Below are 72,089 nucleotides of genomic sequence, written 5' to 3' on the forward strand. Positions count from 1 at the left end.
GAAGTGGGTTATGTTAGCTGGTATTGATGATTTTGAAGGCCAGACATTCCCCACCCATGCGCTAGACTGTTGATGCGTGTTAACTTGGGTGAAAGGAAAGGTCGTAGTCCACCAGTGGGAGAAGAGAAATGAAGGAGTAGGTGAAGAATAAATAATTAGGGGATTGATTAGTCTAAATGGTTGAATATACATTTGATCATTGAAATGCAAACCCTCATCTAATTGACAATTTTAAAAAATTGTTTAAAAAAATGAGAGAAAAAGAAAATGGCTTGATGTATTTCCAAAAGGACACAGTCTTAAAAAAAAATGTATGGAACACAGTTTTATTCTGCACACACGCCATGAGTCAGATTCAAGTTAATGGCAATTCGGGCTTTTGTTGTTGTTGTTTGTTGACTGTGGTGTATACCTGTGTGTTTAAATGGGGGACACTGTTCTGATGTTTTTCTCGAATATTTGCTTTGAAAAAAACATGACCTGCTGATCAAAGCAATAGATTAATTCTGGTTTTAGCAAATGGAACGCATTATAGACACAGAGGTGGGTGTTTGCCTGAACCTTCAAAAAGTTGCTGTTTCTCCTGCATAATTTGTGATTAAACTCTAAATACAAAAACAAAACAAACAAAAAAACACCAACATCAACCCAGCAGCTCTATTTTTACCCCAATTAACTGTTGATGAGTTTGCCTACCTATTAATACTTTAAAGAATGTTTCAGAGTAATTTTAGAAACACACATATACTATATTTAAATACAAAATACCCACCCTTGTATTAGATTTGTCATGTTTCCAAACCATTTCCTCTTTGGTGGGCTGTTGTGGCTGTCAACTTAAGGAATTTCCCTGAAAACGTGATCAAAGGAGGATGGAGTGAAAAATCAATCAGACTGTTGATCATTAATTTCGCACTCCATGTCACTCTTGTTACACCTCCAGGCCTCACTAGGGGACAATTAGTAGTATCAAATCCTTTTCCTGGGTCATGTAAGGCACACATCTTCCTTTATAGCATTTCCACTCTTTCAGCATTCCAGCACAAAGTGAGAGTAAAACCTGGCAGGAGCAATTGGAATAAATCTTGAACTTTTTCTCAGAATAGATTTAAATTATATTTGTGTACTACTGGTAATGCTAGTGTTCATTTTAATATGTCAACCTCTCACTTCCTTTGTAACATTTTCTCAGTATTTACTTAATTATAGCTGGGTGTTTCGAGCTGCCCATGAGGAAAGACTTGTATCATGTTTTAACATGCGTCTAACCCCAAATTCTAAATACACAACTACTATATTTAAAAAGGGAGGGGATTTTGTGGATCCTAAATAGATGCCACAGTGGCATCCACAGATTATAAAGGATATACATTTTTGTTTCACTCCAAATTGTAAATGACGAAAGTCATCCGATTTCCTGAATGTTCTGCTGTCCTGTCATGTTCTAGGTCAAGCCAAGTGTTGAATTCATAGTGAACCCAGCCACACTCAAAAGCCCCTTAACTAACCTCTCCTCAGGGACTAGTCCTAGTTTACACCAGAATGTGCTAGTCTTCCCAACATGGCGACTGGGAGACAAGTTGGTCTTAACTCTCAGGCTTTATTTTTGAAACCTCTCCCTCATCATTTTTGCCCTTAGCAATCTCCACCTCTCTTGAACCCTGTTCCACATTAGACAATAAGCCATGCATTCCTCAGTGTCATTTCTCATGTTGGCCTCTCACAGTATTATTGCATTCATGTTAATGGGGTTTTAATGCATTGGCTTGGCTCCCCAAGGAGATGGCAGTTTCTCAAGCACCCTAACTTTGAATATTTCCCATAGTATTTAGCATAGGTATTTGATGGATAATTACCAATTTTACTCTTGAGCAGTAGGTAGAGGGTGAGAGAAATGAAGGAAACCTTCCAGGAGATGGAGTCACATGGTGGACGCAACAATGGGCTCAAGCATTCCAAAACTTGTGGAAATGGCCCTCACCAGGGGACACGTATTAGTAGAAAGTCCGAGTTGGGCCATGTTTACATCTATTATGTAGGAGTTAGGGTTGACTCTGAAGTAACTCATAACAACCACAGTAGCAGAAACACAACTTATATTCAGGTTAACTGTATATTAAATTGTATTATTATTGCTTAAAGTGATTTCATAAAAAGGCATATTTGATAGAACGGAGGCATAGTTTTTCTTTAGGGAGACATCTCAGATCTCCGAGGATAGAAATAGGCGGTTGTGTGATCTTCAGAGACTGTTTTTCACGGCTTTTCTCCATTTCTTGGGGAACCACTTCCAGCTTTATGAGGGCACCGCAAGCAAAGGGTGCTCGTCTTCCTAAGATACGTCCACTCTAAGTGGCACTTCACAGAAACACCGGGATCTCAGGGTTTGGGGCTCTCCTACTTATTTTAAGTAACTGGGGAAAGTTCCATGTTGCCATAATGAAAAGTAAGCCTTCTTTTAAGATAAGTCTGGACCAATTTTGGAGTAAATGATGCGGAATCACAACAAATGACCTCTTTCCAGCCCTCCACAATCTGTTTCGCATTACCCACGCTAAAAGCTATCCTTTGCAAAAAGGAGCTGGATGACAGCTTTAGTCGTGTTTCAACATCCTATACGCTCCGTTTCGGACTCGGTGCTCTGTGCTATAGAAGGCCCGACCTCCAAGACACTCTATGAGCAGCCATGCCAAGAAGACAAGATTAATAGGTATATAAAATCTACAGAAGGAAATATGGGTACCAAGCTACAGAACACGATTCTATGCACAGTGAGTGAAATGAAAGCATTATAAATTAGCACTATATAATTTCTGTCTCCAAGTTTCTCAAAGGAATTTAAATAATGAATAATCAGAGTCCACATTTATCAGCAGGTTCTATGTGCCAAGCACTGGAAGAATGGCTTTGCACGCATTATTTATTTAATGTCTCATAATATCCTCTTATGTAAGACTCTCTTGATATCCAAAATTATAAACGGAAGCATTTTTGAAAAACCAAACTCACTGCCATCAAGTCAATATAGACTCATAGGGACAGGTAGGACAGGGTAGACGTGCCCTGATGAGTTTGGGACGCTAACGGTTTAGGGCTTTCAGACCTTCTTTCGTAAAGTGCGCTATTGGTTGCGAACTGCTTACGTGCTGATTGCAGTCCAACTCGCAATCAGTCCGCCAGCAGGCATGCTCTGTGAAATACTTGGTTAGCAGCCCTCAGCTATTAGGGAGCTCCAGTGTGGACCCACTTCTGACTCTGACCCAGATTCCAAAGGCACTCTCAGCTTATGCCCTTTATTCTTTAAACTACAGGACACAGTACTCTATTGGTTCATCAGAATAATTTGGTGGGTTGCAATTATAATTTACAAAAATATATATGTAAAGTAGCAGAGTTCATCCCACATAATATTGTGCTGTGAGACTTCTAATTTTCTTTGTGCATATGTGGGAGTGTGTATGTAACCGGACTGGGTCCAGATGTCCAATGTAATGCTTACTAGGGTTCAGAGGCAAACAGTTTGAAAAGCATCGACACACTTTAAAAAACATTCTTTAATAGAGCTCTTTGCCATTCTTATGAGGAACAGAGACATGGGGGTTATTTTCTACCTAATAGACGAAGAGACACAAGAGCGGAAGGAAGATGGGACTGCTTCTTGTAATGAATATAAAACATACATTGAATCGAGAATTCGGTTTACTTCTATTGAGCGGTAACAATATGCAAGGTTCCATAATAAATTTTATGGGAAGTCTAATGATATCAAAGGTGCTTTTTGTTCCTCCAAACTTTCAGTCTACCTTAATGCGTGGGGAGACAGAGGGAGGTCAAAAGAGACGGGCCAGAGTGCAGAGTACAAAGGCAGAATGGGTGGTACATGTCTGCATAACCTTAAAAAATTTAATGATCTTTTTTAGAAGATATTTAGAAAATGCTTTTATTCCAGGACACCAGTCCTGCTTGCTTCCTATGAGACCATTTATTTCCTCTGGGAGCGAAAGTTTCCTATCTGAAGGAGGCGCCTTTGAATGTGAATGATCTTTGTAAGGTATATATTAAGCTCTGTTAGAACAGTCTTTATCACACAACATTTTCTCAGATTAGCTGGTTTTATTTGACAGCGAGCCACTGGGTGCCAGAATACGAATGAGGTTTGCATGAGGTATTGTGGGTACTGCTTACCCAGTGGGAGAGAGATGAAGCTGTCTGCTCCCCTAGAGATTTCTCTCTGCCCTCAAATCCAGTCAAAGTCAGAGCAATCCTATAGGACAAAGAACTCCCCCCGCGGGTTTCTGAGACTACCTCTTCATGGACGCCTCATCTGTCTCCTGCACATCGTCTGGTGGTTTCAAACTGCTGACCTTGAGGTTAGTTGCCAAAGGTGTAACCACTACACAACCAGGGCTTCTCTATAAACAATTACAATCTCAGAAACCCAAAGAGACAGTTATACTCCTGTATTAGTCTGGGTAGACTAGGGAAACAAATCCATAGAACCCCATGTGTATAAAAGAGAGTTTTATATAAAGGGTAATTGTACATTAAGGAAGCATCCCAACCCAGTCCGATCCAAGCCTATAAATCTGAGATTAGCCCATATGTCCCATATCAATCTATAAAGTCCTCTTCAGACTCACAAAACCCATGCAATGATGCCAAATGCAGGAAGATCACAGGCCAGTGCATAGAAATTCTTTGGGTCCAGTGACGTTGTAAGCATGTCAGTGCTGGCAGGGGTGTTCACGTGGCTTTTCCAGTTCCCAGGACAAGAAGCCTATCAGTGTGGTGCCATGTGGCTTGTCAGTAGAGCGTCTCCAAGGGAGTGAGCAGAAAAAGAAATGGTGTCTCCAACCTCCAAGAAGGAAAAACGGGTTCCCTAGAATTCTCAGGAGAAGGCCATGCCCGGACAGAGGCCTCATTGGCTCTGACCTGACTGACAGACTAGATGCCACCCTTCACTCTTCATCCTCTCAAGTGCAAATTGACACTAGATTAAGTAACCACCCCACTCTGTCTACCAGGTTGCTATGCATTGGGATTGCCTGGATGGTAGTGAGTTTGAGAGGTTTAGGGTTCATTCATTTAGAGGGAAAAATAAATGTAAACAGAAGCTTAAAAGTGTCAGATTGCACAATTTTGACTAGGACAGATACTGAGGACAGAAATACACTCAAATCACTTAAAAATGAGGTGAAAATGGGAGTAAAATTAGAATTTTTTCAAAAGAACTTGTAGTTTGCTGGCAATAACCAACTCAACCTTTCCCTGTTCTTGCCTGTGTCGCACACATGCTTTTACTTAAAAGGAAAGGGGAAAAAAGCAGGTGCCATTGAACATCCTATAGATTCTGGCTCAGGGGGACCCCATGTATGTCAGAAGAAAACTTTTCTCTAGCTGGTTTCCAATGTAGGTTTTTGTGGGTTTTTTTGAGGGGTGGGGGCATGGATGACCAGGTCTTTATTCTCAGGCCTCTCTGGGTGGACTCAAACACCCAACGTTTCACTCAGCAGCTCAGCCCATTAGCCTTTTACACCACCATTCACTCTCAATGGGAACTAGATCGTTCCCCAAGGGGAAAAGTTGTTTCTCGGGCGAAGAGAATCTGTAGAGAGTACAGATGTGCTTATATTACATAACAAATCTATGGTATTAAAATGTCTAGAATGGTTTCTTAGAGGACGATAATTTAAAAACAGGTTGAGTAACTTAATCTAGATCTAGGTGGTTGGGAGAGCAAGAATCTCACAAGAAGACGGTGGCAAGGGGGAAGTTATTTAAAAAGTCAGATTTGCGATGTATTTTTAAAAATCAGAGGAGGCATAAAGGAAGAAGCCAGTGAATCAGCTGACCCTGGAGACAATGGTTGGGTGTCTATGGCAAGAAAGACTCGTGCTTGGCAATGCAGAGGGAAATGAGACAGGGAATTAAATACATATTACTTTGAACAAAAAAAGCAAGTAAGGATTAGAATTATGCTAAATTTTAACTTCTGAACACCCGTGGTGTCATCAAGAAAGAACCAGAAGTATCCCCCAACTCTTTGAGATGTACAGTCCATATTTTCCCAACTTAATGTAAACGCAGCAAAACGTGGCTATCACGGCTTCTCTAGTACCCGTCCAGTTATATATTTTGCTAAGTCCATAGTATTTAGAAATTCTGAAGCTACCACAATTGATTTTGTTTCTTTGACAGCAGCACTTAAGTAGACCGGGCATCAGAGAACTTTCCAGCGGCATGGTCTTCAGAGAATGTGTGTCTGTTTGTTAGAGCTGCCTCAAGACAAGTTGACTTGTGTTTCTTCCAACTTTGAATAGCCCTGGATGTGAATGTCTCCAGTCCAAACAATTTCCAAAGTCCCGTAATGTCTACAAAGGAATCAAGCATTATAAACATCGTCTTGCTCTTAGCAAAGAGTTATGTCTCCTAACGGTAGAGGAGAGACATAATTTTTTGGAGAATAAACTACAAATTGATGTCATTCTTGGAAACTGAGATAAGGGCTAGCATTCACTGGCTTAAAACAGTAGAATCCTCCCTCAAATTAATGAAATTATGGCATACTTCCCAGAGGCAAGAGTGTACCGCAAACCATGCATTGCATAGTGAAGAGTCTTTGGGCCGTCAGGTAAGATTGATGCACTGTGCTAAACCGTGAATGTTGTTTATTAATGGGTTATAACACAAATACCCTGTTTGAATTCTCAAAATAAAAAAAAAAATAATGCCAAACCCTATCGCCAGAAATGGGACTTTTGCATTAAACTAGGAGCTTGAATGCTTATGATTAATAACACCTGAATTGCCTGAATCAATTTGGTCAAAGGAGTGAAACATGCTTAGCATTTTTGCCCTAGAGAATTTTTACCTTACTACCCTTAACTTGTTGGTAAAAGGATGGAAGAGAGAATGAAATGTAGTCTAAAAATCAAGGGGAGTTGGGCAATTCTCAGACAGTTTGGAAATGTAAAAACAGTGTAGTTTTAAAAAAATGCTTTTTGTAAATTCCCCTCTCTCATTTGTGAGTTGTCCGGTGTGATCGTGACCCTGTCAGCAAATTCTATTTTTATTGTGACTGGAAAACTTACTTCATGTTCACTGTGGGGGAAATGCAGGCTTTACTGGTCTAATTTCTTCCTTCACCAGTTTGCCCTTTTCCCTTCAATATCTGAGGAACTTCATGGAAATTTCAACTCATTTGTCCAAGAATTTTGTTCTCAGAGGCATTTTATTTATTTATTTTACTTTTTAGCCTTTTTATTGTGATATCACTGGACGTTTGCAGAGCAAATTGGCTTTGCATCCAAGAGCCGCAGTCCCCACAATGTCACAGCACTCGTCATCCTTCCTCCTCGCGTTTACCACTGCCATTCCTCTTTCTTTCCTATCACCTGCCTCTGAGCTTTATCACTGGGTAAACGTTGCCTTGTGATTTCCTTTGTTCAATTATTCTAGGAAGTGTGCGGTTCCTTCGGATTAATGTTCAACTTATTGGATTGTCTATTGTTTGGCTGAAAGTTGAGCCACTACGGTGGCTGGCTTATAGGGTGATTATGAACCACGGTCTTGGGGTTGCCACCATGCTGTATCAGACCAATAAGTCTGGTTTTTTTAAAAGTTTTTTTTTTTCATATTTCCCTCCCCTCTCCCCAGGATCTCCTATTGTGATCCCTTTCATCTTGGTCAGCAGTGATAGCCTGACACCATGCAATTCTTCTCAAGGCCATGGAGGCTAGGGTCCACAAGATCCCTTGGTTTCTTGCATTTAAGATTTTATCCTCATTTTCTTTGCTCCAGATGGAGAGAAACTATAAGTTCCCCTTAGGCCATTGCTCAGCAGCTTTGAAGACCCCTGATACTACTCAACAAAGTAGGGTGTAGAACTTTGTCTTTGTGGGCTAGCCAGCAACTGGGTGACTGGTTTAAAGATAGGAAATTTTCATAGCTTTATCTCCTGTGTGTTCTACTGTACTCATGGATATATTTGCAGCACATACAACTAAACACATAAAAATACCCCTTTTAAAACTTGAGTGAATAGGGTTGCATTTACCTTCCCACTCCTGTTCAGCTTGTGTCATTCTCTGTGCACCCATTTGTAGGTAATTCTTTTCTTAAGGTCATTTTAAAACTTTAAAAAAATCATTTTATTGGGGGCTAGTACAAATCTTATCACAATCTGTACATACATCCATTGTGTCGAGCACATTTGTACATTTGTTGCCTCATCATTCTCAAAACATTTGCTTTCTACTTGAGCCCTTGCTATCAGCTCCTCATTTTTTCCTCTCCTTCCCCACTCCTCCCTCCTTCAGGAACCCTTGATAATTTATAAATTATTGTTTTCTAATATCTTACACTGTCTGATGTCTCCCTTCACCCTCTTTTCTGTTGTCCATCACCCAGAGGAGGTTATATGTAGATCCTTGTAATCGGTTCACCCTTTCCACCCCACCCTCCCAGTATTGCCACTCTCAGCACTGGTCCTGAAGAGATCATCTGTCCTAGATTCTCTGTGTTTCCATTTCCTATCTGTACCAGTGTATATCCTCCATCCCATCTAGCCAGATTTGTAAGGTAGAATGGGGATCATGATAGTGGGGATGGAGGAAACATTTAGGAACTAGAGGAAAGTTGTGTGTTTCATTGTTGCTACACTGCATCCTGACTGGCTCCTCTTCTCCCCATGACCCTTATGTAAGGGGATGTCTAGTTACCTACAGATGGGTCTTGGGTCCTCAATTTGCACTCCCTCTCATTCACAATGATTTGATTTTTTTTGTTCTTTGATGCCTGATACTGATTCCTTTGACACTTCATGATCACACAGGTGTGCTTCTTCCATGTGGACTTTGTTGCTTCTCAACTAGATGGCCGCTTGTTTACCTTCAAGCCTTTAGACCCCAGACACTATCTCTTTTGATAGGCAAGTACCAACAGCTTTCTTCATCACTTTTGCTTATGCACCCAATTGTCTTCAGTGATTGTATTGGGAGGTGAGCACACAATGGTATGAAATAAGATAGGTGGGATGAACAATCTGGAGGAGAAAACAATGGGACCAATGGTTCCTGGGGGACATGAGAGAGGAAGAGGTGGGGGGAAAGGAAGTGGTGTTAACAATCCCAGGGACCAGGGAACAATACGTGATCCAAATTGGTGGTGAGGAGAGTGTGGGAGGCCTGGTAGGGTGTGATCAAGGATAATGTAACCAAGAGGAATTTCTGAAACCCAAATGAAGGCTAAGCATGATAGTAGGAAAAGAGAAAAGTAAAAGGAAATAGAGGAAAGAACTAGGAGGCAAAGGACATATATAGACGTCTAAGTACAGGCATGGACATATGTAAATATATTTATATATGAGGATGGGGAAATAGATCGATGTGCATATAGGTTTAGTATTAAGGTAGCAGATGGACATTGGGCCTCCACTCAAGTACTCCCTCAATGCAATAATACTTTGTTCTATTAAACTAGTATTCCATGATTCTCCCTTCCCTACACGATTGCTGAAGACAAAGAGCGTGCATAAGCAAATGTGCTGAAGAAAGCTGATGTAGCCCGGCTATCAGAAGATATAGCATCTGGGATCTTAAAAGACTTGAAGGTAAACAAGCGGCCATCTAGCTCAGAAACAACAAAGCCCACATGGAAGAAGCACACCAGCCTGTGTGATCATGAGGTGTTGAAGGGCTTAGGTATCAGATATCAAAGAACAAAAAAATCACTTAAAATTTGATCATCACATTAGTCTTATCTAAAGAAACACAGCCAGTGACACTCTCATGCATGTACAAGAAAGAAGTTTATATCAAGCAGTAATTTTATATAAAGAAGGCATCTCAGTGCAGTCCAACTCAAGTCCATGGGTCCTATGCTAGCTGGAGCCCTCTTCAGACCCATGTAGCGGCAGGCCAAGGACACAGACAGGTACAGCAGGACACGGGGAGATCAAAGGCTGGTGGGTGCAGAGTCAGGCATATCCAAGCTTGGTGGGGGCTTGGCAGGGAGCCAACAGCTTGGAGATTGATTCTTAGGATCAGCAGGCCATAAGGGCAACTCCTAGAAACCGACATAGAGTCTCAGCAAGGAGGAAGGAAAAGGACCAGATGCGAAAGAATTTCTCATTCTCAGTGTTATTAAAAGGCTACATATCCTCACGCTCTGATCTCCTGGGGAGGTCGGACTCCACCCCTACACTTTCACACAGCTTCAAGGGGGCATAAAATCTAGCTGCCATAACCATCACATTTCATTTTGATTTCTGGCAGTTCTCTTTTCCTTGTAATCATTATTGTCCACAATTGCTTAAGTCTAAGTTATAAAATAAAATACACCTGGCGCAAACTCCATTGAAGTGGTTTCAGTCAATTGCAGCAGAATTCTCTGGATGTGGAAAAATGTCTGACATCTACAAATGAATTCTCTCTCTCCACTCTTAGCAGGTTATTAATAAATTAAAGAAGGTATGAGGGGCAGAAGGAAGGAGGGGAAAGACAAATCATTATTATGGACATATTGTTTCAGATTGTGTTGTAAATCAGTGTCATAAATCAGTGTTAAGAGGGTTTTTTTTGTGCTGGAACATTTAGCAATAGGTATTGGTAATTTTTGTACAAGATGATTTATGTAATTGGTCTCATGGAAATGTGCATGCGAAAAATGTCAAATTGGCAGATGTTGTCTATATGTTTACAACTGAAGCAATTAAAATGATGTGGTTTGTTTTGTTGACACTCAAGAATCTCAGGAATGGTTTCAAAATAATTTCAGGAAATCTGTGAAGTCTTATAAATGGATTTCCTTGAAGGCAGATACATATAATCCTATTGCAGACAGCATTGTACTTCATGCCACACCATTCCTCTTGATTGTGTTATGCCTGGCATAATAAATCATATGATTTCCTGAATCAAAATGACCAATGCCAGTCCATTAGAGCTCACTAATACTTAGGATATCAATCTTTATGTGTTCCATTTCATTTTTGACCACTTCCAATTTTCCTAGAATCATACGCTGCGCATTCCAAGTTACCATCGTTAGCAGACGGTTGCAGCTATTTCTCTTTACCTTGAGCCGTGCTCCCTGTCACAAGGGTCAACTGCACGCTGAGAAATCAGCTCCTTCTCAGTCACAATTTGAGTGCCCTCACACCCAAATGGCCTATTCACTGGCACTGTCTCTGATGGCAAGACTTTGCCTTCCATATTTTGAACATATTGTCAGGAGAGACCAGTTTCTGGAGAAGGACATCATGCTTGGAGAAGTGGAGGGGCAGTGAGGAGAAGACCGTCAACAAGGGGGATTGAACAGTGGCTATCTCAATGGGCTCAGGCTTAGGAACAGTTGTGAGGCTGGAACAGGAACATGCAGTGTTTTGCTTTGTTGTGCGTAAGCTTGCTATGGATCAGAGCCAACTCAATTACACCTAACAACAACAACAACAATCAGAAATGGGCCTGAAAATCAATAGACTAGAAATAGAGTAATCTCACTCTCATACCCTTACCACTGGCATACGCCAGACACAATCAATACTATAAGTAAGCTCGTGTTATAATATTGGTTTCTGTTAGTTGCCATCAAGTCAGTTCTGTGTCGTAGAGGCGCTGTGCACAACAGAACAAAACAGCACCGGGTCCTGCGCCATCCTCACACTTTCTCTCATGTTTGAGCCCATTGTCGCAGCTACTGTGTCAATCCCTCTTGCGGAGAGCCTTCCTCTTCTTTGCTGCCCCTCCACTGTACCAGTATGATGCCTTTCTCTAGGAATCCGTCTCTCCTGACAGTATGTTCAAAGTACGTAAAGACAAAGTCTTACCATCAGAGATTTCACCATAATTAAAATGCTTCAATTCTTCTTTGGTCTTCCTTCAGGCACGCCTTATTCCTCAAAGTAACATCCTTGCTCTTCAACACTTTAAAGAGGTCCTGTCCAACTTGTGGTTTGATCTCTTGATCGCTACTTCTGTGAGCATCGATTGTAGACGCAAGCAAGGTGAAATCCTTGACCACGTCCACCTTTCCTTTATTATCATGATGTTACTCGTTGGTCCAGGTGTGCGGATTTGGGTTTTCTCTACATGGAGATGGAATCCATGCCAAAGGCTGCAATCCTTCATAGGAAGTGCTTCCAGTGCGTCTCACTTTCTGCAAGCGAGGTTGTGTCATCTGCATATTGAAGGTTGTTAATAAACCCCGACATTGCATGCTTCTTCGTATAATCCAACTTCTCTGATGATTTGCTTAGCGCACAGATTGATTAAGGATGATAAGAGGAGACAGCCTTGACACGGACCTTTCCTGATTGTCAACCATGCAGCATGCTCTTTTCTGTTCACACACCTGCCTCTTGATCCACGAACACAATTAGGTGTTCTAGAATACCCATTCTTTTCAAGGTTACCTATTGTGTGTTGTGATCCACAGGGCCAAATAACTTTGCACAGACAATAAAACACAAGTAAACATCTTTCTAGTATGCTCTGATTTGAGACCCAAGATCCTTCTGAAACCAGCAATGACGTCCCTTTTCCAAGTCCTCTTCTGAATTCAAATTGAACTTCTGGAAGCTCATTCTTAGAGTATTGCTGCAAACTTTGTTGTGGGAAACTGAGGACCTGCATGAAGGTGAACGTGGTATGGTAAACTCATATAAGCTCAGGGGGTCCCGGTGGCACAAATGGGTCCGTGCTAACTGAAAGGTTGCTGATTCAAATCCCCCACGCAGGGGCTCCTCCATGAGAATTTCAGTGAAGACCAAAAGCACCCAAGCCTGTTCTAATCTGTTACATGAGGTCGCTACCAGCTACATGGATTCTATGTCATCTCCTAAGAACACCAATAACAGTGCTTAGCTCTGTACCAAAGAATACAGGTGTGACGAAAAGAACTGACAGGGGGAAAATTGTTTCTGAAAATAAGATAGCACTCGAAAGAAACTACTTCAGGGAATTTTAGAAACTTTGTTTTGGCATTAATAGGCTCCTTTAAATCACTGTGTATGTTTTGGGCAAAGCCTAGAACATACTGAGAATAGAAATATACCTCAAGTTTTTTAACAGCGAGCGTTTCTGTGAAGTCTATTGAATTAGACCTGGCAGTCACAGGAAGCATAGGAAAGGAGGTGAGACAGAGAGTGGGTGGGGAGGATGCTCCTTTGGCACCATGGTGTTTCTGTGAAGTTTTGTATACAGTGGCTTGCAGTCTGTTTGCTGAAACCCACCTGCAGGGGAAGTGATGCTGTTTTTCTTGCAGGGCTTCCAAACAGGTCATTCTGGTCCTGAAGCCCCTGCTGAGAATTTGCTTTCCACCCCAGATTATGGACACCTCAAAATCACCTGAGAATCTTGTGAAACTATATTCTTTTTCAGGATATCTGATGTACAAAGGCAAATTCTCAGCCCGGGATTAAACCAGAGTGAACCAGTTTGAAACCCACCAGCCACTACACAGAGAAAGACCTGGCAAGACCTGGCAGCTGTTAACATCTGTTAACCTAGAAACCACAGCCTCAGAATCCCTAGGACGCAAAGCTATAAATTTGCTTTACAATGCAATCATCTCTAAGACAATAGGTTATGGATACAAACATGAAAGGAAACAGTTTCTATCCTGCTTGTGAATCTCTATACCTGTTCTTCCTCTCCTGAAGAAACACCTTTTGAGAGTTTTCTCCCAGGAAATAGTCTGGTTGAAACTGGAATCATAACACCGTCTTATGAACATTCTCAGGATTGCTCTGTGGTCATTATCGAGAATCATACAATTGTGTTAAATGTGTTATTAAAATCAATTTTGAATCTAAGACAACTTAGAATGAGCATGTTCCAGGCAAATGTAGTTTCCATGGGTTTTGAAGGCATTTCCTAAGGAGTTTTTGAAAATGTAGCCTGTATTTCCTGAGATAACTCTTTGGAATAGACATCATTTATATTTATAAGCAAAGGTTTAAAATAAACAAAAAGGTCTCCGCATCTAGTCATAGTTAGAACAAAAGTATCTAAGCTTGCTACTAATCTGATTTACATTTTAGAAACGATCAAATTCCCTATAATCCCTGTTTGGGTTAATGACATTTACAGCAATTTACAATATCAAGTTATGCAAACATTAACTCCTGAAAAAAGTGAATATTTAACTAATTCAAAAGTGTATATGCAACAAGGACTTGAATTGTTTAGTTAGTAGGGAGAATTATTGGAAGTCACTTATGGTAGCTTTTGTTTGTGTTTTTATTTCTTACTTTAAAAAATAACAGCTTTCTCATGCCGTGCTGCCTGTACTACCAACCCCAACACCCATCCTCAAGTAAAAGAGGAAGGTGGACATTTTTAAGGGTCAATGGTTTTCAAAAGTAATTCAAGAAATGTCTGAGTAGCATTCAGAAATGCAGATTTTCAGTGTGACCTAACAAGGACCCAGTTCTTTAGCTCCAGGAGTCGTTGCTTGAAATACTTCCTTTATTTGTCCGTTTTCTTTCAACTTTCATGACAGCTGTTCCTTGATCTTCATCAGCAAATACTTCAAGACCTGGTAACTTTCAGCAAGTAAGATTGTATCATTGCATATTGCAGGTGGTTGAAAAGCCTTCATCCAGTCTTGATGACACATTCTTCATATAATCCAGCTCCCCTGATGATTTGCTTAGCACACAGCTTGGATATGCTTGGTGAGAGGAAACAATCCTGACCTAAATTGCTCCTGATTTTAAAGCACTACACTACCTCTTCATCCACGGTCAGGTTCTGCACGAGCACCATTAGGTGAAATTCCCATTCTTCTCAAAGATAGCCAGAGTTTGTTGTGATCCACACAGTCAAATGTCTTGACAGAATCAATAAAACACAAGTAAATATCTTTCTGGTATTCTCTGTTTAAAGCCAAGATCCATCTGATGTCAGCAATGATATCCCTTGTTCCACATCCTTTTCTGAATTCGGCCTGAACATCTGACAGCTCCCCATTAATAGACTGCAACCCTTGTTGGATGATCTTCACCAAAATTTTACTTGCATGCAGTATGATATTTTTCAATTATTTGAGCGTCCTGTTGGATCACCTTTCTTTGGAATGGGAACAAATATCGATCTCTTCCAGTCAGTTGGCCAAGAACCAATCATCCAAATTTTCTGGCCTCGATCAGTGAGGGCATCCAGTGCTTCATCAGTTTATTGAAACTTTTCAACATCATTCCTAGAGCTGTGTTTATGCTCATGCCTTTAGTGCAGTGTAGACAGGATGCCTAAGGGTCCAAACTAATTTTTGAACCACTTGTATTTTCTATCTACACGTCCTCATTGGATTATCTCGTTCATTCTCCTAGACCCCATATGCTAATAAATCCTGAAATTATTCCTGTGTCTTGATGTTACTATCCCAGACACTAAGTGCTCATTTACTTTCAACTTGCCTTTTGGGTGTCTATTATATTGTCTTAGGTTGAGCTGCACCAGAAGCAGATTCTGAAACAAGCATAAGTCAGTGTTGTTGTTGCTATTTGGGGTTCATTTTTAGGAGGGTGTGGCAAAAGTAAGATGATGGGAAAATAAGGTAAAGAATGTGAGGAAGTCAATACAGAGTTATCATACCAGTTGCCATGGTGAGAAATTGGAATTGAATTTTGCTTGGGAAATTCTAGGAACCAGTGGAAAACATGAGCTTCAGATTTATTCCAGCCAAAAGCTGAAGGAAATGGGATTTTAAACAATTTCCATCAGTTGTTAGGTGAAGGATGGGCTTGGAAGACATCAATTCCCTGGGAATTTTGGTAGTCAACAAAACTGCTGTAGGTGAACAAGTAAATAAAAACAAAAAGACCTCGGGTAAAGATAGAAAGTTGTCACATTGGAAGTTGGGCAAGCAAGCGTGCTAGACGTCAACCACTTCTGCCACTGGCAACTTCAAATTTAATGTGTCTTCTGACACTTAGTACTTCAAGTGTCTTCCTTGATAAGACCCCCATTTCAAAAATGGAACTACATCTTTTTGTTTCTTAGGGTAAAAACTGCATAGTCATTCTTGAGTCTTTCTCTCATGTCCATTAACCAATCCACCAACAGATTCTGTCTGCTCTGGCTTGGAAGCATGCCCTATGTCCAAGTATTTCTCACCAACTCCACTGTTACTCCAAGCCACCATCACTTCTCACCTCCGTTGTCACAATAGCCTCTGAACTTGCCTGACTGCTTTCTTTGCTCTGTCTTCTTTCAGCGAGCATATTGTTATTGTTGTTAGGTGCCAGCAAGACACTTTCAACCCTTAGTAACCCATACATACAACTGAAGGAAACACTGCTCAGTCTTGCGCCATCATCATATGCTCTTTTAAAAATATAGTAAGAAAATTTCACTGCCCTGGTAAAAATGCTCCAGTGAGTTTTCATTTGATCCAAACTAAAAGACAAGGAATGTCCTATGACCTGTGCAATCTTGTATTTTGGTATTCCCTCTGGCCCTGAAAGTAGCTCCAGGGTTGCTGTGAGTTACGTGCTGGACTGCTAACCAAAGGACCGGTGTTTTCACTCACCTGTCCCTCCACAGGAGAAAGGCGAGGCACTCTGCCTCGGTAAAGACTTGCAGCCTTAAAAAGCCGTGAAGCCAGTTCTGCTCTGTCCTACCTATAGTGTCACTGTGAGTCGGAGCTGTCCTCTACAACAGTGGGCTTGGTTTGATTTTGTCTACTTGAGACCCCATTATTTCTCTCATCGCCTACTTCTCTGACTTACACTCATCACCAGCCAGTGGCCTACTTGACATTTCCCAAACATGGAAGGCACAATTCTGCCTCAGGGATTTTCCATCAGCTATTTGCCCGTGTTTGCAATGGTCTTTCATCTGATTTGGGGATTTGTTTTCTTGATCTCTGATTTTGGAAGTTTGAATGTGATACGTCTCCATGATTTTTGTTTGGGGTTTATCTGGTTTGTGTTATTTTGAGTGTCTTGAGGGCATATCTCTTCATCTGTCAGGATATTAAGGAAGTTTTCTTTAAGCAAATATTCAGTCATTTCCTTGCTACAATACAAAGGCTTTAAGTTGCCAAAGGTGTGCTAAGATGTTCTTTTTCAGAAAAGGGGGTGGTAGACCAAGTAAGATTGGGAATCTATGCTCTGATAGATTAATATTAAGAAATTTGTCTTAATATTAATATTAACCCTGTGTCCTCTAAGGAAATCCTTTTGGGATTCTAGCATACAAGCACCATAACCTTCTGAGCAGCCCTCTCTGCCTTGAATTGAATCAACTCAACAGATACTCTTGGCAGCCTTGCTTGTACATGTACATGTTTGTGTGTGTGTGTGTGTGTGTGTGTGTGTGTGTGTAGGCACCCCAGAGAGACAAAAGCAAATGTATACTGAGCTTCTTGCCTGCAACTATCCATTGATAACAAATACACATTTTGTTCAGAAAAACCAGTCATTAAAGAACTGGAACCCTACTTTACATGCCTTTGCATATCTGAGTAACAGGGTGGGTGTGCTACTATGCCGGGAGTTTGGCAGCACTGGGATACTCACCACCTGTCACTGGGTCACTGGGTGGATGTAGGTATATGATAGGTGTTTGTGTGTGCAAATCTATGTCTGCTAGTTATAAAGAAGAGCTAAAAGATGTCTGTTTGAGGGTTGGTCACCATCAGTCTCCTCTCCAGTGGTGCTGGATGGATAGTGGCATTCACCCGAGGATGGAGCAGCAGATATGGTGAGTATGGCGGAGTAGGGTTGATGCTTCCTGACAGGAGTAAAACAGAGAAAAAAGTCATGGAAGGTGAAGATGAGGAGTGGGTGGTGGGAAACAAGGGGGGAAGAACAGGAAAAAAAAATCTAAGCAGAACACAAAAAGAGAAAACAAAAACGAAAGCACCTTAGTATTGTTGCAAGTGCTGTTGTGGTCAGATGCCTTTTGAGTTGGTTCTAACTCCTGACAGCCCTATGTTTTGACAAAACACTACCCAATCCTATGACATCTGAATAATTGTTCTTATGAGGGGGTACCCATTAAAAACCCAAAATTTCACTGGACATAATGGGTCATTTGTAGTACGCATTTTTTTTCCTGCTCAGCAAGCATCAAGCAACTCACTCTGAGCTTAGTGTATCCAGTGGTGTCACCTGGGAAGGTTCTCTCTGGCTACAGTGAATCTTTTCATAAGTTTCACTAAAACCTTATTTTTTGTGATGGCCGATTTAAGAGAACAGCATACACTTGTGAAATTTTGTTTCCTTCTTGAGAAAAATGTCACAGAAACTGTTGTGATGTTGAACACAGCTTACAAGGAGAGCACTAAAACTCAAGTGAGGGAAAAACTCAAGTGTAGGAGTGGTTTTCTCATTTCAAAAAAGGTGAAATGATGACAAACTCCTTCTGGATTTCTTGAATGGCCAAAAATGTCAACTCGTAGTGCATTTGGAGTTTGTTCCACCAGGCCAGACTGTTAATCAAGCTTTCTATTTAGAAATTCTGAGAAGATAGCATAACAGTGTCAGACAAAAAAGGCCTGATTTGTGGCAGATGGGGGGGTTGGTTTTGTCACTACTACGATGTACCTGCTGAGGCAACCATTTCAGCATGCCATTTTTTGGCAAAACAGCGTGCCTCTCTTTCCCCACGCACCTTACTTACCTGACCTCACTCGATGCAACTTTTGTTTCTGCAATGCAGAGGGACATGAAACAACAGTGATTTGGTGATGTAGAAAAGGTGAAGAAACAATTGAGGGAAATGCTGTCAGTTATTCAAACATATGAGTTTGAAAAATGTTTCCTAGAATCTCAGATTTGACAAATGCATTAGGTGTAATGGGTAGTACTTTGAAGTTGATTAGGTTGTTTTATTAAAAAAATTAAACACATAGCTTTGAAAAAAAATAGTTTGGGGGGAATAACTCCTTGTATGTTTGAGGCCGTCATTGAAGCCTTTGTGCCAATCCATCTTATCATGGGCCATCCTTCTATGGGGACTGGTCTCTCCTGATAATTAATTCATATATGTGAGATAAAGTCTCAATTTTTGCCTCTAAGGGGAAATCTGACTGTACTTCTTCCAAGACAGATGTTTATTCTTTTGGTAGTTCATGGTATTTTCAATACTCTCCCACAATGCCATCGTTCAAATGCATTAATTTTTCTGCGGTCTTCCTTTTTACACACCCAAGTTTGACATGCATGAGGCAATTGAAAATAGCATTTAAAAAAATTTTAGTTTTTAATGAACTTGTAAACCAAAATGTCATTTCAAAATAAAAGCGAAATCCCAGATCATATAGAATTTTACAGTGATTACATTTATCTAAGCAACATATATACATGCCCACTTGTAATATGGTAACTAATTTTGTGACAATTTGTTCCCTTTAATAGCAAGAACATTGTAGAGTTAATGCAGATAGCCTAGCAGTCACTACGTTTTTGTTAAGTCTTCACTGTACATGCTGTTATTCTAGCACAGGTAAGCAGTCTTTCACATACCCTAACTCTGGAATCTCTGGTTGCTATCTTATCAGCTGGCTTGGAGACAAGAAGCCAATCGCTTTGAGAATATTTTCAGGGAACAGCTTGCAAACCCCAGGGAGGGAATGACCCTAGGAAGGCACAATGGTGTGCATTGCGACCATCCCGCTGGGGCTGCAGACGGTTAAGTGCCGTCTTCAGACAACTCAAAGCAGTGTGGTTCAAAATAAAAGGCTTGAAGAAAAGAACATTGGCACATACACAATTTCTCCACCACTCTGGGTATCAACCATTTAGTTAACTTTTTCACTTTTTAAAGTGCACTAGAAAACTGGACACCGTGTTTCACTATCTCAATTAATAGTCACAATTACAGTGGCTACAACTCAGGACACAGTATCACCAGCGCTGCCCAGAGCGAGTTTATACTGAAATTAAGTCCTTAACACCAAGCAAATGGTGGTCCACCACCACTGGCTAGTGTACAGATGAACTAAAATGTCTAGATTTGGGGAGAAGCAAATCCTGCTGCGATCACCTGCTCGACTTGGTTCTTCTGTTCTTCAATTCATGTTTAGAAGCCTGTGGGGGCTTGGGCCTGCTGGCCCTGCCCACTCAAAGGGGTTGCCTGCGGTGCCGCGGTCTGCTTTAACATTGTCCAATCAAATGTGTAGTCGTATTGGTGGTTCAGGGTCCTGAAAAGAAAGTGGAATAGCTGCCTCAGATACATGTAATCCGGGGTTTCCTCAAAACGCAGGCCACGACAATAGTTTAAGTACGTGGCAAATTCAGCAGGAAACCCTTTACACAAAACATCAGCAGGAGTGGACATCTTCTTTTCACTGATCTTTTCATACTTTTGTTTCTTTGTCGCAGCCTTTAGTCCTTGCCACGGCAGACTGCCTCTATTAAAATACATCAAAACGTATCCTAAGGATTCCATGTCGTCTCGGCGACTCTGCTCAATACCAAGGTGTGCGTTGATGCTCGCGTACCGGGCGGTGCCGGTGAGATTTTTATCCTCTCTGTAAGGTATGTGTTGCCGTGTCCTGTTGTCTCTGTACTTCTTGGCCAAGCCAAAATCAATAAGGAATAGCTGGTTTAATCTTGAGAAGCATAGGTCCTGAGAAGTATTAACAGCCACGCATCTTCTCCTCTTAGCCACTGGAGGTTCGACACACAGATTACAGTGTCGCCCAAGCCCCATGAGGAAGTTATCTGGTTTAATGTCTCGGTGTATAAAGTTCTTGCTGTGCACATACTCAATTCTACTGATCATCTGGTCCACTAACATTAGTACCGTTTTCATCGTGAACCTTCGGGAACAAAAATTGAAGAGGTCTTCGAGACTGGGGCCGAGAAGATCCATGACGAGGACATTGTAGTCTTTCTCCTGACCGTACCAACGGATGTGCGGGATGCCCACCCCGCCCTGGAGAATCTTATACAGTTTGCTCTCGTACAACAACTGGGGGTGCCTGGCCTTCTGCGCCTCTCGCTTCACTGCCACTTCCTCGCCGTTGGTGACGTTGATGGCCAGATAAATGTCCCCGAAGGAGCCGGACCCGATCTTCCGGACCAGTTTATACTGGCCCCCGACCATGAACTCGGCCTTGGCGCCACCGCCGCCGCCCGCCATGCTGGGAAACGCAGACGCTGGACTGGGCCAAAGGCGCGGCCCCGGGAGGGGAGGAGAGGCCTGGGGCGGGTCCGCGGGGCGGCAAGCTGAAGGGGAGGCCCGTCCCGGCGCCACGGGGCCCGGAATCGCCGGCAGGAACCTGATGGCCGCCGCTCCTCTCAGGCAGGTGCCTTCGTGCCGGGCCGCGGTCTGTGAGGGGACAGTCGCGGTTACCAGGCCGAGCCTCTGGTTTGTGCGCAGCCGCAGCCGTAGCCTCACTCTGGCGGGGACGCGAGGCTGCCGGGACGGAGGGCGTGGTGAGTCAGGCCCCGCCCCGCCGCCCCGCCCCCGCCCAGGAACCCTGTGGCCCCGCCCATGCCGCCAACGTGCTCCTCCTGCGCCGCCCAATGGAAACTACTGTTGCTTGGGGCAGGCTCCCTTGGGTCCTCCAGGTAACAGCCTCACTTTTCAGCACTTTACAGTCTTGTGCAGCAGATTTGCCCAAGGCGAGGCATCAGTCCTCCTCTTACCTTCTGCTTCCGTGAGCATAGATGGCGAACCCAGGCGAGTTGAAATCCTTGACAATTTCAATCTGTTCTCCGTTTTGAATGATGTTATCCATCGGTCCCCACGTGAGAATTTTGGCTTTCTTTACATTGAGTTGTCATCCACAGTGGAGGCTGGAATCCTTGATCTCCATCAGTGAGCGCTTTAGGTCGTCCTGGCGTTCAGGAGGCAATGTTGTGTTGTCTGCACATTGCAGGTTGTTAATATGCTCCACTCCTGATGCCATGTTCTTCTGCATCTACTCCAGCCTCTCGGATGATTCGCTCAGCATACAGATGGAACAAGCATGGTGGGGGAATACAACGTGGATGCACCCCTTTCCTGATTTTAAGCCATGCACCATTGCCTTGTTGTGTTACAAGACTACCTCTTGATTTATGTACAGGTTCCCATGAACACAATGAAATGTTCTGAAATTCCCATTCTTCTCAAGGCTACCCGTAGTTTGTTGTTCTCCACGCAGTTTAATGCCTTGCATAATCAGTGAAAAACAAGTAAACTTCATTCTAGTGATCCCTGCTTTCAGTCAAGATCCATTGTGGAGCTGATATCCCTGTTCCATCTTCTCTTTTGAGTCTGGCCCGAACCTCTGACTGCTCCCTGCCCATGTACTACTTACTGCAACTGTTGTCTGATGATACGTAGGAAAATTTTACGTGTGATATTAATGATGGTGTTATAAAATTTACACATTCTATAGTGTCACCTTCCTTTGGAATGGGAACAAATACAGATCTTTTCCAGTCAGTTGTCCAAGAAACTATCTTTCAAATTTCTTGGCATAGATGAGTAAGCGCTTCCAGTGATTCATTGGCTTGTTGAAACATTTCACTTGCTATTCCATCAATTCCTGGAGCTTTGTTTTTGGTTCATGCCTTCAGTGCAGCTTGGATGTCTTCCTTCAGTTCATTGGTTCTTGCTTATATGCTACCTCTTGAAATGGTTGTATCGAGGCTAATTCTTTTATTACTGTGACTGTATTATTTGCAACTTTTCATGCTTCCTACATCATTCAATATTTTTCCCACAGGATATTTTAATATTACAACTGAGGCAAGCCATATTATTTGATTGCAGCTGGAACATGACGGTCGCTGCAGGATGAGGAAGGTGTGGGCATATGTTGCTAGTTAAGGAGGTCTGGGAATGTCTGGGTATCCACCCCACATGACTGAAAAACTAATAATGGCAAGAGACCATAAAGAAGAAAACAAAAGTATGGGGTGGGGAGAGGAAAGCACCGAGGACCATGAGAAAGTGGCATAGCGCTGGCATCGCTGGTGGCTAGGGTCACTGGAAGTTAGTGCATGGAAAGGTAAGAGATCACACCTTGTGTGAGGCTGAGTTCGCTAGAGAAACAAAACAAATGATGCTCACATGCGTTGTATACAGAAAGAGACTTGTATCTAGAAATGGTGCACATATGTGGGGAATGGATTTCTTCCAAGTTGTCTCCCCCAAAGATATGCCAAACTTAGCTGCTTTTGAATGATTTTACAGTTGGAGGTCATGAGAAGTAGATCAGGGGTCATTCTCCCTAAAGGTTATCAGCAGCCAGAGCAAGCAGTCACCACTGCTTATCCCACAACAAGTAGGACCCACTCCCTTCTGATAAGGATAGTAGTTGGCTGTTTCCTTGTAGTAGACCCCAGAGAGGTCAAGCCCACCTATGGGTGACAACGGGTAGGCCGCCATCATGAATCTAGGGTCCACCCTTCTTGTTACATGTATACCTCTAGTTTCACCCCTTCCTATCATATGTACACCCCTAGTTCATCCCCTTCCTATGATGTGTATGCCTATTGTACTGCCCCTTCCTGTGACATGTGGTTACCCATAATAATGCCCCCCTAAGTAGATATAATCTTGGGTTAGCAATAAACAGGGTCCTTGAGCATCCTTCCGGGTCTCAGCCCCACCTCGCCTCTGCCCACTCTGTGCGCAGACCTGGCTGGTAACATCATTGCCTTCCAGGAGGTGAGCATGCTACCATGAAATGTGCCCAGTTCTTCTATCTCTCCTGCTCTCTATGACTTTATTATAATATAAATATATATATATATGTCTCAACTGTGAAATTATGCTTATTGAACCCGTGATTAGTGGTGGGGGGCTGGCACCCCTTCCAACCACACACATAGTTGTAGGAATAAGTAAGTTCATTCCAGTCCAAGTCTGGCTTCTCCTGACTCATAGAAGCTGATGAACAGAAAGTCGGATGAAGAAGAAGAGACAGTGGGAGACACAAGATGGTGGATGCAGAGGTCCAAAGTGGGCTGAGTGAGTCCACCATTGCTAGTCAGTCTGCTGACAGCTCCTGAGATCGATAGGCGAGGCAACAGGAGATGAAGGAGTCACCATAATAACCAGCTGCTTCACAAGGTGAAGAGTCAAAGAGGCTTCAACCCGCTTGGTCTAACTTCTTACACAAAAAGACTGATGACACCAAGGAGGGGTCATCCAGCGGCTACAAAATTGACAGTTTGAGCTCTGCCCCTTGGATTGTTGGTCACTGGAGTGCTGGTGTAGTCCTGGGGTAATGGAGCCAGTCACCTGGTTTCTGCGCCAGTGGGAACACTGCTGGCAATAATTCAAGATGGCTGCACTGTGCCAACTGGCAGTCTGCTACCTTTTATGTGTCTGTATTCACTGTCTCTTTCATCAGTGTTCAATCGACCTCTTCATCCTTTCCTTGGAAGCTTGGGTTTCAGGATTCTCATCTGTGCCTGTTCTGCTCAGATATAGAGCCTTTGTTGGACTGGGTTTGAAGAGTGTATCTTCCTATGTGTCATGTTTTGTGTTAAGTTTAAGAAACTTTTCCGTGTATTTTGTCTATTAGATAAGATTATCATCATTTCCGTTTTCAAAGAAATTTAAATCACAACTTTCTTATAGTTTTGCCACAATTCTTCTTGTGTCATCTTAGGATAATGTTACTGGTTTTATAAATTTGGAAAACTCTGAGTTTCAGCATGTTGCCCACATTCTCTTATTGCCATATTTAGGTTGGATCTGAAGAGCTATGCAATTGAACAGTTGCACACGAAGATTATTGATTAATACATTAGGATTAGCCTAACATTTGTACAGGAGTCTTGAAAGGTCAAGTACTTTACTGCTAACAGAAAGGTCATTTATTCAAATCCACCAATGGCTCTGCAGGAGGAAGGATCTGGCAGTCTTTCTCCACAAAGATTACAGCCTGGAAAACAATTTGGGGGTGGTTCTACCCTGTTGTATTTGGAGGGTGGGCTTCAGAAGATGCATAGAAAGTTCCATGTTTCCCACACAATTTTTAAGCCCCCCTGTAGGGTACCTTTCAGTTGGAATCGACCCGAAGGCACATACCATCAACCACAGAGGAAATTCAGCATCAGGACGTCACAGGGCTCCATCCCAGGCTCTTCCCTGTTTAGAATTCTTACAAATGGATAAGATGACTACTGTGTTTACAGATACTGTGTTTACATATATACTGTGTTTACATCTCAAAAACTGATAGTGCTGGTTAATATATCGAATAACAAGATTGAGTGCAAAAAACTTGAGGAGTAGCATTATGAATGGAACATTGAAATGAAATTTATAATATTACACATTTTGGTTTAGAAAATAATTTTTTTACCTTGTTATAAAGGGCAGAGTGAGTGGTTTGCTAACCACAGGAGAATGACAGGACTCTCTACTCCTGCAAAGATTTACAGTCTCAGAACACCCCCGGGACAGTTTTAAACTGCCCTACAGGGAGGGTTGCCATGAATTAAACCCTAAAATATTGCCATCAACCCAATGGCAATAAGGTTTTTTATGGTCTATTATTCTTCTCAAATAAGCAAACAAAAAGAGAAGGGAGTATTTATAGAATTAGAAATAAAATAAGAAGCAGTGAGGACGAATACTATTAAGTCTTTACTTAGGACCAAGCAGTGGTACAGTCTACTGTAGGGAGCCAAACACAACCCCAGACTCCATTAATCAGAAGGAATGCCCAGAATATGGGAGATAATGGTCATCCTGGATGTTGAAATGAATTCAGGTGATAACTGGAGTATCATGCCCAGCTAATCGTAGGTGACAAGGGTGGTGACATGCCGCATGAAAGGCCATTGCAGATTGTTTAACATGGTGGAGATAAGAGTAGAGACTATGAAGGATGTTATATAGAATAAGAATGAATCATTCTCCTTAGCACCAGGTCAGAGTTCCTGGTTAGCATATAGATTTAAGCAGGCAAAATGCCACCCTGTTAGGGTCAAAAGAAAGTTATTCTGCTTTAAGTGAGAACTAGACTAATGAATAACTGCTAAGATTCCCTCAAAGAATTTATGCACCTTTGAAGGTCAAGTTAGAAAAATGGCAAGTGTCAATGTCAAGGGGTTAGCCTTACAAAACTGAACATAGTCTTTGACTTTAATGAGACCCAGGTAGTAGTAAGAAGAAAAGAGACCTTTTTTCAATGAAGATAAATTCCAACCAGTAGTGCGGGGAACAGGACATTCCATCCTTCATAGGAGAGATGTGTGCAAACTAAAGCTGGGTTCAACGTGTCCTGGGAGCCTATTATTTCAAACCAAAGAGCTCTTGCTTTTGATTATGGAGTATAAAAGTAATGGAACATGGGCTTTGTAAAAGAGAGGCCCTTCGCCTATTTTATAATTAACTTGTGATAATGAGACATTTCCTCTAAACTTAATTATGAATATGAGCTAAAGAGACTTTCACTTTATCTTGTGCTCTGCCTAATTTTATGTATTTTAAAAGTGAAAACAAACAAACAACAAACAAAACTGTGAGCAAGGTTGCCCTCTAGTGATTGCTTTCTGGCTTTCAGATTTCAAAGTTTGAATATGGGTCTACAGTAAAGTTATGATTCTCCAACCTGTAGATGCAATTGCATTACCTGGGATGTCTTCTGAAAATGCATATTTCTAGGACCCATTTCAGATGCCAAGGAGTTATTTGCTACAACATTGGAAGAACATACTAATAAAACATCTGTGATTACATGATGTTTTTAACAGTTCTAGTCTCTCCAGTACTCTGTTGATAACCAGGTTATTCCCATTCTGCAATTATGGTTAGAGGGAAACCACGGGAGGCTTATCGTCTTTGTAGATCCTGCAGATGTATTTTGCATTTCCACAGTCATCCATAGCCTGCACACCAGAATCTCACAATTTAAACTCTGATCTCATTTCCTCTTTTGGACTTGATTAGATAATTATTGAATCACCCAATGTGTTTTGTGGTTGATGACATTTTAAAGTTTTAAAAAATATATATGACTTATATGTCCCAGAAAATAAGCAACTTCATAAAAATGAATTTCTAACTTTGAAATTGCAGTTATATTGTGTTTTCCTCTCACTAATTGAAAAAAAAGTAGTTTTCTTCTTTTCCTTTGTCCTGAATTTTCTTTGATCTTTACTTCCAGTCCATCTATTTATTTTTATTTGACGGTCTAATATTTGATACTTGCATATAAGTATATAAATTGATACATGTGATTTTAAGTCTTAATTTCCTTTTGATTTTCCTGTTTTTATTGTGAATGTGGGACAGGTTATGGAGCATGTTGTCATCATTATATTTGGCAATTCATAGACATTCTGATTCATTCCCAATCCCCTCAATGTATCATTGCGCATCCCACTTCCTCCTTTGGCTTCCTGTTTCCATTTCTCCTATTCCCTAACCCTCAGAACTTGGTCCTTGGGCAAACAACTGTCCTTTTTGATCTTAAGTCATCGATTATTCTAATTCAGACATGAACTAGAATCCTAATTCTAGTTCCGTTCCAGACCTGAAGGGTAAGGGCCATAGAACTTACATATCCAACCTGTTAGCCTGGTCTCTTTGTTGATTTTGATTTCCATAATGCTCTCTTGGACCTTTTGATTTAATTTACTTTATCCATGACCTTTTAAAGTCATCCCTTCCAGGGAAGTTGGAATTGACAGCAGGACACCGTCTAGTTCTTCTAGTTTCAGGGCCGTGGAGACGGATATTTGTGTGGTCTGTCAGTCAACTGGACTAATTCTTTCATGTGTCTTGCAGTTTTCATCACTTTTACTTTATTTTAGTCAGGAGGAACTAATAATCGTACCTTAGAGGGACGCTGATAAGCTAGTCACCAAGGTATTGGATTACTTCTAAAAAGTATCCATAGCTTCTTCCTCTGAGTGCTCCAACTCATTCGTATCTATTCGCAGTACATATGCAAATATCCTCTGTCAAATCCCTACATATCAGTAGGCACACTCCCCTGCTCCCTCTATTCAGGCACCCACTCAGAGATCCCCGCTGTTGCAGGATTGTGTATGTGGCAGTGCTTGGCTCTCATATCAGTTTCTGGATTGGTTAAGTTGGCATTATTAAACCTTGTTTTCATTTTTTTAATAAGGGCAACTATAAAAGCATCTTAGTATCTTTGAAAATTTCACCATCTTTAATGGTTACTACAAGCAGGCACTAAAGATGTAAAAGATACCGCACAAGTGCTGCAGATACAGAGAAAGTACTACAAATACAAAGCAAGTACTACAGACACAGAGCAAGTGCTACAGAGCAAGTACTACAGATACAAAGCAAGTACTACAGATACAAATCAAGTACTACAGATAAAGAACAAGTGCTACAGATACAGAGCAAGTGCTACAGATACAGAGCAAGTACTACAGATACAGAGCAAGTACTACAGATACAGAGCAAGTGCTACAGATACAGAGCAAGTGCTACAGATACAAAACAAGTACTACAGATACAGAGCAAGTGCTACAGATACAAAGCAAGTACTACAGATACAGAACAAGTGCTACAGATACAGAGCAAGTACTACAAATACAAAGCAAGTACTACAGACACAGAGCAAGTGCTACAGAGCAAGTACTACAGATACAAAGCAAGTACTACAGATACAAATCAAGTACTACAGATAAAGAACAAGTGCTACAGATACAGAGCAAGTGCTACAGATACAGAGCAAGTACTACAGATACAGAGCAAGTACTACAGATACAGAGCAAGTGCTACAGATACAGAGCAAGTGCTACAGATACAAAACAAGTACTACAGATACAGAGCAAGTGCTACAGATACAAAGCAAGTACTACAGATACAGAACAAGTGCTACAGATACAGAGCAAGTACTACAGATACAAAGCAAGTACTACAGATACAAAGCAAGTACTACAGATACAGAGCAAGTGCTACAGATACAGAGCAAGTGCTACAGATACAGAGCAAGTGCTACAGATACAAAGCAAGTACTACATACAGACTGTGAGGAGGCAATATTATATCCCTTTTTAAATAGTTTCACTGGCATATAATTCACATATCATACAACTTAATAGTATAATCACATCAAGACATGTTATGTAGCCATCACCACAATCAGTTTTAGAACATTTTCTTCATTCTTGTGCTCATCGTTATTAGCTGCCTATATTTCCCCAAAGAGTGTCATTTATCTAGTTCCTGTCTCCTCAGATTTACCTATCCTGGATTTCATATACAACATTTTTTAAAATTCCAACTAACAACAATAACAAAGTAATACAGTTAGAAACCTCACTTGGAGCAATACTTACTTTTACAAACACACACACACGTGTACACACAAATACACACACATACACACCTGGCCTTTCCTTCTAAATCCCTGTTTGGGTGACTTTTTTAAGCTCTAAAATATATATGGTTGTCAGGCTGTTATTTACCTGTTCAGACTTATTATTTGGTATCTTAGGCAAAATGAGTATAGCTCCATCCTTCTCCTTCCATTGAGCTAGAGTTCATCTTCCTTCTGAGGATCCTTCCTCCTTCCCACATCACGTTATTATATTAATATGACAGAGCTTAGCAGTCTGCTCTGTATATTTTGCATGCCTTTCTCTTTGAGTCACGTGGAGCCTTGATAAGGGCCAGGGGCATCTCCTTCCTTCTAGTGATCCTATAGAAGTGTATAAACTATGGTCATTCACTAAATGCTTTTCAACTGAGTTGAATGTTACTCAAAACAGAATTACATATATCTTCCTGATCGGCTGGCATTGCCAAGAACATATTGATTCAGGCTGTGAAATCAAGCAGAAATATAGGAGAGTGAGTGGGGGAGAGTAGTGGAGGGAGGAGGAGAGCCCAGAGCCTGTTCCCAGCACTGGTAGCAGCAGTCTTTTCTCTTGGTCACCAGGTGGCACACTATGCCCACTCCTGCAGTAATGCCAAAGGCAGTTCGTGAAGCTGAATGTTCTTCCCAGTTTGGGAAATAGCTATTGGGTCATTCTGCAGATTGTCATCCTGGATCTATGGTTCTTCGTGGTTGAGCCTTTCTGCATCTGCATCCCGTAAGCAATGCATGGTGGGTGCTTAAAAGTTTCTAGTTTCCCTTAAATGGATGAAGAATATATGAACGTTGCCACTTAGTAAAAAAACAAATGTCCATGAACACTCGAAGAGAGGAAACATTTGCTCAGAAAACGGAAATGCATACTTGCTCCACTAGATAGCAGGCAGACACCTCAAGACAGAGGATTAATCTTTAACAGTTTTATTGGCATAAAATGTACATAACACATGATTAGATGGTTTACATCTAGTTAAAAAGATGTGTGTAATGATCACTACAACCAATTTTAGAACATTTTCCTCTTTCTTGTCCCCATGAAGAGCTCCCCACTTTCCCCGAACCTCCCTTGTCCTGCCCTAAGAAACAATGATTCTAGTGACTGGTTCTGTGCATTGACCTGTCCCGGGTTTCATATGAAGAAATACAAAGCAAACAAACAAGCCCCAACCACAGCATCATAAAACCCAGGAAAACCTCAATCTAAAAGAACGCAGAGAGCAATAAAATCTAGAATAAATTGAAAATTAGTCCAAAGGGAAAACAAGTGATCAGCTGTAAAGTTTCCATCTCATTCTAGCTGCAGTAGGAACACTGGCTGTGCCTTGGCCCACACCCTGGACTGCCAAGTGTAAGATCAGCAGCCCAAGCCCACCAGCTGCTCCAGGGCAGGTGATATTTGGAAGGTCCTACCTGTAAGGACCCCAAGGCAATGTTTTATTTTTTCCATGGGCAAGCCTTTCAGAGGTAAAAGTTGATCATAACCAGGGACATAAGCAGCAGGTTACTTTCAATTCATTTATCTATCAGTTACAATTCTGTTTGATTACAGTTAAAACCTTGTCACTTGATCCCCCTTCTGATACATTTTGGACCTGATCTGGTTTGGACCTGATCTGGGTTTATTTTGTTTTGTTTAGTTTTTCATATTGGGGTTTATCTCTGATGGAATTTGTCATTGCGGATAGTCTTCTTGAATCTTCATTATGTGTTTTCCAGAATATGAACCCAGGATTGATGAACCCATAGAGACAGCAGTCATAACAAGGGTTCCTTCAGGGTGTGATGGGAAAGGTTGGGGGTTGCCTGGGGGCAAAGGGGAGCTGATATCAAGGGGTTCAAGAAGGAAGAAAATGTTTTGAAATTGATTGCGGAAGGAATTGTCAAATACTCCTTTATGCGATAGAACTATGGAATGGGATGTCTAGACTTGCTTCTAATAAAATGGTTTTGAAAAAACTCTGATATATTTTCCTTCGTTAACTTTTTCCTCCTCATGTTCAAATGCACTTGTATGTCACAAAGGACTCCAAGTCCACTTTTGTTCTGCTTTTCCTCCATTTCTGCCACTCACATCAGTACTTCGATCTGAGGGGTCAGGAATATGGAGGATATTTTTAATTTTGTGTTTCCTGTTGAGCCCTCCATATCTTTTGTCCACCCCCACCCCACCATCTTTTCCCTCACCCTGTTCTCACCCCTGCCCCTGGACCTCTCATAGTTTAGGATATGTATCCAGTAGAGGGATTGTTGGACCAGAAGATACTTGTATTTGAATTTGTTTAAGGAAGTGCCACACATCTTTAAATCCATAGTGGGTATAGAATTCGAAAGTCCCACGAGCAATGGGAAAATCTTCCAATCTTCTCCACAGCCTCTCCAGCTTTTGTTATTTTCTGTTTCTGGAATTTTGCCAAATGTGTCCTATGAGATGATATCTCATTGTTGTTTAAATTTGTATTTCTCTTATTGCTAATGTATAGAAAGGTTTCTTCATGTGCTGGCTGCCTGCATATCATCTTTGGTCAATTGTCTATTAATGTCTTGTGCCCATTTTAAAAATTGGATTCCATCATTAACTTTTGAAGTTTTTGTTTCTGTTTTACTGGAATTTTGTTTTGTTTTAAGCAAAGCACTAAGTCAATTGCTGTTGAGCTGATTCTAAATCATGGTGATCCCGCATGTGTCTGAAGATTAGAATTGCATAAACGAAACCAAACTCACTGTCATGTCTATTCCAACTCATAGTGACCCTATAGGTTGGGTACAACTGCCCTCTGGGTTTCTGAGACTGTAACTCTTCATGGCAGTAGAGAGTCTCATCTGTCTCCTGAGGAGTGGTTGTTGGTTTCAAACTTCTTACCTTTAGGTTAACCACCCAACGCATAACCATTAAGCTGCCAGGGCTCCTTGAACGCCATAGTATTTTTTAATAGCCAATTTTTGCGGAAATACATTTCTAGGATTTCTTCCCTGGGGGAACTCAAATCTCCAAACTTTGAATTAGCTGCTGAGCACATTAACTGTACCATGTGGGAACCCCTAGCAAAGTGCCATGAAAAAGTCATTCTGGAATTCTATTGTTTCTGATCTCTGTTAAATCTAGAGCATAGTGAATGAATCAAGGAAGATCCTCCTCAGAGGTCTTCAAGTCTTATATAGCTACATAAAGACACATGCCGTATAGAGATAAAAACTCATCCATATTTATATATGTAAATGGGTACACACACACACAAACTAGTGGCCCTGGTGGTGCTGTGGGCTAGGCATTAGACTGCTAACTCAATATGAGTTGGAAAGTAGGGGACTTTTTATGGTTTTATATATATACACACATACATTATGCATTTATGTATGTGTGCAGATATATCTAGACACATTCATATATGATTATCATATAGGTAATGTTTGAGGAAGGTTCAAAAAGTTCATGGAAAATGTATTAAAAAGATAAAGGAATTTTTCCCATGAACCATTGGAAGCCCCCTCATGTGACCATATAGTGAATGTTTAAGGGAAAAAATTATCGGGCCAGATGACCTAAGTACAAATTCTGGCTTACTAATTGGGGCACCTTGGTCAATTTACTTACAGTTCTGTGTTTTAATTTCCTTATTTGTAAAATGAGTAATAGTGCTACTCAAAGAATAGGGAAATGGTGCCGATTAAAGGATTTAGCAGAACCTGGCATGGGACAACTACTCAAGATCATGCCAGCCACTATGATTATTACTTTATATACGGAAAGCCTGATTTCTTTCATATCTTCTAGTGGTACTTTTATTTTTTTTTTTAAATCTCGTATTTACCTCCTATTTAGGAACCCAGGTAGGATAGTGACTACTCCTTAGGCTGTCATCCTTATGCTCAGTGTTAAAACCACCATCAGCTCCACTGGAGAGAGACTGGACTTTCTGCCCCTGTAAACAGTCACCGTCTCAGAAACCCATGGGATTGCTATGAGCTAGCATTGATTTGATGGCAATGAGTATAGGAATTTAGATTTTTTTTAAAGCATCATATTGTTATATTGATATTGGCTTGTAGCCATGTGGTAGTTATATAATTGGAAATTTGAGAGGATTAGGAGTCAAGGGGTGGAATATAGTCTGTCAATCAGATCATAACCAATGAGGGTTCTATGTAGCCATGGCCTTCTCCTAAGAATTCTGGGAAATCTGGTATTTCCTTCTTGGGAGACTCTCTGCTCACACCCTGGAAGACATAGCAGCTGTCAAGACACATGGACCCACCATAATGCAGCCCTGGGTGCTGGAGAAGCCATGCAAAAACCCCTGCCAGTGCTGATATGTTTCCAATGCCACTGGATCCAAGTTATTTCTACCCACAAGCCTGTGATCTTCTCTATCTGGCATCATTGCATGTGTTTTGTGAGTCTGAAGAGGACTTTATAGATTCGTATCAGACATATGGGTTAATATTGGACTTAAGGACTTGGTCTGGACTGGGCTGGGATGTTCTCTCAATGTTCAATTTCTCTTGTATATAAATATCTTTCTTATACACATATGTGTGTCCATGGATTTGTTTCTCTAGTCTACCCAGACTCACACAAGTCACTTTTTATATTTTTATTATTATAATTTCGGTGGGGGTTTATATTTGATGTGTCTTCACTTTGCAACATATATTATTCAACAATGTAGTCTGGGGGTCTTCAGAACATGCTCGTCATAATTTCTGCTCTTTGGGTACTTCCATCACCAGGAGAAAAGAGAAACACCACTTACCTTTCTTTCTCTAGCCTTCGCCTCTCCTTTCTTCCCTTCGACCTCACTGCCACTGCATCAATGTGGTTCAGAGTGACCCTACAGGACAGAGTAGATCTGCCTCTGTGCTTTTTTCTCTTGACCCTTCCTATTAGAGTTTGAGGAATAAGGATGTATGTATATGTTAGGAATTCAGATACAAAAATTAAAAAATTATCAGTTGTGAACAAATAGGGAATTCTTTTCCCCACAGGATGTGGAGACAGAAGACTGATGGAGATGGTTCAGCAATGTTGTGAAAACTGTGTTACGGAATGAGTTGCTTCCCCTCATCCCCCCCAGCCCCTCAATATGAGCTGTAAGTCCTAACTCCTCATCATGTGGATATAACACCTTCATATATTGATGACTTTATATAGAGTATTCTCTATCTCTTGAAATATATAAAGAGCAGATTAAACAAGGAAGCAGAGATAGGGGACAGTAGATGCCATGACATGTAATGGTGAGGGAGTATCATCAAAAAGTAGAAGCACAAACAAAAACTAAACAAGAACTTTCCCCTGGAGCCAACAGAAAGAAAGCCTGGCCATATGTCAGCACCCTGTAAGTGGATTGGGACCCTCCGAATCTCCTCAACTGTGAGCAAGTAATTGTGTGTCTGTCACTCACTTTTGGCATGTCATAAGAGCATTAAATAAATAATCTGTTATTATTTTGTCTTTTCCTTACAGTCGAAATATGGGTATTGCAGCCCCAGGTATCATGTTTATTTTAAGCCAAGAAGATGAAAGTAAGAAAAGAGGAAAGAAGGTATATCGGCTGTATAAGTTCCTCCAAAAAGCAAATCACCACCAGTGCGATCACGAGGTGTCAAAGGGATGAGGTATCAGGTATCAAAGAACAAAAAAATCAAATCATCGTGAATGAGGAGGGGAGTGTGGAGTGTGGACCCAAAGCCTATCTGAAGGCAACTGGACATCCCCTTACGGAAGGGTTTCAGGGAGGAGAAGAGACAGGGTGCAGTGTAGCACCGATGAAACATACAACTTTCCTCTAGTTCCTAAGTGCTTCCTCCCTCCCACTATCATGATCCCAATTCTACCTTACAAGTCTGGCTAGACCAGAGGATATACACTGGTACAGATAGAAGATGGAAACACAGGGAATCCAGGACAGATGATCCCTTCAGGACCAATGGTGAGAGTGGAGGGTGGAGGGAGGGTAGGGTAGAAAGGGGGAACCGATTACAAGGATCTACATATAACCTCTTCTCTGGGAGATGGACAACAGAAAAGTGGGTGAAGGGAGACGTAGGACAGTGTAAGATATGACAAAATAATAATTTATAAATTATCAAGGGTTCATGAGGGAGGGAGGAGCGGAGATGGAGGGGGAAAATGAGGAGCTGATGCCAGGGGCTATGGGGAGAGCAAATATTTTTAGAATGATGAGCGTAACGAATGTACAAATGTGCTTTACACAATTGATGTATGTATGGATCGTGATAACAGTTGTATGAGTTCCCAATAAAATGATTTTTTTAATCACAAAAGCCTTCAAGGACTGTCCCCGACTCCCTTCCAAGCAAACATTTTACAAAGTTCCAGAAACACGTTCCTAGGCTGCCCACAGCTGGACATGTAGCTGTGCGGAAGCACAAGGGAGAAAGCAGGTGTGAAATGCTTTGGGGTCATAGGATGAAAACTATCTGCTAAAATCAGTGATGGTCTTGCCTTTGTCTTTGTGTTTCTCCTTTGCACTCTCTCCCTGTGGCCCCTCCTGCATCCCAGTCTCCTCTGGAAGGAGATAGACTTGAGAAGATATGACAAAATAATAATTTATAAATTATCAAGGGCTCATGAGGGAGGGGGAGGTAAATGAGGGCCTGTTGCCAGCGGCTTAAGTGGAGAGCACATGTTTTGAGAATGATGAGGGCAATGAATGTACAGATGTGCTTTACACAATTGATGTATGAATGGATTGTGGTAAGGGTTGTGTGAGCCCCTAATAGAATGATTATTAAAAAGTAATAACACGGGGCTTCATTTCCGGAAATAAGATGTTGCCTCATAAGAAGTTATCAATGTGCAACTGAGGAGAATGCATGAAAAGATCCACAGGAAGTTGTCTTCAGAAGAGAAGAGGGAGCTCCGTGGAAAGCGGAACGCGACTGCGGGATTCTCGCAAGCTGTGTCCAGCTGCAATAACGTCCCAAGCATTAGCCTTGGCTGGAGGGAGAATTGATCTTGCTGCCTTTGGGATGGTGTGCCACAGACAATAGATTGTCCCACAGCTCAGTGGTTCTCCACTTTCCTATGCGACTGCCGCGGCCCTTTCATGCACTTCCTCAGGTGGTGGTCACCCCAACCACAAGATTATTTTCGATGCTACCTCATAACTGTCATTTGCTACTGTTATGAATTTTCATGTAAATATATGATGTGTAGAATTTATTTTCATTGTTACAAATTGAGCATAATTAAAGCATAGTGATTAATCACAAAAACAAGGCCATTATATGTTGTGAAATATTTATTTCTAATGACAAATAAATGAAAATTTGTCTTGAAGCATGGTGTAGCATGGGCAGCAGTCTTAATGTAACAACAATAAACTACATTACTACATTTTGCACAAGTATATGTAAAAAGCAAAGTCAGTGGGAAGGTTAAAATAGCTTCTTTCGCCCCAGATCAGCATCTGCATGTGGGAGACCCGAGAGGAGCGGAGTCTCAGTTCCTAAAACCATATGTGTTTTCCGATGGTTTTAGGGGGCCCCTGTGAAGAAACGTCGACCCCCAGAAGGGTCGTGACCCACAGGTTGAGAACGACAGCTACAGCTCATTTAATTACAGATTATCATACGCCAGCTCTGGCAATGACTACAGAGTAAGCAACACTGCATTTGTGACATTTTCTGACTCAAAATGATACCTATTTCAATCATACTTAATCCATAAATCTGTAAAATGTTTTCTGGCTAAAAAAAAAAGCATATTCGCTATACCTTTGAATAGAATTTGCCATTTGATATTGCCCAGAAAAATACCAAAAATTCTCCCAAGGTGACAAAGTGTCTTGGTTACTCTCTTCTCTGCTCCTGTGGTCTGCTCTCAAGTGCTCTGAGATCGCTCATGCCACAGACGACCAGGCAGTCACTGCGCTAGTCACCTTCACTGGAGCTCGAGCTGTCACCCTCTGATGACTCACTGCTGTCTCCCTGTCTCCTGCGGTCACGGCTTCTGTTGGAGTGGGGTCTTCTGGGTTCCCAGGAGCCATTGCCTCCTGACGCAGCCTTTCCTCGAGCGGCATTGTTCCCCCAAGGGGCTGCTGCATGAAGCCTTCTTCCCCCATCATTGTGTGCGACTCGATTTTCCTCTCTAGCCGGGCCCTTGTAGGAACCGATTTCGTTACGACGATCGGAAGAGACACGCGGGCCTTGACTTTTCCTTTTACCAGGAAGTTTTTGTTCTTCGTTCGAGGTTACTTGGTTTCGATGAGAATGCCCCGCACCTTTTCGCGTGCCGCTTTTGCCATGTTTAGGAATTTCATTGTCATTTGTGCTTTGCGACATGTCCCTGCAGTTCTCCTTGCACTTCCCCTTTGAGGGGGCGCCGGGGTAAAGTAACTCCACTCCGCCTCCGTGAGCATTCCGACTGCCGGAGTCCACTCGGTGTCCCCCCTGTCCAGGGAGTCGCGGCAGGTCGGTTCGGCCCAGGATGTCATCGGCGCCCTCCTTCACCAGACGCACATCAGCGCCCCTGGACCCCGGGGCAGCGGGGTCCCCACTTCCAATGGCATTTCTACTGGCTCCCCCTTTCTCCGGGACCTCATTGTAAGGGGAGCCTCTTCTGTCAGGATGCGTCCTCTCAGATTCACCTCTCCCAATGTCCGGACCTTCTCCGTGACCAGGAATGTCCTCAAAAGGCTGGCCATCCCCGCTGAAAGGGCCGACATCCTTGTCCCCTCTCCGTCGGAGATGCAGGGAACCACTGCCTTCAAAATCCCGGGGCAGAGTTTTGAGTTTTGTCAGTTGCTGTAGAAAGTCAGTGCCGTCTCGGACGTGACGGGGGTTTTCCCCTTGGACTGGACGATTTGGGGCTTGGGCATCTCTTTGAAGAGTCTTTTCATATTTGGGGGAGGCTTCCGCATTGTGAACACCTCTGAGAATTGGGCGTGGAGCTTCCCCGCCTTTCTTCTCTTTGTCTTCTTCCCGTGGGAGTTCAAGGACAGCCCCTGGCCCCGGGGACCATGGCGCGCCCTTCCCTGGGTGAGCCTCACCCTCTGCTTCTCGGTCACGTTCACGGAGAGCATCTGCTACTGTCCCTGCCCTACTCTTTGGAGAGGATGCAGCACGAAGGGACACCGCGCGGTCACCGTCGACATCCTCTGTGTTATTTGTGCTGTGGTCTTCGTGTCCTGTCTGTCTGTTTGCAAAGAGGGTTTGAGATTTTCGGCTTTGATGGATTCCATTGGCTTCAAGAAGGGGCACATATTTCCTGCTCTCGGTGCTTTTTTCTGGAGGTGGCTCTTGCTTCTTTCTTTTTCCCAGATGGTGAATGGCAGTCCCGTCTTTGCTCCTTTCTTCCTGCTAAGAGTCCAAAACAGAAGTTATTTTATGTTACATTTAAAGCTTAACAATTCTTGTTAATATAATAAAAAGCAAGACCTGGGTATAATTAAAACCTATGAATTGTACACAGGTTTATTGGTAGAGAGTATCCTGGCAGGGACAAAGATTTCCTGGAGAAAGATGAGTGAGCTAGATAGACGGGTAAAATCCAGATAGGTGGAAGGGAACCATTTAAGAATATTTTAAGAGTAGATAGCTTAATTAAATGTTTGAAGAGAGGAAATATTTTCAAGATAATATAAGGATAATAAAAGCACCTGTCTGGGATAGAGAAATCCTTTAAAAGGGAATTGGAAATAAGTCTGTCAAGTTAGACTGGATATTGAGTTTGAAGGAGGGCATGATTAAAGAGTGTCTTCCTCAACTTGAAAATAGTGAGTTACTATTAGTTGCTCTCTTTTATTGCTTTTGTTCAGCTCTTGTATGACATATATCTGCTTAGAGGAAGAATTTATTTCCATTGTTTCCCTACCCATTTGTAAAAAAAAAAAAAAAAAGGAGGCATACAAGTAGAGGCCACCTAGTCATTTTCTAGCATTCAAAAAGAGAAATCTTTGGCAATCCCAGTTGTTGTCCAAAAGTTATTCATAACTTCCTTTTAAGCCCTTTTGGCATAGAATAAGCCAGACCAGTAGTTCTGATCAACGGTTGTCAATTTTAACACGCATCACAACTGTCTGAAAGGCTTGACAAACTCTCTCAATTCCTAGAGCTGCTCATTTAATGGTCTGTGACCCTAGAGTTTGCATTTCAAACAAATTCCCACCTGATGGTGATGCTGCAGGTGTCTTAGAGTCTAATTTTTGACACATCGCAACCCCAGGGACACAGTAGACGTGCCCCATAGCCTTATTAAGTTTTAGTCTTTACAGAGATGAGTCCCTGGTTGAATTCTAACTGCTAACTTTTCAGGTAGTGAGCGCTCAGGTGCTGTGCCGCCAAGAATCCTTGGTGGTCTACCCCGCTGAAAACCACTGCTCTAGGCCATGATTTTAAAATAACTAGTGTACTGGGGTGGGGGGAAATGGGAGGAAAGGATGACCATGCATGAAGAAAGTTATATATGTATCTGAGTCTCTGAGTCTGCTCAGGAACTTTCTGAAGGGAGTCACAACAGAGGAGTGAGCAGATTCAACAAAAAGAAATGTCGATGGGCCACATATGCTAGGGCCACATGGAATCCACTCACAAAGTAAGCAAAGACCAGTTTCTATTGATCTGATGGCAACTCATAGGGAACCCATGTCCCCAGGGTTTGCTCAATGAACCAATGTGTGTCACCATCGGGTTGTGCTCCAAAGGCCTGTTCCATGGCCGAGATTTTGTGAGTCAGTCACTAGGCCGTTCTTCCAAGGCACCTCTGGGTGGACTCAGATTTCAAACCTTTTAGTAAATTACGCTAACCATTTGTTCTCCCTCAGGACTCTATCTGTAAGAAAACCTCCCCAATACCTATTGTCATGTAGTCAACTCCCATTTAGAGAGTAGAACTGCCCCCATGGGGTTTTCAAGCTTGTAAATCTATACAGAGCAGGCTGCCATGTTTTCCTCCCATGGAGGAGCTGGTGGATCTGAACTGCCAATCTTCTGGTCAACATCTGATCCTTTTAACAATGGCACCAACAAGATTAAGTTTAAATAATTCAACAGGTTGAGTTTAAGTTGATTTCTGCTTTCTTCTTCATTTGATGGGCAAGAGCTATTGAGGAAGAAAAGAAACTATCATACTTTCTCCTGACCCCAAGTTTTTAAGGCAAATTAAAGACTGAAACCCCTTTACTCTTTAAGCTAGTGAATAATAAGAAGTATGCAGTATTTATTGTGGGACCAGGACATAGAATAAACTGGACTGGGCGGTACAACCTGGTTATTTACTGAGCGGCAGAGTTGATGAGCCTGTAAGCGTATTGTAAGAGCCTGTAAGAGTCATTAGTGAAGGGGGACAGAGATGTTATGTCTACTTGGAACCGTCACACATATAGAGTATGTCTGAAACGTGTACAACTTGGTGAGCCAGGACACAGCATTAGGGCGTGTCTTGTAGAGAACAAAGAGTTAATAATGCAAGAGCCTCACTAAATCCAAAACAGGAATTCAGAGTGACAGGAATGGAAGGACAGTGATGGAGATGGTTACATTGTCCAGGAATGACATAGACGTATGTGGACCAGGCTTTGGTTAAAGGACAAAAATCACAAATGAAGGAAAAAAAGAAAAACCTCCAACCCCCCTTTGTTGGTTTGAAGGGGGCTTAGTAATGACAATGGACTGAAAGATGAACCTGCCAAAATGAGAAGGACAAGAGAATGACCTTCAACTTGGTCACGCCAATGAGGAAGGAAGAAAAAACCTGACTGAAAAAAACAACATCAAGTTAGAGATGGAAATTTGAGGCCTCTCAGGAATCGCCCAGGTAAGTTCTTTCAAAGCCTTAAATCACTTCCACAGTTTCTTGACCTATGGTCAATGAGCCCCTTGTTGAAAATACTGTTCTGTCGAATCTTCCCTTTTAAAATCTTTTCTTGTAACTAGCATTCCTATCTCTCAGTGACAACATTTATTTCCTCTGTCCTTTTCCAAGATTTGGAATGGTTTTGCTCTCTTCCAAATGCTCTGTATGTCTTCTCTTGTTCAGGTTGGCACTTGCCATTCACTACTGTTAAGATACTGTTGTCCCCCAACCATGTGAACCCTTTACCTGTGGGGCTCCAAATTGGCCCTGGGCACTTATGGGGGCACGAAGCATCTGATTAGCTCCCTCGCCTTGGCCATGATCTATAGTCATGCAGATGAGTGTTGTCTTGCATCTTGGGGTCACCACTTCAGGCTGCCAACTTCTGGTGAGCATGTGGATATTGTCTTTGATGTGTTGATTAAATTGGTGATCATGAATGGAAGCTCCCAGTAGATAGAAAAAGAACAACCAGCTGGAGGCTCATACTTATGGCACAAGTGTGTAGGAAAGATAGAAAAAAGGAGATAGGAAGAACCAGGATCTTGGGAAAGTTGGATACTTAACAATTCAGATCCTAAATAATAATCCCGGTGAAGTAACAGACAGGAGTTGCCAATGGGTCTCTCTTGACTCCTCAAGCAAATACTCATTGAAAAATAGTTGTGCTTTGGAAAGAATACCAGACTCACTGCCGTTGAGTCGGTTTGACACACTGCGGCCCTGAAGAAAAACACTGCCCGTTTGAATCCCCAAGACTCCCAGAACCACTGTCTTGCCCAATTTGTAACCACCCACACCCCCAGGACCCTTGGAAAGAACCACGAGTTTCTTTCTTGCTCAATTCTCTCACTGTGTGATATATGGTCTTGGTGGCCTTATTTGATTTCACCGAGTCTGTTTTTTTAGCTGTAAAATAAATGAAGAAGGAACCTACCATGGAGAGTTTTAAAAATTCATTTGGTCAAATGACAAATGTAAGTCTTCTACCACAGTATCTTTCACAAAATACCAACCCAAGCAACAAATCCACAGCCAGCATGTCGATTCTGACTCACAGTGACCATATGTTGGGTTTCCCAGACTGGAAATCCAACCAGAGCAGAAAGCCTCAGCTTTCTCCCAAGGAGCAGCAACTGGTGTGTTGCAACTCCTGACCTTGCAATGAGAAGTCCGATACCTAACCCACCGCCCCACCAAGGACCCTGATCATGTACTGTGTACATGCAAATGACAGATCAATTGCCCTCAGATCAACTCATTTGTAGTGGCCTGTGGGTCAGAGTAGAATTCTGCTATATAAGATTTTCAGTGGCTGCCTTTTCTAAAATAGTTTGCCGGACTCTTCTTTTCTGCGATGACTCTAGATAAGATTGAATCTCCAACCTTTTGCTTGGCAGCCAAGCATTTTAACTGTGTGCACTACCTAGTAACTCATATTAATGACCTCATGCCCTGCCATTGAGCTGATTCCAACTTATAGTGACGGAGTAACTGCTCCTGTGGGCTTCTGAGGTGACACATTTTTATGGGAGCAGAAAACCTCATCTTTCTCCAGAGAAGTGGCTAGTAGGAGTCACTGACTTGTGGTTAGCAGCCCCACAGATAACCCGTTATGACACCAAAGCCCCCTACCATATACATGGTAGTAACCATCCTTTCCCACAGAAGTGTAGAAAACCCTTTATTAAATGATAGTTTCTTTCCTAACAGAATGTTAACTCCTGTCTAATATAATGCTGACGCTTTTCCTTTCAGTACAGTACGCACAGCTCTTCTCCCTGTCTCTGTTATTCTCTAACCTTAGGTGATGCAGACAGTCTAAGCCTGGGTCCCTCTCCGACTGGATGACCCCCTCTGCTCATGAGTCCCGGAAGCTAGGGGCTTGGAAACGATGTTCTCTAAAGTGGATTTTGATTAGATTTTCTGTCTTTTCTTTGTGCCCCAAGGTAAGAATCCTGTTCCATTTGGATGGCACCTGCTTTTGTACTCACTCGCTGCACCAAGTTGATTCTGACTCATGATGACCGTATAGGACAGAGAAGAACTCCCCCGCTGAGGTCCCCAGACAGTAACTGGTTATGAACATAGAACTCCCTGTCTTTCTCCCAAGTAGCAGCTGCTAGGTTTGAACTGCTAATCTTGCAGTTAGCAACCCAACACATAACCACTACCTCGCCCCCCCCCCCCGCCCGCCACCAGTTCCTTACACACATACCATATTAACTGTTGGGAGCAGCGGGAAATTGCTGAATTAATTTACACTTCAAGCTCAAGTTAAAATGATTTATGAAAATGCCCTCTCCTTTTGTCAAGTTGACAAATATGCAGCCTGCGAAAGTGCTAACGTATAGGATATTAAAATGTAATTTGAGATGATTTATTTGTGGGAGTTATGATATAATGATTCACTATTCTTTTATATTGGTTGGTATCTGAAAAGAGGTAAGATTTTGCTAATAGAAAACAAAATTCTAGAAAGAAAACTTATTGTAAGTTACTTCATAGTGTTATATATTTTAAAAGTTTGACTTCTACTTAAACTCATTGAATCTTGGAATGCTTTATTTCAATGCTCTATTGCTCATGCATCCTTTTGGAGTAAAACTGGTACTTTAGAAAAAATAAAGAAATTAAAGTAATTCTTTCTTAGTTTTTTAAGAATAATTTCCTTCTTCTCTCTGCCTTAAAGTGGGATGTTTTATTTGATTTCCCCCCTCCCCCCCGCTTCTACTGATCTCCAACTGTCAACGGAAAGTTGTCACTTTGAACTCACCGGTCCATCCATGGGAGAAAGTCCTTCAACTTGCTGCCGTAGAGACGTCAGCCTAGGAAAGCCTCCAGGGCAGTGCTTGTCAGTCTTATCAGGTCACTCTGATTGGAATGGACTTGAGAGCACACAAAGCAATAATAATATGGCTTAATGGAGTGTGGAAACTCCACAAGGAGATTGGTTGTTGTTAGGGGCCATCGGGTCAGTTCCAGTCCATAGCAAGTGGTCAGCTGCACACCACCCAGTCCTGCATCATCCTCACAAGTGCTCCCATGCTGGAGCCCACTGTTGCAGCCGTGGTGTCAGTCCATCTGCATGAGGATCTTCCTCTTTTCACTGCCCCTCCACTTCACCAAGGATGGTACCCTTCTCCAGGAAGTAGTGTCTCCTGACAACATGTCCAAGGTATGTAGGATGAAGTCTCATCATCCTTGCCTCTAAGGAGGACTCTGACCATATTTCTTACAAGACAGATTTGTTTGTTCTTTCAGTCATCGATGGTACTTTCAGTAGGCATCTCCACCCCCACACTCCAAAGGCATCAGTTCTTCAGTCTTCTTTACTCAGTATTCAACTTCCACATGCAAATGAAGCCATGGAAACTCGTGTGGTGTGGGGCAGACACATGAGTCCTCAAAGTAACATCTTTGCTTTGCAGAACTCTAAAGAGGTCTTGTGCAGCATATTTACCCAAAGCAATTCATCTTTTGATCTCTTGACCACTGCTTACATGAACACTGATTGTGGATCCAAGCAAAATAAAGCACTTGACAGCTTCAACCTGTTTTCCGTTTATCCTGAAGTTGCTTATTAGTTCAGTTCTGAGGGATTTGGTCTGCTTTCCACATAATTGTAATCCACACTGAAGGCCGCAATCATTGGTCCTTGTCAGCAAGTGCTTCAAGTCCTCCTCACTTTCAGCGAGCAAGGTACCTTCTCTGCATATCACACATTGTTAATAAGCTTTATTCCAATCCTGAGGACACCTTATTCTTGATATATACCAGCTTTTCTGATTATTTGTGCAGCTTACAAAGTGAATAAGTATAATGAGAGGAGACAACCCTGTTACACACTTTTCCTCATGTTACACCATGCACCAATCCCTTGTTCCATGCTCACAACTGCTTCTAAATCCGTGTGCAAGTTGTGCAAGAGCACAATGAAGTGTTCTGGAAGTTCCCTTCTTCTCAAGTGTCCCCACAGTGTGTGGTGGTCCGCACAATAGAATGTCCTGGCACAGCAATAAAGTGCAAGTCAATAGCCTTCGGGTATGCTCTGCTTCGGGCCAAGATCGATTGGACATCTGATACCTTCTTCCGAATCAGACCTGACAGCTCTCTCAAACTGTATGACTGAAACCATTGCTACCTCATAACTGTCATTTGCTAGAGTTATGAATTGTCATGTAAATATATGCATATATATTTATATATGAGGTTGGGGAAATAGATCTATGTGCATATATTTATAGGTTTAGTATTAAGGTAACAGAAGGACGTTGGCTTTTCACTCAAGTACTCCCTCAATGCAAGAACTTTCTTCTCTTAAATTGACATTCTATGATGCTCACCTTCCTGACAACCGCTGAAGACAAAGCAGGTGAATAAGCAAATGTGGTGAAGAAAGCTGATGGTGCTAGGCTATCAAAAGATGTAGAATCTGGGTCTTAAAAGCTTGAAGGTAAACAAGTGGCCATCTAGCTCAGAAGCAACAAAGCCCACATGGAAGAAGCACACCAACCTGTGTGATCACAAGGTACCGAAGGGATCAGTTATCAGGCATCAGAGAACAAAAATATCCTATCATTGTGTGCTCACCTCCATGATACGATCGCTGAAGACAAATGGGTGCATAAGCAAATGTGTCTAAAAAGGCTTATAGTGCCCAGCTATCAAAAGATATAGTGTCTGGGGGTCTTAAAGTCTTGAAGGTAAACAAGCAGCCATCTAGCTCAGAAGCAACAAAGCCCACATGGAAGAAACACACCAGCCTGTGTGATCACAAGGTGTCAAAGGCATCAGGTATCAGGCATCATCAGAACAAAAACTCTTACCATAGTGAATGAGGAGGGGGGGGGCGTGCAAAGTGGCGACCCAAAGCCCATTTGTAGGCTACTGGACATTCCCTTGCAGAAGGGTCTCGGGGAGGAGATGAGTCAGTTAGGATGCAATGCAGCAATGATGAAAAATACAACTTTCCTCTAGTTCCTAAATGTTTCTCCCCAACCCCCATCATGATCCCAATTCTACCTTGCAAGTCTGGCTAGACCAGAGGATGTACACTGGTACAGGGCAAGATATGACAATATAATAATTTATAAATTACCAAGTGTTCATGAGGAAGAGGGGAGAGGTGAGGGAGAAGAAAAAATTAAGACCCGATGCCAGGGGCTTACGTGGAGAGTAAAGGTTTTGAGAATGACGAGGTCAATGAATGTACAAATGTGCTTTGCAGAACTGATGTATGTACGGATTGTGATGAGTTGTATGAGCCCCTAATGAAACAATTTAAAAAAAAAATAAAAATTAAAGAACCAGGAATCAAAAAAAAAAGAGAGAGAAAGATGAAACAACTTTTAAACTGTAGTATGTAATGGTCAGTTATTTTTATATTTGGACAAATATATTAAAGTCTTTCCCGTTTGGTTGACTATAAAACCAAAACCCCAAACAAACCAAACCCATCGCCATCAATTCAATTCCAATGCAATCCCTTGAGAGGATTAGCAGGCTACTTTGTAGCCCAGGATGCCCTGAGGGCTGCCTTTCATTTCTGTGTGCCAGTTAGGAGCCCTGGTGGAGTAGTGGGCTGTGTGTTTACTGTTAACAACAAGGTCAGTCGTTTGAAACCACCAGCTGATCAGGGAAAGAAAAATGAATTTCCTAGTCCCGGAAAGATTACAGTTTCTGAAACTCACAGGGGCCGTTCTACTCTGTCCTATGGAGTTTCTATTACCAGAATCAACTAGATGGTAGTGAGATGTACCAGAGACAGACTGCTGCTCCCTCGTCTGTTTTCTATTTCCCCACCTCGGCTCTGGCTTGACTTGGCTATGGAATAGCCATCCCAGCACTCCTAGCTCCTCAAACCCCAGCTATGCCCCAAGCATTTTCATCAGGTACCTTCCCCTCAACACCAGGCTAGAAAGTAATCTCTGGTTACTGTAAGCCCCTAAAATGATCTTTTTTCATGTTGTTGTTGTTTTGTTTTTGTACCACTCGAACGCATTTTATATACTTTGTGTTATAATCATTTTTGTAAATATCTTATTTTTCCCAATAATGCTATTTCGTTCATTTGATCTGCCTTGGTACCTTGCAGAACAAGAGGAGCTAGACATATTGTGGGTGGTTGGGGGTGGAGGGGTAGGTAGGGATGGCTTGAAAAATTGTGGGGAAAAAATCCAAATAAAAGATACTGGGAATTTCCTACAAGCTTCCTGAAGTCCCCTCACCGATCTGCTAAGGCGTGTACGTCTTAACGTTGTGTAATTAGATGTAGCCCTGTAAAGACTACCAAATAGGAGAAAAAGCACTAGGAGCAGAAATTGCTGCCTCCATGGGAGACAAAGCCCGATTTGGTCAAGCAAATGGTCTCTTTGCTGGTGGCATTCTAAGTGGCGTTCCAGCTATTTGGCCAATAAATGTGCAAGAAGGGACCCGCGTGGAAAGGATTACTGTCACCCAGTGACAAGGGCCTTCCTCTTTTTTTTTTTTTAAACGTTTTATTAGGGGCTCATACAACTCTTATCACAGTCCATACATATACATACATCAATTGTATAAAGCACATCTGTACATTCTTTGCCCTAATCATTTTCTTTTCTTTCTTTCTTTTCCCTTTTTACATTTTATTAGGGACTCATACAACTCTTATCACAATCCATACATATACATACATCAATTGTATAAAGCACATCCATACATTCCCCGCCCCAATCATTCTCAAAGCATTTGCTCTCCTCTTAAGCCCTTTGCATCAAGTCCTCTTTTTTTCCCCCTCCCTCCCCGCTCCCCCCTCCCTCATGTGCCCTTTGTAATTTATACATCATTATTTTGTCATATCTTGCTCTATCCGGAGTCTCCCTCCCCCCCACCCCTTCTCTGTCGTCCCTCTCCCAGGGAGGAGATCACAAGTGGATCCCTGTAATCAGTTCCCCCTTTCCAACCCACTCACCCTAAGCTCTCCCAGCATCGCCCCTCTTGCTCTGCGGAGCCATCCCGGGTCACCTATCAGAGGCATGAAAGCATTTCACCCTCTGGGTCAAAGTGCTCTCTCCTCTAGGCTTTCCCTGGATGAGTGTTTGGAAGTGCATGCGCAGAAAGACTTCCCATAAAAGAGCAAGCGTAACCCAGAGCAGTGACAGGGCAACCAGGGGTAACCTGGTGGCACACCTGCAGCAGCAGGACCAGGGCTGGGGGGGGGGGGGCAGGAACCCTCTGGAACACTGAGGGCTGTAGAGCAGGCCGGAGGAAGTGGGGAGCTGGAGGAAAAGGGGATGAAGACACTAGGGGAGCCCCTATGGCAAGCAAAAGTAAATGCTGTCTCCTCCACCATCTCCCCCCGCCCCCCACTCCCCCCTTCTCCCCCCTCCCCCCCGGAAAAGTGGAACCTTTGGCTTCTGATGCGAATCAACACTCCTGAGAGCCTCAGCTTACCTTTAGGTCAGTTTGAGTTTTCCTTCCAGGGGATCTGTCCACACACTTTAAAACGTAATACCCATGTTTCTCATGGTGGCCTTTGTACGTTAGCTACAAAAACATAACATGTATTAAAATGGGTTTTCTGCATTTCTTTTGGACTGCACAAGATACATAAAACGGCCAAGCTTCATGCTGCTTGGAACTAATGGCGGTACTGCTTACAGCCACAGGAGGGCGGATGTTAGCTAGCTCCAAAGATGGCCTCTCCCTGTCCTCCTCTCCTTTTCTGCCTGTTGCGCAACTGCGGACTGGAAGCAACCCAGGCGTGCCAGAGTTCAACTGTGCCCCCGAGGTTTGTCAATGGCTAGGATCTTTCCGAAGTAGACTACCAGGCCTTTCTTCCACGGTGCCTCTGGGTGGACACAGACCGGCATCCTTTTAGTTAGCAGTCCAGCATGTAAACCATTGGTACTACCCAGGACTCCTCTCTCTTTTCTCAAAAACGAAACAAAACAAAACAGACTCTCTGCCAGAGTCCATGCTGAATCATAGCAACCCACAGGACCGGACAGGAGAGAACTGCCCTGTGGCTTTCTCCCACGACGCGCCCGGTGGCTTCAAACGGACGGCCTTTAGGATCGCAGCTCGACACATAATCATTACCCTACCAGGGCCCCTTATGAAGGCATACATCTCTCAACTGCATCTCTTAAGGGTGACTGTCACCTGCTTTCCTTCCCAGGGTACATGGTTCTCCTGCCAATTTCGGTGGATATGAAGTGAACTGCAGGGTTTTCAGAGTAGGGGCGGGGTGTAGAAGAAGTGGGTGTGCATGTCTGCTGCCAAAGGGGGAAACCTGATAGCACGAATATGGAAATTTAGCTATTTTTTATCGTTGTAATTTTTAGCTGAGACAGAGAACACAAGATTGTTAGTTCTTAAAACCAACTTTTCCGAGATTGCCAGGAGAGATGGGGGAGGCACTAGTAAGCTGCAATCTGTGACAATGGAAAGCCCAGGATATTTGTCTGCACTTTCTGGCGGCCTCAGAAAACAAACCCCACGCTAACAGGACTCCCATGAAGACCCCCAGCCATGTTCTCTTTCCGCTCCCCCATTCGTCCGTTCATTCCCGCGTGCACATGTGGGAACATAGGGGTTGCTGGTGATGATGTTCCAGAATTCTTGCGCACTGAAAATTGTATAGCAAACCATGGTTTCCCTCGAAGGAGGCGATCAAATGGAAGAGTCACAAAATTCAGAATTTTTCCAACTTTTTGGCCATGCCTTCTGTGAAATACCCAATGAACTAGGAATTGCAAATATTGTGCTGCATTTTGCTCTAAACTTAATTGAGTGACGATTGCACACTCTTCTGATTTACGACTGAATTATTGAATTGTATGATCCCAATCTCACCGCTATCGAGTTGATGCCAACTCGTCAACATTATAGGGCCGGGTAGAACTGTCTCTGTGAGGTTCCAAGACTGTAAATCTTCAAGGGAGTAAAAAACCCCAGCTTCCTCCCACAGGGCAGCTGGTCATTTCGAACTGCTGGCGTGGGGTTAGCAGGTCACCGTAGCTGGTGGTAACCACTATGCTACCAGAGCTCCTCCAGTTATATGATACATGAATTCTCTGACAACAAAAACTTTAAAAAATAACGTCTTAACTATAACTTTGCAGTTCCACTTTAAATACCTCGGGATATGTTAGGAGTTAGATCTTTCTCATATTGACTTTCTTTTTTCCTTCCAGAGCTGAAATAGAGTTATTTGTGAAGAATCATTCTGTTTACCTTCTCTTCTTCCACACAGCCTTGCTTAGTTTTCTCAGACTGTGGTTGAAAGGTCTGAAAGAAAACAAGAAATAAAACTTCACCAATTGGAACATGGACTCCTTCATTTCTTCAGACAACCATGGTGTCATTTATTTTTGTGTCTAGGTGGCATTATTATTAAATGTGAAAACCATCCTGTCCAGAAGAAACGGGGTACATGCATCACAGTAGTGTCTCTTTCAGGATGACACGAGAGAGGGCGCCAGCTTCTCTCCCCTTCCCTTCAACCCATTGCTGTGCCCTGGATACCACGCTTGTCACAGCCCTATAGGACAGAGTAGAATTCCCAAGGTGGACATCTTTCTGAACACAGAAGGCTACATCTTCTCCAATTGAGCTGCTGGGGAAAACTACTCTACATGACTCTTTGGTAATGGCAGGGAGGAGTTGGGGAGGCTGTAAGATTTGGGGATGGGAGGGGAAAATACACTCTGGATCATCGAGCTCTGATGTTGTTGGCATTCACCGAAAAAGAAGGTACCACAGGCAGCTTGAGGGGCCGTTGATCACTATGCAGGAAGTAAAATCCGAGTTCAGTGATAGCTGTCAGTCACGGTGGAGTTGCCTCTGACCCATGGTGGTCTCGTATGCTCTCAGTGATCTGTTGCTCAGTCTGTGACAGCCCCATCCTTGTTGGCAAGCTTGCGTCCATAATTTCATCCGCTGTGTAGTGTCTTCTAAGCTTGGGGGCTCATCTTTGTAGCACTGGACCAGACAATATTGTGTTATAACCCGAGGGTCTCATTGGCTGATTGTTGGAAGCAGATCTTAAGCATTTCTTCCTAAACTGTTTCAGTCCGGGAGCTCCACAGATACCTGTCCACCATGAGTGGTCTTGGTGTTCTTTGGAAAACTGGTGGCCTGCTTGCCAGTATTACTGCAACATGCACACCGCCTCAGTATGACAAAGTGACAGCTGGAGGGCAGGCTGATTATATAAATCTAGTAATTGCTGTATTGAATTAGGTGATGATGCTCAATGACCCAGTAAGTATAAAACCATGGTCCTGCATATCAGGGGCAGAACTGCACCTGGAGATTGGACTTGATTGTTTTCACGTAGCTGGTCCAATTTTCCTTCAAGCTGGAGAAAAATGCAGATGGAAAGCTAACTTGGATAGATGCTTTCTCTTTGTTTGATATACAATGTTAACTTTTTATTGAGTGTGCTTGGGGATGAGGTGTAGCTATCAGGTAGAAATAGGCCCCAGACTACAATAGCAATGAAATAAAACCGGGAAGCTTTTCCAACCTGGAGACTTAAGCTTGGGTCTACTTGGAGAGATAGAGAAGGCTTAGGTGCATGATTGCTCTAGAAGGGCGAGAGACAACATCTTGATTTGGTCTCAGGTCTTTTATTTCTCTATTTCATTTTTAACCTCTTCGCTATCTCAGATGAGCCAAGGGGAGCGACTGGTTACAAATGGATCGGGCTCGAACGCATTTGTTACTGCGATAAAGCACTGATGCTGGGGGTGTAGTTATCTAAGAGAGGGAAGCTCTCCAGGGGAAGATTAAACAAGGAAGTAAACAGTATAAGCCTGCCTTATCGACCTACAGTCTTCTTCCTAAATAAACTTAAAAGTTCTGTACTTTGCTTATCCAGAGAGATTGCTTTTTACAGTTAAATATTAGTCATATCCTGCTTGTTCTGAGGGCCACTTCCTGTGTTTCTGCTCGCTCTGTACTGACTTTACAAGCGACATTCCCCACGTGCCTTTACCATCTGTCTAACTTAGGTCTGCGGTTGATTGGCGGATGGGAGCTCAATGGCGGCCAGAGGAGAAAGGCAAATCCTCCTTTCTTCTCTTTGAAGCCACACCCCTCATAATTGGATGCACCTCCTCTGTGGTTTTTCCAGCGGCGGCTCCCTATCCAGAGCACCCACTTCTCTCCTTGGTCTGCCAGCCCTAAGGGTGGTAGTCATTCCCTGTCACGAGTCTTTGAGTTGCCTCAAACCCTAGCTTTGTCCTCTGTCCTACACACAGTCTCTAAATCGCTGATCTCCCCACATCTTTATACTGCCATGGCTCTGTTCTCCTAACTGGAGTGATACTGGTAAGAGTATATTAAAAATAGAAACTCAAAATTCAATCAAAGTACCTCCCAAGACCCTCTCACTAGCGAGACTTGTTTGCCAACGCCGCTTAGGTCTGTGTCACCCTCTCCAGTTTCTGAGTGCACATCCTCATTTGAGTCCCTTAACGCACCCTCTGGGAGGGGCAGGAGAAGAAAGCAAGCAAAACTAGTGGTAGGAATAAAAGTAGAGAAGACACTTAGCCTAAATTTTCAGTTGTGTCGTTCCAGGATTAAAATGGTAAATTATTAAAGTGGCCTGATATGTGAAGAAACAAAAGCCGATTTAGTAATAGAAGGCAATGTCCCTGTAGTGTATATTACATACCTCGAGCTATGGTTTATCATTTCTTTCTGTATTGCATTTCTTACTTATGCTAAAAGGTCTTGCACATATAAATCAGACCACTGGATATATACTTTTAAGTACGGAATCAATTAAAGTATTTCAAAAATGGGCACACAGGAATATGAAAACTTTAGGAGGAAATGGGTGGATATGAAGAAAGAAACAGTCATGGGATCAGGTGTTTTCCTATAGACCACACATGAGAGGCCCTTCAAAAAGTTTCATGGAAAAGCTCCACCACCCTTTTAATTCCATTCCGCTTTCAAGTCCCATTGTGTGTGTAACATTTATATATGTATTAAAATATACTTAATGATATATATTACAGAATATCTAAATACCATACTGTAGTTAGCTCATAAATGATTGCATCTTAAAATAAAATCCTTTTGAGCAAATCATCAATTGATTGCATGGCTCAGTAATAAGCTTTTATTTTATCCTATGCTGAATTGCTTTCATTTTGGGTTATAACTCCCAGACATATATAAGTGACTCATTATTTGCTCATTTCTAATGCCACCAATCATTATTAAGGAATTTAGACCCCTGGTGTCTGAAACACAGTACCAGCCATTTGCAGTTCCAAATGTTGCCTCAGTGTCTTTGCTTGGCCTCTTTAATTTGAAATATTCTTCTCTCCTTTCTCCCCACAGCTCGTGCTTGAACGTGAGTCTGTAATTGAGATGGCATTGTCTCCCTCTGGGGAGGATTGCTGACACCCTCTTTGGACCAGCGGTCAAGGGCTCGATGTTGACAGAACACATTTACTGGAACATGGTCAGAGAACACCGCTCCAGCTGCTCCTTTGGGAAATGATGCTCAAAATAAACCCATCTGGGCTAGTTGTACTGGGCGGACTCAGCCCCATCTGCCTTTCCTCCAGCCTGCCTCAGCTTTTCTCAGCTGCCTTTGGCCTGGCAGTTGGATGTTGGAAGCAGAGGAGCCCTCGCTGGAATGTGAGAGCATCCGGAGACATCTTCCCCCACTTCTGCTGGCCTCATCCTGGTCAGCCTGGCTACCTAACTGGTCACCCACCCGCTCAGGACCTATATTTAAGAACTTCTTCAAAGACAGGTGCCTTGCACGGTTTGTCAACTGAAAGGGTTACTTTGAGAAGTTAGGAAGCTTCTCAGACACTATCTAATTAGCCCCATGTCTGCATTGCAGAAAATATGTGTAATGCTCAGCATTTTCACAAGATAATTTTGTCACATCCTGAGTACTCTTCTGGATGAGTCAGAGAGGAAGAAAGACTCAAGAGGATAGAAGTTTTATTTAGGTTACACTTAGGAAACATTCTTCTCATTTTAGATTTGTTGATGACGGAAAAATCATTAACAAGATCCTGCAGTATTGGAATGTTGCACGAATTACAGAAAACATCTCTGTTCTATGTCTTGCCATGCATTTATGAAATCTAGTCATTTAGCCTTTATTCAATTCAACTCCATATATATATATTCTCTTGATATGTTACAACACAAGCTCCTGAATATTAGTCATTGGTGTCAGTATATTTGAAACCCTTGTCCTCTGGTTTTCTCAATGATATCTGATCTTAGGTTGCTTCAAAGGTACTGTAGCAATATCTCTTAATTCAGCAAATGGTCATTAAAAACCTCTTTTGTGGATGGCCTTAGGGTTAAGTGTGGAGTGCTTTCTATTTACTTGGTCTTTGGTTTTCAACTAGGTAAAAATGCTTCTAACTTAACATTAGTTAAAAGAAAGTGAGACAGGAGGTTAGATGATGCTTAAATGAATTTATAAATGCTTACTGGTGCTGCCCAGGCCAGACTGAAAAGGAACATTCCCAAACAGATGAGCTGCATCTTTTGAGAATCTCTGGAAAAGAGACAATAATAGTTTACCCTAAAGCAATATCAATTATAAACAGCAGAAATAAAGCACAAAAGTATAATAAACATCTTTCCCACTAGTAGTTCATTTCCTTTTTTAAATAAAAAACCTATGCATAATTTATGTTTATTTAAACCCAAAGGCAGCTCCTGTGATCTAAGAGCTTTCACAGATTTAGCTATCTCCATGTGGAATAAAAAAGAGTTCAATGTCATTAAAACAATGACATCAGTGGGTCATTGCTGTTTCTAACTTTCTCTACTTCTCTTCAGAAAGTGTTGTTTAATTATTTGTATAATACATAATGTCATTAAAGAATCACAATAGACTCTTAAAACAAATCTGTCTGGGTAGCAGACAACACTCTGAGGAAGGAAATTTTGTCAGCTCCAGGCTGGTAGGCCAGCGCATGTCATCAGATTTATTAATATATGAATCATTAGTTATTCATGGACTGCAAGGTAAAGTGATTATGCAATCTTATAATAATAGCTAACATTCATTGAATACTTAAATAAGCTAGGTATGTTTTTTTGAATGCATGCATATTCCGTTATTTCAATCTCACAACAATCCTATGAGGTTTTATACAAAACTTATTTTTATACATTTGTAAATAAGCACAGAAGGTTGGATAACTTCCTCTTTATCTCATTGATATTAAGCAGCCAAACCAGGATTAGGCAATAGAGCTATGGAGTCAGTGTTCTTGATCAAGAACTGGCACTATCATGACTAAGTTTCCAATCTTTTATTTTATTACAGAGAAATCTATTGGTAGTTGATTTAAAAGTAAATAATATTTTATCACTTATAACTCAACAAAATAATGTTGGCGGCACATTTGCTTTTGCATAAAGGTGCATGTCTATTCTTGGTAAATTCACAAGTAGGTTGTAGGGCTCTCTTAAGGTAAATAGCCATTGTATTGAGGGAAAAAAAGAAAGTCAATGTAGTCTTGGCTAATTTTGGTGTTGATCAAGTATTCCACTAACTGCCACACAAATATAACTACTGAAAAAATTTTAAAATTATGCCACTTTTGTAGATGACTTAGGAAAGAGACAACTTTTCCTGGAAAAAAATATCCTAAGCATTATTATAGTGTCTTTAAACATTATAAGATGAAAAAGACCTATTTAGGGAAACAAATACAATTTTCTAATATTCTAAAGCTTTTAAATAGTCTTTTGAATATTCTAAAATCATTGATTATTTTCATATTAGAATAATCTAAAGGGCATATTTAATAATTCTAGCTATAATTCAACCTTCCAAGGATTTTATAAACCAGGACAGATGAGATTTCAAAGTATGGCTGTGATCAAATCCTTTATCTTCTAGTTAGTATGCATAAGGATAGAGTAAAATCAGAGAACGTGAGCTTGAGAGCTTGACAGTGCTGATGTCAAAGAAAAGGAAAGTTGTTACCAAATTATCAGCTTCAAATGATGATCTCTATAGCTTCATCACATACTTCCCAGGCTCATAAAACACAGCCTTCAGTAGGACACAGTTTGCTCACGGTAGAACATCTTAATTGTATTTGTTAAAAAAAAGAATGCTAGTATCTCTAGCAAATAGCAAGCATCTTGGCAAAGTAAAAGATGTTATAAAGATAGTTACTTTCAAGAGCATTGAAAGAGTCATATTACCTGGGCTCGTTGACCTTCAGACTACCTGAATTCTTCTTCAGCAGTAAGCGTCTTAGGGTATTTTTCAGAAATTTAAAGTTTGTTAGAGTTCCCCATGGCCAATCAGCATCAGCTCTGAGCATCAGCCAACAATTTGTTACCAGAAGGCACAGATAACCATAGGGAGCCAAGTCATTTTAATCTAAAAATGTTTTGTGGTAGAAAGCTGCTATCAAATGTTCCAGCAAGTGGGATAAACAGAAAATATAAATACCTCTGCTCGCACACCGTGTTGTCAGATAATAGAATTCCAGAACTATTAATCAGGTCTGACTGAATATACTAATACATTTATGAATAGAAGCCATTTCACAATGTAGAAAGTTTATAATTTTCTCTGAATGAAATTCAGCAACGTTTTGCAAAGATGAATTGCGTGCCTACTGTGTGACAGGCACTGGAAAGCAACAGTGAACAAAATAGAAAGGGAAAGACAAGCAGATTCCTGTCTTCTTAATTTAAAAGCCAGTGGGGTAGCCAGACAAAAGCAAGATAAACAGTAAAAAACAAGTGTTAGATAATGATAGGTGCTAAGAAGAAAAGGTATTTCAAGGAAGGGAACAAGACTCTTGGTGGCATAGGGACACTGGAAGGGAAGTTCAGGTACAGTGTCCACGATGACTGCTGAATAAAGACCTGAAACCACATGGATGATGACGGAAAGAGCACCATAGGCAAAGGGAGGGGAGCAGAGCCCCTGAGACACTGGCTGCTGGTTGTCAAAGGACAGGGAGGAGCACAGAATAAAGGGGGGAGTAATAGGAAATGAGCCCAGAAAGGTACTAGATGGCATTAGTTAAGCTCCTCGAGGTCTCAGCAAGGTCCCCGGGTGGCGTGAATGGTTTGCAGGGGACTGCTCATCAGGAAGGTAGTGGCCTGCACCCATCCAGCAGCACCAAAAATGGAAGATGTGGAGCTCTGCGGAGGGAACTCTATTCAAGTGCAATTCCAGGCACCTGCTTTGCAGAAGACTGTGGATGAGAGTGGAAGCCCAAAGTCCATGTGCAAGTTTGCCACGTCCATTCAGCCTCAGTGAACCACTCTGACCATAGACCAAGGACCCAATAGCCTTGTTATCAGACAGAGTGCACTGGAAAGTGGATCATTTCAGGCGTAGTTAGATTAGAATTTAACACTTTATCTTATTTGATATTCCTTTTGACTCATTTAAAATTTGTTCTAGTCTTTAATATTTTCTTCATTTTGATCAAGGGGTTTCTTGCTTTTATTTTGTTATTGGTGTTTTGCTTTAGTTTCATATATTTTTCTTTTTATGAAATCCAGGATAGGTAAATTTATAAAGACCGCAATTGCATTAGTAGTTCAGAGTGATGGCAGAGGAGGTGGGGGTACAGGGTAGAGCTGATAATAATGAGTACAAGAATGAAGAAAACCTACGTACAAATGTGCTTGACACAAGGGATGTATGGATTGTTAGAGCTGTAAGAGTCCCCAATAAAATGACTTCTTAACCTTAAAAAAATGAAGAAAATATTCTAAAATTGATTGTGGTGATGGCTGCACAACTATAATATGTTTAAACTGCTCGATTGCATGATATGTGAATTATATGTCAGTAAATCATTCAAAATTTAGAAATATTGTTTAAAGATTATAGGTAAGGAGCCCTTGTGTTACGTTGTGCTCATAACACACGAGACACCACATGTTGGAACTGAGTCAACTGAAAGCAGGCGTGGTTTCTTGGGTTGACTCTTAGTGGAAGGACTCTTGACAAGTTGGAACTGAGTCAACTGAAAGCGGGCGTGGTTTCTTGGGTTGACTCTTAGTGAAAGGACTCTTGACAAGTTGGAACTGAGTCAACTGAAAGCGGGCGTGGTTTCTTGGGTTGACTCTTAGTGGAAGGACTCTTGAAGATTTCGAGCACTGATGATCAGACGTGAATGCACGGGTCACAATCATATGTGGAAGACATTTTTACAAATCCTTGCATGCAAAAAGTTTAGTAAGTCAATGTTGTTAAAGGTCTAACTTATACTTTAACAAATCTATTCTGAACATGGCATTGAACATGGACAGAGAGGAAATGGACCAGTCCAGAAGCTTTTGCGCTAAGCAGAGAGAGAGATGGACGAGAATGGTGGCAGAGGAGATGATAAGACATAATCATGTTCAGAAGTAGCTGCATTCTGAATCTATTTTGAGTGTAAAGCCAATAAGACTTTTCTGGCAAATGAGATATGACAGCTAGAAGAAATTACGATGAAGGAGAACGCCAAAATTCTTCCCTGTGCACCTAAAAGAAGGGTCTTACCTTTTACTGACCTAAGGTAAATCACTCCTTCTGAAGCAGGATCTGAGGGGGAACTGTTAGGCATCTGGGTTGGACAGCAAGGCGCTTTGGTGGTGTCTTGGGCTGCTAATCTCCAGGTCGGCAATTTGAAACCACCAGCTGCTCCTTGACTACAATATGAGACTTTCTACTTCCGTACAGAGTTGCAGTCTCAGAAACCCATGGGGGCAGTTCCCCCCTGTCCTATAGGGTTGGGGTGGACTCAATGGCAGGGAGTTGAGTTGAGCTGTTGGTTTAGGCATGAGTTTCACGGTCATTTAAAACATTGACTTTCTCACCTACTATGAAACTTCCAATTGCATGTGACCTGATCAAGGGGTAGCACTTCTCCTTAATTTCCCAACAGCTCATAATAGATCCTGTCATGGAGTTGATTACATTATATTAGAGCATCTCATAGGGGAGACTCCAGCTGCCAGACTGAGAATCCTGACCCGGACAAATTGACACATACCCTAACTATTGCACGTCCTCAGTGTGATAGCATATTGAACAACCGTGTTGAAATTAACTTTTTAAAAGCAATTCCCTATTTACCACTTTGCTCTGTTTCCTTACCTTAATCATGATTGCAATAGTTGGGGAGATTGCACTGAGTGTAAAAATCTCTAATTTCTAGAAGAATTATATACTTTAGAATTATGTGTGAAAGTATAAAAAAGATTTTAAAGAATTATTTAATGCATGCGAAGTGTGAGAGCTACCTACAGTAACATAATTCTAACAGACGATCACTGTTAGATGAGATTTGAGGGCAAACTCCTAGTTCTTCCCACTCAGAAAATGGTAGATCAAGGAAGGCAAAAGGCAAACCAACCCAACCCAGCAAAAACAATTATTCTGATTGAGAAAAGTTGGACAATTTTGATCGAGAGAATAGTGTCTTGTTCAAACTGAATCCTATTTTTGTTTTATCTAAATGCTGCATATCATCTGACGCTTCCCAGGCCACCTCATGAGACTGCACACTCACACGTGGAGCAGAAAAATGGTCTCCAGGTTCCTGCCATTAGGACCTTCAGCTGGGAGATGTGGGCGACGGTACTGGTGGACTCCATTGACTGAATTAAGCCTACCTGGTCTAGTTTGGGCCAACCCAAGTGGAGAGCCCACCTAGGTGTACCGCCCACCTGGCTCAGGCTTGAATTGGCACATGCCCCTTCCCCTCATTGGCTTCCAACCTCCTGTAGGGGACCTTTAGGTATGGAGAGGGGCAAACCCCCTATTCTGCTACCTCGCAGCTTCTCCATCTGAAAATGGTGACGATAGCAATAAGCTAATCTTCTCTTGAATGGTACCTATGAGCCAAGCACAGTCCTAAGAGCAATGCATGAACTCATTTAATCCTTACAGCAATGTGATATAGTAGATACTATTACTATCATCTGGATGTTCGTGATAGGAGACACGACTTGCTCAGCATCACATGCAGAGCCAGAACTTAAAATCAGGTGATTGATCTCCAAAATGAGGTTTTGAAACTGCTATACCTTACTGCCTCATAAAGTCAGGATAAACATTACATTTTAAACATGTCTCTGAGAAGTTTATCCCAGTACTTGATATTAAAATTAAATGATAAATGAATAATAGCTACCCACCCCACCTCCCCTTCTCTGATATTTGGATGACATCCCTTTGGCTGTCTGCTTGATTTTACAATGAGTCTTCTTACCTGGTGTACATTGTAAGGAGGGACGCCATGGGATACTGAGAGGTGTCATAGAGGTGAAATTTAAGGGAATGCGATGGTATGGCCATCATAAATATCCAGGATAAGAATTTCAGCAAAATCCAAAGGACTAACAGTTTCTATGACAAAAGATTAAAAGACAAATAAAGAATGGAGGACAGCATTTAAGAGAGTTTAGTCAACTCATTAGGCTTAACTGAAGTATAAAGTGATCTAAGAAGGTAGTGAAATAAACAGTCAAGTGCCAGCGGGTTTAACCTGTCAGAAGCTCCGTTGCAGAAAAGACCCGGCAATCTATTCCCATAAAGACTCTTGTTGTTAAGTGCTATCCAGTCAGTTCTGACCCATAGTGACCCTACACACCAGAGAGTGGGACTCTGGCCAGTCCTATGCTGTCCTCTCAATTATTCTAATGTTTGAGCTCATCAGTGCAGTCACTTTGTCAATTCGTCTTGTTGAAGGTCTTGCTCTCTTTTGCTGCCCTGATCCTTTACCAAGCATGATGTCCTTCTGCAGGGACTGATCTCTCCTGACAAGATGTTCAAAGTGTGTGAGACAAAGGCTCACTATTCTTGTCTCCAAAAAGCATTCTGACCGTACTTCTTCCAAGACAGACGTTTGTTCTTTCAGCAGCCCGTGGTACCTTTAATATTCTTTGTCAGTACCATCCCTCAAATGCATTGGTTCTGAGGTCTTCCTTCTTCAGTGTCCAACTTTCACATGCATATGAGAACTCGGATGCATGCCCATAGAGATCAAACCCTAGAAAAGGTTATGGGGCACTTCTACTTTATTCTAAAGGGTCATTGTGAGTCAAAAGATGTGTCTTGACAACACATAACAAGTACCACTACACAGGTAGGGATAACACAAACCGTTCATTTTAAACTTTAACTTCTCTATCAAAGCATTGAGTAAGTCAGTAATGTCTAGAACAATTAGTAAATTTAACCTTTATCTCAGTCTTCAATATAAACTACTTGTACTTTTCATGATTCAGGTAAAGGAGTAGGAATCTTGTATACACTCACGAATTAGCTGGTGTTTTTTTTTCATAGCTATAATTTTATAAATAGTTTCAGATATTCTTCAAAAGTATTTTTTCTAGCGTTCTTCTTTCTTTCAAAAGAATTTTAGTGTAGTGTGAACATGAGATTGCCTTTCATTTAAGTGATGGGAATGGTCATTTCTAATCTAGAGAAACTTGGATTCTTCAAAGAGAAAAGTAATAGGAAAATAAAACAAAATGTTGACTTCATTATAGTCTTACTGGCAGTTGCTAAATATATATACTCTCCAAACTAACATGAACTCAAAGCTTTAAAAAAATTCATCTTAAGTCTTAAATTTAGAACCTGTAATTGACAAAAGTCAGGAAAAAAAAGGAGAAGAGTGTTCAGGGTGGACATTTACAGAGAAGAAACTTACTTTTAAAACAGTAAATGAAATGAATGAGAATTTGCTAAAGTTATTTGAATACAGAAGCTTTTCCTCTCGCCTTCTGAACACTTGTCCTTTGAATAGGTTTGAACTTTACATACTCAATGTAAGAATTTTAAATGCATTTGTGTACAAAAACGTTGCCATAATTTTACATAGTAATTGAGAACAAAATAAAAAGACTAGAGCCCTATATAAAGGTTATAAGTCTCTACATTTATCTAACTAAGTTGGGTGGTGTGAGTGGGCAAAAGCAACAGGAGAACAATAGAGAAAGGCAAGGAAAGAACACTTGACCTTTCTCTGGTTCCTGGTTCAAGAATGGACAACGCCACCAATTGGTCTTACACCTTGCTTGACTTTCTCAGATCAGGTTTATTTGTCAGAGATTTTAATATTAAAGTAACTCAGGAAACAGTTCATCTTGTGATTTTTTTTCCTTCACATATCCTACTCCTCACTTGAATTTAAGCAGTCATATAAAATGTTGGCTGAGTAGGAATCTGCACTCTCAGTTCCCTCTGTTAGACCCGCTGTTAGGATGTAATTATTTTGTTTCGTTTTTCCATTAATTTCTTGGATCTCCTTATCTACCCTCTCTATATTGTGCTCTGGACCCCATTACTTAGATATGTATTCATTTAAAAAATCTGTATGAAAGGTCTTCTTTGTCCTCAAGGATCTTGGTTTTGAACCAAGTCTTAATATTGTCATAGAACACATTTTTCTGTGCCATCTTGATATTGTTGCTGTTGTTATATGTCATTGAGCTAGTTCCAACCCATAGCAACCCTAAGCCCAATGGAAAGAAACACTGCACGGTCCTGTGCAAAACCTGAAATTGTTCATATGCCTATCGTTGCAGCCACAGTTGTCTATTTATCTTGCTGAGGGCCTTCTTCTCTTTCACTGCCCCTCCACTTTATCAAGCATGATGTCCTTCTCCAGGGACTGCTATATCCTGGCACTATGTTCAAAGTATGTAAGACAAATTCTTGCCATCCTTGCCTAGTGTCCTTTAAGCAGTTTATGGTACTTTCAATATTCTTCTCCAGCACAATAATTCAAATGCATCAATTCTTCTTTAGTCTTCCTTCTTCAAGGTACAACTTTCACATGCATACAAGGCTATGGAAAACATACCTTGGCTTGGGTCAGGTGCACTTTAGCCCTCAAAGTAACATCTTTAATTTTCAATAGTCAAATGAGGTCTTGTGCAACAGGTTGACCTAACACAATGCATCCTTTGGTCTTTTGACTGCTGCTTCCATGAGCAGTGATTGTGGATCCAAGCAAGACGAAATCCTTGATAGCATCAACTTTTTTTTCCCTAATTATCATGGCATTACCTATCGGTTCAGTTGGCAGGGATTTAGTCTTCTTTACATTGAGTTCTAATCCATACTGAAGGCTTTAATCTTTCATCTTCATCACCAAGTGCTTCAAGTCCTCCTCATTTTCAGCAAGCAAGGTTATTTAATCTGCATATCTCAGCTTGTTAATCAGCCTTCCTCCAATCCTGATGCCACATTCTTCCTCATACATTGCAGCTTCTCTGATTATTTTCTCAGCATACATATTGAGTATGATGAGAGGATACAACACTGATACACACCTCTCCTGATCTTAAATAGTTAGAAGTAAACTTACTGTGGTAGTTACATAATTTCGTGTTAATTTGATGATAAAAATGTGTAGGGATGGAATCTAGCCTGTCAATCAGGTTAGAGCCTGATAATGCCTCCTTATGGATGTGACCTTAAGGAGGGTCCTGTGAACGTTCTCTCTGTCTTTACCTTCCAGCTTGCTGACCCTGATGACTAGAAGGTGGAGGCAGAGGTGCATCCACTGCCATTGGATCCACAAGACGTTGCACTCCCAGTCTGTGATGCTCCTGCATTCTACATCACTGCATGTGGCACTGTGAATCTGAAGAGAGTCTCATGTATTAATACTGAATTTAGGGACTTGATCTGGCCTTGGCTGGAATGTTTGCTTGATATATAAACTTCTTGATTAAATCTCTTTCTTAAAGAATTTGTTTTGTGGGGTCCTGGTTTACAACTGCCGGCACCAGCACCATGACAAGCTGTATAAAACCAAAGTCTGGGGCAGGCTTAAGCTCTAATTTCAGATTCCTGGACACTGAGGTAATTCTGTCAGAGAAGGCATCATCTGTCCCAGATTGACCAGTAGGGTGCAGCGCCCCACCCCGCCACCCAAATTGACCAATCAAGAAAATACGCGTGAAACTGTTAGCCAACCACCAGTGGTCAACGCTGATGCCAGAAGTTTTCTCCAATAAATTTAAAGAACAACAACACTGGACTGCCCCCCACCCCCTGTCCCTGGCCCCATAAAAGCCCAGGGAACAAAGAACTCGGGACTGATTACCTTTTGGACACTGGGTCCCTGCTGTGCTGGGCAGTGGAGGGAGGGAAGTCCTAGCTCGAGCTAGCAAATAAACTTCTTTTGCTGCTTTTGCATCGCAACTGGTTGTAATTCTTCCGTGGGCCCAAGGTGAGCTTGCATTCCCTTCCCCAATCCAACAGTTTCTCTAGTCAACCTGGCCTAATACATTATGGTACCTTGGGAGTGGGGTACAAATGAAACAAATCATAAATATGGAGTGGATGCTTGTCTGACCTCTGCCTTATGGTAGTCTTTCTTCTTTGGCTAGCCAGAGGTCACAATGTTTATTCAATTGTTTTCTGGAAAGAATATGGGAAAAATTTTGATTTTTATCTTTGGTTGTTGCCTTTGGTTATTCCTGTCTGAAATGGTGAAAATGAATGTGATTAATATAAATTTTGAGCTCAGGGGGCTAATCCTCTGAGACCATGCTGCTTAGTCAAAATGACTGACAGAGGCCTAAGGCTATATTGCATATGAATGGGACAGTTAAATAAGGATTGAAGTTGACTGTTTTAAGAATTCAGTTTAGGATCTAGCTGTACTAGGATGATATTGATTTCTTCTAATTATTGCTATTAATATAATGGGTGGGAGAAATGATTACTGGGAAATATGCAAGCAGAATTTGTAATCCCACTGCCTTAAGTTATTACATTGGATCTTTAAATGGATATAGGTCATGCCTGCTAAGTTTTCTGAAAAGATAAGCCCCACTAAGTCCTTGAGTGCTCTGGACATTTGCATTTGAAGAAACTTGCTGAGAGAGCTGTTGGCAGACTGAAGAAGAATGTAGCCATTTTGGCCCTTTTGAATTTTGAACTGGATGGTTGCTCCTACTGCTGGAAAAGCATCCAGGGCCATGAAGGAACTCTGCTGTCTAGGAATGAATGTTAAAAGGAACCTACGGGCAGCATGTGGCTTGCTAGATGACCACCTGGATTCAATGGAATTGGGAGAAAAGCAGCAATAGAGAAATGGGTTGATCCTGGCCAGTGACACCCATGGACCTGGTTCACAGGGACGAGAGGAGAAGATAAGAGCAGGTTGGCTGTTCTGAAGTTTAAAGAGTTCTGTGGAACCTAAGCCTATAGTATGGCCTAGCCCCAGGGGGCAAGGGTTTTGAGAATTTGTGACAGGGCCCATGGTTAAAACAACATTCTTGTGAGGCTAAGCAAAATGGCTCACATTGCTTTAACCCAAACCTGACTAGATGAAGATAAGATTTTTGAGCCTGTGAATTGGTGTATATTTCTGCTAGCTTTATGGATGGCCTGTCCTGATTTGACTTTGCGTATGGATGCAGACTCACAAGATTCCAACTGGAATGAAGGTTCTTCACATCAGAGAGCATGCTTGTCTCCTCAGAGCCCTGGGTTGATATGAGTGGACAGTATAGAAATTGGATACCCCAAATTGGGGAGATAACAGCAGGAAGTGGTTGACTTACAAACTTTCATGGGTTGGGGAGTATGTTCATAGAATTATAAGATTATGGTATAGGTGGTCACTTAACAGCAATTGTTAGGCATAGGATATTTTTATTTTGTTCACTTGTAGAATATTATGTTTAAATGAGACTGGCACGACTGTATGCATTTTAGTTTTATTCTGTTAGGCAAAAATATGATTTTACTATTGTCTTTGTTTTAAAAACTATGTATGGCTACAGAGATGTGTAAAAGTGTCAAGTTGACAAGGGGTGGTCTGTTGGTAGTTACCTAATTTTGTGTCAACTTGAAGTTGAGTGAAGGGGTGGCATTTGGCTTGTCAACCAGGTCACAACCTGATGGTGGCTCCTTGTGGGCATGACTTTCTCATTAGGAGGGTCCTGAGGACTTCTCTCTCTCTCTCTCTCTCTCTCTCTCTCTCTCTCTCTCTCTCTCTCCCTTCACCTTCCGGCTTGCTAACCCTGATAGCTGCCAGAGCCCTAGACATGCAACTACTGCCATTGGATCCACAAGACTTTGCACTCACTAGCCTGTGATGTTCCTGCATTCCGCATCATTGCATGTGGCTTTATGAATCTGAAGAAGAATTTATAGACTAGTATAGTACTTATAGACTTGATCCAGCCTGGGCTGAGAGGTTTGCTTGATATATAAAGCTTCTTTATATAAAGCTTTTTCTTACACATATATGAGTGTCACTGAATTTGTTTCTCTAGTCAACCTGGTCTAACACACTTACATACACATGTAATGATTTCATAATGTACATATACAACAAAAATAACAGTATTTCTCTACTAAAATTCTTGGGAAAATTTTTGCAGTACTGTGAGTTGAAAACAGGCTCCCCTGAACAGCCTCCTCTTTACTATACAAACCCTTAAGGATTTGTCCAGGAATTTGGAATTTTAGGAAGGTATTTGATTCCTCTTGATCTCTAGAACAGATCCCAGAGTGGGTGTGTTATGAGACTTTTGTCCTGTTTCCAGAAGAAAAAAAGAGGTTACTGTTTTAAGTGCTCATTCATGAGCACCAATATTCAGTCTAAGCTATTTCACTTCCAGCTTTTATTTCTTCTTCTCCTCAGTTTTTGGAAATTTCATTAACAGGACATAAAAACATCAGCCAGACACAGAGCCATGGAGGGTCATGGAGTAGCGTGAAGCTGTGTTCATCTCACAGGATTATTTACTTACTCATTCAGCTATTACTAGATGTGTCAATATAACTTGCCTTTTATTTTTATATTAGAAAAATGTCTTATTACACCTTAAAATATAACTCAGAGGATGTAGTTAAAATGTAATTATAATGATACACCCCTTTCCTTCAGGACGTGGTGACATTGCTGGAAGTGACTGCAAAACTTTGCTCTACCACCTCTAGGGGAAAATATAACTCAGTCTCAAAATAGTCCTTTTTCAGAGGTTGCTGTTTTGTTTTCCCAGACCAGGCTCTTCTTTGGAGGCAGAGCATGAAGTCCTGTACCAGCGAGCATTCCTTGTATGGGGGAGCCCTGGAAGCACAATGGGCAGGCACACGGCTCCCAACCATAAGACTGATGATGTGAGCATACTCACCAGCTCTGTGGCAGAAAGAGTGGGTGACCTGTGCCTGTAAAGGCTAGAGCCCGGAAAATCCTAGGGTGGCACTCTCATCATATGGGGTCATTAAGAATCAAAATTGACTCCAAGGCACCCAACTACAAAATGCACTCTTGTTATAAGCTACCATCCAGTGGTCCTCACCTCAGGCACAACAGAACAAAACACTGCCTGGTGCTGTATCACCTTGAGAATTGTGGCAGATTTGACTGTTGTGACCCACAGGATCTTTGCCGACTGGTATTTGAAAGTATGTTTTCGAGCCTTTCTTCCTAGGCTGTCTTAGTCTAGAAGCTTCGTGGAAACCTTTCAGCATCTCAGTAACACATGTAATGCATGAAATGATTCCTGATGGATGTGGCTGCACATGTGACACACTGGCCAGAAACCAAACCTACATCTGCCTGGAAGGCGAGCATTCTAGTTCTGGAGCATCAGTGCCTTTGTGCTGTGAATTAAATCGCCGTGAGACATAATAGTTTAATACACCTCAGGGTTCTGTGGGCTGCCTTGGCTTAGCTGTGTGTGTGAGTGGGCTGCGAATCCAAGAGAGCTTCTTTAGTTCCATACCTAGTGGTGTGCTACTCCGCCACACGCCCCTCTCTCCAGGTGATCAGTCTGTACTTTGTTCATGCTTGTTCGGGACTTGAAAAGCAAGAAGTAGACGTTGCCAGAGTAGTTCGCAGCCATCACCATCACTGTCCTAGTCAAAGCAGCCAGATTCAAAGGGTGCAGAAACAGGCTTCCCAACTGGATGGAGAAGGAGCAAGGTCACACTGCGGAAGAGCTATGGATGAGAGGCTGCTGCATCCCTCTTTGGAGAATGTAGTGGACCCGAGCCAATCTCTGATAGCAGTGCAGTTAACGGAGCATTTGCTGAAAGTTACTTTCAAAATGTTTGAGTGCTGGATTTGATAATAAACCATTTTACTCAGCATGGCAATGGTTTACCTTGTCTGGTAGTTACATAATCTGTTGTCAATTTGAGACACGAGTGAAGGGCTGGAGTTTACCTGTCAATCAGGTTGCAGCTTGATGACCTCATGTGGAGGTATTAAAGAGATAAATAGCTCACTGGAGGTGGGACACTTGCTTACTCCCTGTAGACATTTCTGACGAGAAGCCACCTGAAGCTGTCCTGATGCAGCCAGAGCCCTGGGACCTGGAGGAACCATATGGAGACCCCTGCCCGCGCTGAGATGCTTACAACGCCACTGGATCCACAAGACTTGAGATCATCCTGCATTCGGTATCACTGCATGTGTTTCATGAGTCTGAAGAGGACTTTATAGATTGGTATCGAACATATGGGCTAATATTGGACTTAAGAACTTGGTCTGGACCGGGCTGGGATGTTTTCTTAATGTACAATTAGTCTTTATATAAAGCTCTTTCTTATACACACGAGTCTCCCCAGATTTGTTTCTCTAGTCTACCTGGACAAACACACCTTGTGCATTTAATTTTACACAATTGTCCTCCAGAGTAGAATCGTGATCAAGTTTTTCCTTAGCTGGCTAAATATGAAAGCACACTTGACAATGTCTGTCTCATGATAGTCTAAGGATGGACACAACAGTGAGAACATTATCTTTAAATGCCATTTACCAGATAAACAAACATGTTGCTTCCTTTGCTCCAGGAACTATCAAATATATTTAAGAAGGTAGACACTCCCTCCCCAGCTTATTGTATCAAACACCAGAAATGTTTTGGAAATATAGTTTGAAACAAAGAACCAAGCTTCAAGTTGGGTAAAAAAGAGAGAAAGAAGAGTTTACTAATTGTTCATTTATATCCTAAGTGATTAACAGCAGCTAAAATTTTGAAATAATCCTTCGTGGTTATCATTTCATGCAATTATCTGAAACAGGGGTCAGCAAATGATAACCTATGGGCCAAATCTGGCAGGCCACCTGCTTTTATAATGGACTGTTTCCAAGGCAACACAGTGTCGGGCATTTGAAAGCATCCTCAGCAAAGCCAGAGTTACATATCTGTGACATGATTTGTATGGTTCACAAAACCTAACATGTGTACTATCTGGTCCTTTGGAGAAAAAAAAATGTTACTGGATTTTTTCTTTACAGGAAAAGTTTACAGACCCCTGACTAAAATATTGAATAAAATTTATGTTTTAAAAAAGGATGGTAAGACAAATGCTGTACGTAGGCATGGAGACCTCTTCTTGAGTCCCTAGATTGCAAAATGGGCAATTTCTTCTGGAAAAATTAATACTCTAACAGAATGCAATTTGAACAAGAGCTTTTATTCCAGATAATGAGTTTTTGATCAAGTGAGTATTTTTTTCCCTTCAAATGGCTTTATTCAAATTTTATTTTATTTATTTTATTTTTAAAATACTTTTATTAGTGGCTCATACAACTCTTATAACAATCCATACATACAACAATTGTGTAAAACACATTTGTACATTCATTGCCCTCATTCTCAAAACATTTGCTCTCCACTTAATCCCTGGCATCAGCTCCTCATTTGTACCCCTCCCTCTCCTTCCCCCCCTCCCTCATTAACCCTTGATAATTTATAATTCTTTTTGTCATATCTTGCCCTGTCCGATGTCTCCCTACACCCACTTTTCTGTTGTCCCTCTCCCAGGGAGGAGGTCAGTTGTAGATCCTTGTAATTGGTTCCCTCTTTTCAACCAGTTCTCCCTCTACCCTCCCAGTATCGCTACTCACACCACTGGTCCTGAATATTTTAAAGATCTAAGGGTAGAAAATATTTACTAACCCTTCCCGCAAAGATCTAAGTGATTGCTTTGTGGTTTCATCTTAATTATAATATTTTTTAAAGAGACATATATAGTTTCACTTTGGACTTCAAAAAAGAGTATGCTTGCATCTTTCTGCCTTTCTCACACATCTGCCATTTCTTGTCCTCGTGTTGCCTCCAGAAATGTTGTTGTTGATATTTTGATAGGGGGAATGCAGCAGGAAAGGAAGTCAACATGTGGTTGTTTAAGCCAAAACTTGATTTGGGAAGACTAAAGCTTATTAAGAGAAGACAGGATGGCAGAAACAGCAGGGTCAGCTATAAAGGAAGTAGAATTCATGCCACAGTAATAAATTGCAAAGTGCTGGACTATCCCAGGTTCCCCATCTATTAAGTACGAGGCACCTAAACTGCCGCTCAGGAAGATATCAGTTGATGCATTATACAGAATCGCCTCTGAGGGGCTTGAGATGAGAGGATTGGTCCAAGGGTGATCACAAGTTGAGGATCAGAGTCATCTTTAAGCAAGAGCTCGGTTGTATCCCACCACTTCCTCAGATCCTCCTCCTCTGCTTTGCAGGAATCCTGCGTTACAGGAAACGTTTACAGGAGACTAGCCGTGCTATACTCAAAGCCTATGGAGTCAGGTGACTGGGCTCCGTGGCTTAAAAACGTACCAGAAAGTGCAAGGCCAGAAAAAAAAAAAAAAAAAAACGTACCAGAAAGAGAGAAAAGAAAAAGGGTGTGCACTAGGGACTCAGTAGGGGAAGATCTCCTGTCACAAAAAAGCCCATTTTCATGGAGAGGCTCCACGTTGGCAGGTCACACTTTGGAGAGGAAATGAGCTCTTTAAAGTCAGAGTGCACAATCGCTGCCCATGGAAGACAAAAGATCATGCCTGGGTGATGCTATGTGGCAGCAGCGGGGAGGCATAGGTGAAGGGCTGGTCTGACCATTTATTTGTCTTTGCTCTACTAAGGGGCCTCTGGGGTGCACCTGAGGGGCATCTCGAGGACGTATGGCACCATTTGCTGTCCCTGTAGGTGAGCTGTCACCAGCTATCTTTTCTTGTGTGGGACACTGGCACAGGATCATGGTGGCTAGTTTATTTCCTTTTGAGTTCAATTCCAGGACTGCTGTTTTTAGGTGCCATTGAGTCTGCTCTGATCCGTTGCAGCCTTTTGCATAACAGAGTGAACTGCACGGCACTGCGCCATCCTGACCTTACGATGCTTGAGCCCATTGGTGCCCCCACTCATCTGTCTCGCCAAGGGCTTCCTCTTTTTGCTGAGCCTCCACTATACCAAACATGATGTCCTTCTCAAGCAACTGGCCTCTCCTGAGAATATGGCCAAAGTATGTAAGACGAAGTCTGGCCATCCTTCTCTCTCAGGAGCATGCTGGCCTGACTTCTTCTAGGACAGATCGGTTTGTCCTGTTAGCAACCCAGGGTACTTTCAGTGCTCTCCAGCACCACAATTTGAATGCATCCAATCCTCTACAGTCTTCCTTATTCAACCTCCCACTTTCACATGCATGTGAGGCATGAGCTCCCAGACTAAAAATGGACAATAAAGAAGAATTTTTGTGAAAATCAAATTTCACTATCTCCTGTATTTTATCTAACAACCTTATTCCTACTTGTTTTTATTTGAAGTGCAGTTAGGAGATGGTGTGGAGTAGAAAAACTTACATATGAATACGTATACAACACACACACACACACATATACACTAAAGCAGCCCCCCCCCCACTAACAAACCCAAACAATTTAAATGTTCTCCTCTCCCCATTTAGGAAGAAGTAGATGCTGGAAACCTAATGCATACCTTCAAAACATCGCCACATACAGAAGGCCTGATGAACGGAAGCAGCACATTGGTGGCAGAGAATGGGACTCTCCAGTTTGAGGGCACTCAAAGTGTGACTGAGGAGGAGCCGATTTCTCGAAGTGGAGTCAACCATGGTGACGTGAGTTGAGTAGAGTCTGTGGGAGTGGGACCTGTTAGAGCTTCTTTTGCTGATGGGGCATAACTCAGAGTAAGGAGGGACAGCTGTAAAAATCTGCTTGAACTTGGAATATGCGAGTATGACTCCAGGAAATTTGAAA

General features: G+C 41.9%; 1 protein-coding gene and 1 pseudogene across 2 annotated transcripts; both read right to left on the minus strand.

Annotated features, from left to right (window-relative positions):
• Positions 1–19,240: 19,240 nt before the first annotated feature.
• Positions 19,241–21,300, minus strand: LOC142443565 (casein kinase I pseudogene; annotated as a pseudogene).
• A 15,324-nt stretch (positions 21,301–36,624) lies between these two features.
• Positions 36,625–56,489, minus strand: MEPE (matrix extracellular phosphoglycoprotein). Of its 2 annotated transcripts, XM_075544888.1 has the most exons (5): positions 56,291–56,489; positions 54,554–54,620; positions 50,309–50,362; positions 48,524–48,616; positions 36,625–38,595 (listed from the first exon to the last, which is right to left on the minus strand). In XM_075544888.1, the coding sequence occupies exons 1-5, from the start codon at positions 56,410–56,412 to the stop codon at positions 37,168–37,170; spliced, it is 1,764 nt and encodes a 587-aa protein (XP_075401003.1). In that variant the 5' UTR covers positions 56,413–56,489; the 3' UTR covers positions 36,625–37,167. The 2 variants fall into 2 exon arrangements, with proteins under 2 accessions (XP_075401003.1, XP_075401004.1); XM_075544889.1 differs by lacking the exon at positions 50,309–50,362.
• Between the last annotated feature and the right edge of the window lie 15,600 nt (positions 56,490–72,089).

The sequence above is a fragment of the Tenrec ecaudatus genome, chromosome 3 (assembly GCF_050624435.1).
Source record: "Tenrec ecaudatus isolate mTenEca1 chromosome 3, mTenEca1.hap1, whole genome shotgun sequence".
Classification (NCBI taxonomy): Eukaryota; Metazoa; Chordata; class Mammalia; order Afrosoricida; family Tenrecidae; genus Tenrec; species Tenrec ecaudatus.

Coding starts and splice junctions, on each gene's coding strand:
- MEPE (XM_075544888.1), bottom strand. CDS start 56,412: ATGCTCAGAGCTGATGCTGATTGGCCATGGGGAACTCTAACAAACTTT. Junction 54,621..56,290: donor CTGAAGGTCAACGAGCCCAG/GTAATATGACTC, acceptor TCTCTTTTCCAG/AGATTCTCAAAAGATGCAGC. Junction 48,617..50,308: donor GCTGTGTGGAAGAAGAGAAG/GTAAACAGAATG, acceptor ATGTTTTTGTAG/CTAACGTACAAAGGCCACCA.